Raw genomic sequence first — 72,089 nt, forward strand, 5'->3', positions numbered from 1 at the left:
TTTCTTTTCATTCCTGATTAAGATCAGTCAGTCAAGACACCAGAAGATATTTTATCACCTAGAAGATAAAAATCAATAAAACGAACATTCCCTAAACTGTCTGCTTAGATGGAACGCCACTTAATCACTTACACTATTTCTTTCATTTTTTATTTTTCTTTTACATCTAGGATTGACAAAATTGGAAAGGGAGCTAAGGGTTATTGAGCATGTTCCTTATACTAGTACAGGATGATAGTTAAGGTTATAGGTGATGGAGATATGCTGTTTACATTTAAGTCCGAACTCTGCCACTAAATAGTTGTGCAATACTGGGATACTTGTACTACTACTATTTGTCCAATAAGAATAATACTAACTTTCAGAAGATTATCTTAAAGGTTAATATTAAATGAGTCAATATATAGAAAGTGCTTAGAATTGTTCCTGACACATAGTAGGCACATAGTATTATATATTTATTTTTCATTAAAATCTCTTAAAATTCCAGGTGATGGTATGTAGTTTTAGGGAGAAAACTTAGGAACAGAGTGGTTAATCAATATTCTCAAGATCATTTAGTTAACAAATTGCTAATTTTAAGATATAAATGTGTCAATCTTACAATGCTTACCTGCATATTAAGTAGGATGGGCAATGGGTGGCTTAACTAAATGAAAGGGAGAGTGGCGCATTGGCTACTGGTGGAATGAACTGTGCTAAATTAAATTGTGGGAAAGAAAACATTTAAGATGATGATTTCAAATAACCAAGTAAAGTAAATTGTGGGAAAAAAGAGTGATTCAAGCAAAAGAATAACCTTCTTTTGTTTAGTTCCCAATAAATTTTTGTATTTTTATTTTGTAACAGAAAATGAAAGGTGCATAAGGAATTATCAAAAAATTCACCAAACTGTACTCCTATTCTGGACCCACCCACTAGTAATATTGGAGCTACTGACCTTTAGAAGTCACTAACATTCATATCAAGTGTAGACATCTGGCCTTCTCTTTTTGATTTGGCCTAGAATGCTAATAAGGACTCTGTTTAATTTTAAATGTCTTGCACATTTATTATAAGGGGATTTAGCAAGTACAAGACCTTTATCCCCCAAGACTCCATAAGTGATCAGGCATCTCCAGGGATAATCCAGGCTGAACCTGTGAAATGTGCTCAACCTGTACATGGAGACAATAAAGAGAAATATCATAGCCACTCTAATACATTGAGAATAAAATGGCTGTTATCATAACAGGTAAAGCTGTGTTATAATCAGTTCAGGTACACAGCTGAAATGAAAGAAAGATTATTTAGATCGATATCTCCTGCTTTTTTACAGTAACTCATTGTCTCAAACATCTGAGAAAACAATGTTTTGGGGGTTTTATTAGTAAAGACCTGGTATTTTATTCTTGTTAAGAAGCCAGCTAGAAATGTGCTTAAAGATTCAAAAGGACTTAGAGAGGCATTCTTTCTTGTTCACATTTATCATTTTTTTTCTTTTTTTTTTAAATATAGATGGGGTCTCTCTGTCACCCAGGCTGAGGTGCAGTGGTGCAGTCATAGCTCACTGAAGCTTCAAAGTCCTGGCTTCAAGTAATCCACCACCACAGCCTCCCAAATTGCTGGAATAACAGGCATGAACAACTGCACCTGTGGGATTACAGGCATAAGCCACCACACCCAGACATATTCATTCTTTATATGCTGGATTTTTATTAGAGCTCCAGTGTGGCAATCAGAATTCTTTCTAGCAGAGTCTTCTATACAATTAAGTACCCAGTAGGTGAAATTTCATTAATAGGAACAACGTCAAGGAAAGATTGTATTTGATGCATCTCAATGTCCTCTCACTCCAGAACCACACCTGACATTTATCCTGGCAGCTATCTAACAATTTTCACACTAGGATTCATGGCAATGCTAAAAATTGTATTTATGTTCATACTGAGGGATGGCTTGCATCCCAGCATTTTGTAATTATTCTACTTTACCTCCTGCTTCCTGCGGTCATTTTTGCTGTCCCAGTCTGCTCAGGGCCCTGAATATTGCAAATCTGATGTACTTCATACTACAGACCCCTTGGAATCTAAGTGGATGAGTATAACTAAAATCTCAGCTTCCAAAAGCTAAGACTGAATAAGAGGCTAGGTGAGTTAGAACGGTCTGGAGAGCAGAGACCAGAGTTTTCCTCTGCTATTGTTCTGTGGAATGACGGGGGTCATTTGGACAAATCGCACTATGTTGCAGTTTCTTCCTCTATGAAGAAGGTTAGTAAATGTGCCTCCTCTCACTCTCTCTCTCTAAAAAAAGTAAAATTTTTTACTGATAGTAATCAATTAGATAATGATTCTGAAGCTTATGAGGCTCTTTATGCTGCCCAGAGAAATTCTTGATGCAAGTAAAAGGCATACCAGAAGTCTGTTCTCTTTACAACTATTAGAAAACTAACATTCATGTGCTATTTCAAGGGAGAATGTCTTCCCAAGACACTAAAATGCATACCATGTGAGGTGTCAAACTTTTGGGTGACTAAAAGGAAACCTATTAAAATCATGACAAATGGCAAATTTGGGGGAAGTATAATATAAAATTATAGTTGAAGGATCAATACCTTTATTTTTTATTATATTTATTATTATTATTTTTTGAGGCTGAGTCTCACTCTGTTGCCCAGGCTGGAGTACAGTGGTGCGATTGCAGCTCACTGAAACCTCTGCCTCCTGAGTTTAAATGATTCTCTTGCCTCAGCCTCTCAAGTAGCTGGGATTACAGGCACACACCACCATGCCTGGCTAATTTTTTCTGTATTTTTAGTAGAGATGGGGTTTCACCATGTTGGCCAGGCTGGTCTTGAACTCTTGACCTCAAGTGATTCAATCACCTTGGCCTCCCAAAGTACTGGGATTACAGGTGTGAGCCACTGCACCTGGCTAATACCTTTAATTTATAAAAAAGTATTTATACAGACCAGTAAGATAACCCTCAAAATGTTATAGAAAAATCAGCTTAGAATGTAAATTCATACAAAAACTGAGAAAAAAAAGGGGGCAAACATATGGAAAATATATTTAGACACACTAGTGGCAAGTATCTGAGTCACTGGCAACAAATCTCTATGGGTCTACAGCAACCTCAATTCTTGCCTTCTCAGAAGAAAGAATTGGACTGAGGGGCATAAGCGAGAAAAAGAGATGGAGGGAAGTTTCAGAGCAGAAGTGGAAGTTTATTAAAAAGCTTTAGAGCAGAAAAGAAAGGAAAGTGCGTTTGGAAGAGACCTAAATAGGCAACCGGAAGAACAAGTGCAATGTTTAACCTTGATCCTTGGACTCGATAGGCTGGCCCACCTCCACAGTCCTGTGTCCCTTTCCCATGATCCTTCCTTTAGGGTTGACTGCCCACCTGTGCAGTGCCCTGGTTACCCTTGGGAAGTGAGCACACGCAGGGTGTTTAGGAAGTTGAACGCATGCCCATCTGAGGTTTTCTTCCCTTTTCCAGTGATGTGCCCTAGTAGGTCATCCTCTGCCATTTCATCTCTTAATGCACATGCTCGGGAGGTTGTATCTCCCTGGCATCTGCATTTAATCAACACTTTAGTTCAACAGTTGTGGACCATGAGGAAATGGCTTCTCCCAGCACTGGCTGTGAGTTTGTCACTTCTAGAGAGGCAATGTAGTAATTGCCAGACCATCACCTGACATTCCTAGTGGGTGGGGGAAGAGCCCTCTCCTGCCCCGCTCATGCCTAACTACTGGTAAAATGCCTCTCTCAAGAGCTCAAGACCCTAAATCTTTGGGGGAAAATGGACAAAGGTCAGTGTTCTGTAACTGCTTCCTGCTGACAAAGGGGAAGTGGTGGTTCTGTTGGTCTTGGCCTCTTTCTAGCTGTCAGGGCAGGAGGGTGACTCCACGGGTTGGTGAAAGTGGTATGCAGCCAGGTCCAATAGAGACAGGGGCAGGGTTTTGCCTCTTTCCCGTTTCACTGTTGGGCATTCTAGGGGGTCCCTTGTAGAAGGTACCTCTTGAATATTGAAAGGATGGTACCCCTTACTGGGGATCATCTGGAGTTTGATGGCCTAAAGGTGAGGGGAGACAAATTGGGTTATTAGAATATGAGGAATGTTAAGTCAAAATAAGGGGGTGAGGACAGCTCCAAAAATTCTGAGGCTGCCAACATGCCCAGGTAACTGGTGGCTGTAGTCATGCCTGCAAAGACTTGGGTTCATAGGCTGCCAGCCATTTCCAATATGTGCCCAGAATTAGAATATGGATATTTGCCACAGCAACATTAGTAATCAAATAAATATAACAAAAAGTAATAATCCGATGTTCTTTTCCCCATCTTTCCACTTAATAAAACTTAAAATGGCTAGTAGTAAATATGTTTTGTGGCTGTATGCAATATGCTAAAATTTTTTGTCATTAGATATCCAAAACTCTTTTTAAAAGTCCTTTTACTAGAATTTTATTTTTAATTTTTATTGTAAGAAAAAATCAGATAAATTCACCAAAATATTTGTAACAGATGTATACTGCATCATTTTTATTATATAAGTGTCTTTTGATAGGGATTTACTTATATTATGATGAACACCTACAAAAAGGTAGCAGGCAGCTTCTAAATGGAAATAGCTGAATAAGTAGATAAATATGTAGAGAAGTACAGAGGACATTCATGTTAAACTACTTTTTACATATACATACATATACATGTACACAAACATACATACACTAATTTATCTGTAAACAAAATATACTTCATATTAAGGCATACAAGAGAACAAAAAGACTATGATGTCGATAAATAAATATAAGTAAATATTAACATTAAAATCATGAGCAATACAAATTATATGTTAGGGATTATGATTTTAAGAATTCAAGCAAAGATTTAGGCAATTTGTCTCTTTTTTGCCCTCTCGAATCAAAGCTAAAAGGAACCTTCTAAAACCTGGGAGATAGCCTATAATATAATCAATAACTGATCTTGCCAAATGGATAGGGAAGATATTGATGGATATTCACACACGCATTTTTGTATGTGAGGGCAGTTTTAACGCCAAATTGCAAAGTAGCTAACTCCACCCTGCCAGTTACAAACCTTTATTCTCACATCAGTTATACATTGTAACTGAAAAACTGTTCTTCAGAAAAGCTCTAAAATCCATCTGCAGGAAAATATCCTTGTAACCTCACCCAAGAATATTTGTACTTCATCTTTAGAATTATCTACACCAATGTTTTCAGATTTAGGGAGCATTGGGAGAGGTATTTGGAAATCTCCCTCTTTGCCAAAACACACTGGGTTAATGGTGTCTTCCTCTACCTCCACACCCCGCAGGGACCCTGGCATAAAATGATATCTACGGAAGTGGCTAGAAGGCTTACAGATCTTGAGCGGAGTCAATTTCAAAAGATCCTATCAGTCCGGGGGCAATAGGGATGAATTCAGCTTACCTTCCATCTCTAGAGTGACTGGGTGATTCTGTGAGAGAGGGCTATTTTGTAAAACAGCATTAACCAGTCTGGCTTTCAAATTTGCTAGAATCTTTAGGGATTTCAGATGTAGATAAAATGTCCTGTACTCTACTCACTCTGTTCCAGTTTTACGCTGCATAATAATGCCAGCTAACATCTATGAAGATACTCTGTTCTCTCCACTCTTCTAAATGCTTTGTATATGTTAATTTATTTAAACCTTACAACAACCCTATGAGGCTGAAATTACCACTTTCATCTCCATTTTATGTATATTAAAAAATTTAAAAAAAAACTAAGGAAGACAGAGGAAAATGCTTATGTAGCTTTTATATAGAAAAAAACCAGAATGTCTATCCAAGCAGTTTGACCCTAGAGTCTGTGATACGGAAACGGGGCAGAAAAGTGCTGGGTGGGGAAGGACGGGATCCCTGGTGAAGGCTCCACCCCCGGGCCTGTGCTCAGGGGCCTAAGTGAGGACAAGCATTTCTGTTTTTGCACCCCAATGTTACATTTTCCAAGACCACTCTGGCCCGCAATGCCCCGCTTCCTGTGACCATAAAAACCCCTAGACCCTAGAAGGCACACACACACAGGCAGCTGGACATCGAGAGGAACACACGGGGAGAAGAACACACTGACAGATGTCAGTAGGCTGTCGATGACATGGACGCCAAGGGGAATTCAGCTGAGAGCCCGGCAGCTGAGCGGCCCAACTCCAGGGGAAGACCACCTTCCCACTCCATCCCCCTGCTGGCTCCCTATCCATCTGCTGAGAGCTACTTCCACCCTTCAGTAAAACCTTGCACTCATTCTGCAAGCCCATGTGGCAATCTGATTCTTCCTGTACGCTATCTAAGTGAGCTGATTAACAAAAGCTGCCTCCAGACTGCTAAGCTGAAAGAGCGCACTGTAACACATGCCCACTAGAGCATTGGCAGCTGTAAATACTCAACCTAGACGCTGTTGCGGTCGTGGGGTCGGAGCCCAAGCTCCCAACGACCTGCCCATCTGCATGATCCCCCTAGGGGTTTGAGCTGTGGGGCGCAGAAGAAGCAAGCCACACCCCTGTCGCATGCCCTGCTAGGGGGATAAGGGAAAACTCCTCCCGTTTCATCTGCACTCTCAACCATTATACCACTTGTCTTTCCGACTCACAGCTGATGAGATTGCAAACATCTTAGATTCCCAAGATTTGTAATGAGGAAAACCTCATTACAAATAAAAAGAAAATGTTCAGAATGCATAAAGAAAAATGATAACTGCTTTCTTTCTACCCCCATCCTACTGTCCTGATGTAAACATTAACAAATGCCTGCCATGTTATGTTTGCACATTGTTCTTAAGTTCATACACACATTGATTCATTTATTTAAACTTATTTTGAATTACCAGAATATTATAATTGTGTTTTTTTAAAAATTGGATCATTCGATACATAATATTCTATTATTTATACTTTCTGTATTTTTCACTGATTATATATATATATTTACATGTGTATATATACACATAATAGTTGATGGATATCTCTGCTGCTAGAGAATAAGTCCTATCATTTCTGCTTTTGTAACATCATAAGCTAATGATTTTCTCCTGCAATTTTCTGTCTTCATGTTTGATCTCTTTACTTACTGTTTCACTAATCTTTCATTCTTAACCTTGAAGTCGTTATGTGTTGATTATATCTTCATTAACAAGCATTTGCTAAGCCCCTTTTATTGGCTAGGTGCTGAAAGTAGAGAAAAGTATGCAGATGTGTATCTGCCATCTTGGAACTTACATTCTTGTTATTGTCAGACCGTACTTCCATTTGATCTTTCAGAACATCAATTCAGAGTTTAACAGTGGCATTCTATTTTTAAGTTCATTTAATCTGTTCATTTAAAAAGCATGTTTTTATTTTCTTTTCAATTCAGGAAACATTTTTGCATTGTAATTTTATGCCATTGGAAATTTTTTATTATATTTTGCATAAGTTTTTTTTCTATTCTTTCCACTGGTTATAATTCAATAGGAGCAACCGATTTCATATTTTTAGCTGCATCTTCCTACCTCCATTTACTCATCCTCCTTCAATGAACTGATTCAGTAAAATTTTTCTTTAATTATACTTTATCTTGTATACTTTCAACAGCTGTTAAGACAGGTTATGGGATCATTTGGGTAATACCAAACCAGTAGCTAATGGGTGCTGTGGCAGTATCTGCCTGAGATAAAAACCACTTGGTAAAGTGTTACCCAATAGCAGAGATACAGAGAGAAGCTCACTCATCTTCCTTGGGCTTCAGGGTAGGGAATGTGGCCTTCTTCTTTGCTACAACGTCCTGAGCTCTTACCTAATGCCAGCAGATGAATTCCTTCACTTGCACTCTCCTCTGGAGCTCTTGGTTAAAATCATGGCCATGAAGCATAGTCTAAGAGTGTGCTTCAGTTTTGTTTTTGTTTTTGTTTTTAACTTAGAAAGACAGGGTGAAGTGACAGTATTTCAGGAACGCGAGTTCATTATCTTGCCATATTCCATTTATTGCACCTTTCTTCCCCTGACCCACAATACTGTTCTTTCTTTCCTGTACATAGAAAAAAACATTAAGGCAAAGTGATATGAGCTAGCAAAATAATATGATACATTTTTAAACCACAGTGCTCTAAAATCTGTGATTTGATTGATATAGATAATTTTCATTGAATGTATCCACTAATTGTGGTTTAGTGTTTTCCCCTGTTGTATATAATTTAAGACTTTTACTTTAAACATTTATTTTAAAAAAAAGCACCGAAGAGCAAAGTCAGGAATCCTAGCTTATTCCCAGGAGCCACATCTTTAATAATATAATTTGTGAAAGCGTATCTCTGCATATTTGTGAGAGCAGCCTTGCATGTGTACAGCTTAAGGCAAGATGCCAACTGATACTTCAATGTATTATTTTCACATTAGCACAGATCACAGCTGGCAGAAATGTATTGGCTTTTTAGACTTTTTTTTTGAGGTCTTCGTACCAGTTAGATAATAAAATGTGCAGATTTAAAGAACCAGGTTGGGTTATAAAAACTGAAAGCAAAATGTCATTTCATGATGAATGAGAAAATTCGGCTGAAACTTTCCTCCTTTAGGGGTTTGTTCTAGTAAAAACTGAGCACAACTAAATGATGGTTGTTGCTCAAAGGAATATTTTCATATACAATAGACAACATCATCCTCCCTGCTTGTGTTTTCAATAACCATTGCATTTTACATGACCTAAATATTAAAATATGCTAAAATTTACTCTAACCCTCAGAGAACAAAATTTCCTATTTTCTGTTTTTAACTTTTGCATCGGTGTGAGCTGCAAGCTATAGGCCCTTTACTCAGAGAAGAAACCTCCTTCCATCAAGAGAATAATGGTAAAATTTTATAATTTTATAATTTAATTCATATCACCAATTTTAAATAAATTGCATAATTTATTACATGCACATAAAATGTATTTTACACCCTAGTGTGAGTTTGTTCTACATGGAAATAGAAGGCCAGAGACTAATTTATGATTTTAAGGGCTAGAAACAATAGAACTTTTAAATAGTAAACATGCAAACTAAGCAATATGAACTACACAATGAGAACATGAGATAAACAGTTAATATTTTGCTTCTAACTTGAGTGCATAGGCAAATCGAAAGAGGACGTCTGGAGAAAAGTACCAAATGATTGATTCATTCTCCAGTATGCACCTGGAAGAACTCATATTACAGGTAGATGTTTACTTAACATTTGCAACTCGTGGTGATAATAGGCTTGCTACACAGTTTTCGGCAATGCCCACTCTTGATGTATTATATTGCAAGCAATTAGTAACAGCTACTGGGTCTTAATTTTATATGAAATATTATTATATTATTTTGAATGGTTAGTTTATAACATTATTATGATTGTTTATTGTTTAATTCTCTTTTTAAAATCGTTTTATTGATATATGATTGACATATAAAACCTGTACATGTTTTATGTATACAACTTGATGTGTTTAGAGGAAAGTATACACCCATGAAACCATCACGATCTGCACCATAAAACTGTTTATTACCTCCAAAACTTTTATATTTATATTTGTTTTTATCTTGTTTTTGTACACTTATATTTATATTTTAGATTTGATTGAATATTCAAATAAACAAAAAAATTAGACACTTCATTCTGAGAGTGTAATGAATTACACATTCACATACAAGTACACACACGCACACAAACATCAAAGCAAAATAAACTAAAAATATTAAAAATAACATTGAAATATAAATTCCACTTTTCTTCCCATTATTTTCTCATAATCTTTTTGAACTTTTTGATTCATCTAACAAATGGAAAATTATTTACTTCCTCCACATGCTGTAAAAAATACAAACTATTTCACACACCGTAAAATACATTTGTAACAAATGCTTTTCACACCCTCTTGAGAGGCTACTTGCCTTTAATGGTAGTAATTGAATTACACTGGACTGAACTAATTTTATTGGGGCAGGTGGGAATGATGAGACCAGCCTAAAGCTACAATTGAATAACAAATCTTTCCTAACATTTTAACTTTTGATTTAAAAACTGTGCTGTATCAGTACCATTAGTTTTTCTTCATTTTAGAAACCATGTAATCATTTGAGTTTATGACTGCAACTGTTCCCAGCTGTGTTGTACAAATACATTAACTGAGAATGTGAAATGTAAAAACAAATCTCATCTTATTCAGTGCTATTAAATAAATTAATACTAGAATGAAACTGTATCATCGTCAAACATGTGGAAAACAAAGGCTCTGAATGTGAAGAAATTCAATCTAAATCTGGACTACCATAATTTCTTTCTTTCTTTTCTTTTCTTTTTTTTTTTTTTTTTTTTAATACAGAGTCTCGCTCTGTTGCCCTGGCTGGAGTGCAATGGCACGATCCCAGCTGGCTACAACCTCTGCTTCCCGGGTTCAAGCAATTCTCCTGCCTCAGCCTCCTGAGTAGCTGGGACTACAGGTGCACACCGCCACGCCTGGCTAATTTTTTGTATTTTAGTAGAGACGGGGTTTCACCATGTTGCCCAGGCTGGTTGTGAACTCCTGAGCTCAGGAAATCTGCCCACCTCGGCCTCCCAAAATGCTGGGATTACAGGCGTGAGCCGCCTCGCATGGCCCAGGACTACCATAATTTCTATTATTTCACTTAAAATGGGAAGCCAAGGCGGGTGGATTACCTGAGGTAAGGAGTTCGAGGCCAGCTTGACCGACATGGTGAAACCCCCGTCTCTACTAAAAATATAACAAAATTAGCGGGGTGTAGTGGTGGGTGCATGTAATCCCAGCTACTTGGAGGCTAAGACAGGATAATCGCCTGAACCTGGGAGGCGGAGGTTGCAGTGAGCTGAGTCTGGGTGACAGAGCAAGACAGTGTCTCAAAAATAAATAAATAAATAAATACATACATACATAAATAAAGTGATAGATTATAGTAGACAACACATTATTTGCATTAAGAAACTAAATTTTACCTTCATGTTTAGTAGAAATGCAGATTCTATAGATATATAAAATATGTTTTAATATAATGTAACACCATATATGATCTAGTGTAGTATTATAAAAATGATTAATTTCAATGGAGAAAATAAGATTTCTTCGAGATAACAAGGAGAAAAGATGAATCTATTGATAACCAGTTATTTGTACTAAGCACTTTTCTACAGATACCCAAGTGCAAGACATATGTCTTAAGTGTCTTATTGTTTGAGGGATCAGCAAAGTGGTATAACTCTCATCATGATTGAAATAACTGAGAAAAACAGTTTGGGTCTAGGTTAATAGGCAAAACATTGACTCGACCTAAAGACTAATATTTAAAATTATGTATAGTAGAAAATGTACATTCAATGTAATACTTATATGCTCAACTTATTTTGACATGCTTCAACTGCAAATCCTATATTTCCATCCATTAAATTATATGAATAACTAAATATGTGGTTTATTTTAAAAAATCAGGGCCAGGTGCGGTGGCTCACACCTGTAATCCCAGCACTTTGAGAGGCCAACGTGGGCACATCATGAGGTCAAGAGATCGACAACATCCTGGCCAACATGGTGAAACCTCGTCTCTACTGAAAATACAAAAATTAGCTGGTGTGGTGCTGTGCGCCTGTAGTCCCAGCTACTCGGGAGGCTGAGGCAGGAGAATCACTTGAATCCGGGAGGTGGAGGTTGCAGTGAGTATTATTACTGCTCTTTTGGCTCAGTTGTCAATAAAGAATTTAGGTTTCATCTCTTCTGTGTGTTTTTCATACTTCCTCTGTTCCGTAATACACAGCTAAAAGTGTTCCTTGTATCCTCCCAATCTTGCCTGCTTGCTTCTCCTTGGCTCACGTGCTCCTAGTTTGTACTCTCTTTCAGTTTCATAATTTGCCTCTTTCAGGTCTGTTGGAACTTTTCTCCAGATTTAGTTACTTTCTGCAACTTCCACCCCACATACAACTATTAATCTTGTGCACTTTAAATAAGATTGAAAAAAAATCCAATGCACCATTCATCAGGACATGGCCCTCATCACAGTAAACATGGGTAAAAAGTGCAAATTGTCAGAACCTAGGCACTTTGGGCAACCTATATAGCATGTAACATTGATACTTAACCTTCTTAACAGAAAAACTTGGTTTAGATGACTCCTCTAATAGGACTTTACAATTTGTCTCAGGCTGATCAATTTGTATAAGGCTGATTAACTAAAGAAAAAAAAACCCATTAAATTTCCAGAAGTTCAAAAAGGAAATGCTGAACTATTTGCATTTTAAGAGGTCTCAAAAATATTCAATAGCTCTTCCCCAATCAGCAACATTAAGTCTATGTTTATAAAGAGACAGGAAGTTGATCCGAAAAAGCAAGTGAGAATTTCCTTGAAGATAATTGTCAGATTGGTTTATGTGTCCCCAGCACTCTTTGGGGAAATGATGCCCTTCAATGGAGTAACCCCTCTTGAAGTGTGAAGGTATCTACTAGGAGTGCAAAATAACACTCAACCCTTGAAGAGATGATTACTGATCTGTAAAATAGCTGAATCCAACATGCATTGCTACAAGAATGAAATGGTTGAAAAAAGTTTCCAAAATAAATTGTTCTAGATCTCGTGAACTTAGAAGGCATAAAGTCACCATTTTCGGAATCTTGTTGGAAAAACCAAAGAACTAGAATTGGCTGAAGCGATTTGTGACAGCAGAGAAAAGAGATGCAGTGAGAGCACCTTGCACTGCTAGAACTGGGACAAAGATGTAAGTGTAGGAAATAAATCTATTTGAAATACCCATTCCAAAGAGAACCACGCATTGGGGTAAAGAGGCTCCAGAAATAGATAGCGTTGTATTCTGCCTACGGCTGAAGGAATCCCACACATTTGCTAATCTATTTACGCTTGATCCCTTCAATACAGTGAGTTGTAGGAACCTTAAAGAATCTCACAGGTAAATCCAAATTTTAGTAACAAAAAGCAAAATCAATGGTAAAAAAAATTCTACAAATTAATGGAAAATGTTTAAAGCTTAAAATAATTTGAGATATTATGATATTCATTTCCAGTAACAAAAAGTGTGTTTTAAAAAGTGATGTGTGCTATACTTGGATGAGAATCATGGTCAGTGGTGGAGGCAAGATATGGATGAAAGTGCCTCTTAAATACATAGGTACCAATGTCACACCACAGGCTTTGAATCAGAATCTCTGTGTGCTGAGCTCAGCAGTTTCACATGTTGCTTAAATGGTGCTTATCCACAAAAATATTAAGAATCACTGGACCAAATCATAAGGAATAAAAAAGTAACATAAAGGAAAAAAAATCAACTTGAGACAAATAAAAGACACGTACTGTTCCTCTGAAGTATCTTTATCTAGGTCCTTATGTCTTTTCAATATCTTTCCTTGTATTTATATACTCTATGGAAAACAGTACCATAATAATTTTCATACTAAAAGGGAACACAAAGGCAAATGTTCAGGATATCTGAAATGATTTTCTGTCTGTTTTCAAATTGAGATTTTTGTTTTACTTAATCACTAAAAGAGCAGTAGTTTGTTTAATTTGCTATTCTTAATTGCATTAAATATTAATAATTTAATTATAAACCAAATGAACTGAAAGTTAGTTTGGCTATTTGAAAAACCACAAAATACGGTAATGCCACAGTTCAGTAATTTTGGCTTTATGTAATTGAATTATATGTCCTATTCTATTTGAAATTAAACACTGTATAAAAACTTAAGAGATTTTTCTTGTGTTACAGGTTGAATTAGATCACCCTGAGATGGAAGATTTCTCTTGATCCCTTTGTGGGACTTGCTACAGGGGTATAGCTTGCTTACTCTGCCACTGCTTTCAAACCCCTTGTGGGATGGGGAGCATGCAGGCAAGTGAGTGCCGGGGCCAGGGCGAGCACTTTTGGGCTCCAGCCCCAAGGCAGCATCTAGGAGTGTGTTACAATGAATGCTCTTTTAGCAGTTGCTGTCCGTGGACGGCTAGGTGTTAACCAGCTCAGTGAAGAATCAGGGTGATGACAGCCTTTTATACCCTATCCTCTTGGTACCCGGGTTCTTCTTTGACATCCCGGAAGAATCAGGTCTTATGAACTGTTTGAAAGGTGATGAATGCAGAGGATTTTATTAAGTGGTGGAAGTAGCTCTCAGTATAAGGGGAGCTGGAGAGGGGATGGTCCTGGAAGAAGGTGACCTTTCCCTGAAGCCCAGCAGGACAGGGCTGAGCTCCTCTCCGAAGCTGTGCTATCTGAGGTTAAGCCGCGTCTATCTGTGGTCTCCAATGCTCAGTTGCTTCTTCTCCTGTTAATAGTCAGGTGCTTCATCTCTTCTCTCCTTCTCTGCTGCACTGCTCTGCTCCTCTGTCAGGAGCTTGGGGTTTTTTGGGGTATAGGATAGGCGTGGCAGGCCAAAAGGCGACATTCTGGCAGGAAAACAGGAATGTGAAGTTTCCATTTAGGGCCACGGGTTCAGGGGTTCAGGCTTGAGGGTGGAACCCTTGTCAGGGACTCCACCCTCTTCTACCCAGTATTTCCCTGCCTCCTGTTTGTATCACCCCCAAAGATGCTGAAATCCTAACCCCTAGGATTTTCATATTTTGAAATAATATGACCTGATATGAAAACAGGATTGTTACAGATGTAATTAGTTAAGATGGATCATACTGGAGTAAGATGGACCCTTAATACAAAATGACTAGTGTTCCCTATAAGAAGACAAGAAACACAGACATGGAGATCCAAAGAGAAAATAAGTCCATATGACCATGAGGATGGATATTAGAATGATGCATCTCCAAAACAAGCAACTCCAAGGATTGCCAGAGAAAAAACAAACAAACAAACCAACAAACAGAATCTTGAAGAGGAAGGGAAGCATTCTCTCCCACAGATTTCGGAGAGAACATGGCCTTGCTGTCATCTTGATTTTGAACTTCTAGACTACAGCACTGTCAGAAGGGAAATTTCTGCTGTTTTATATCACCAGTTTGTAGCACTTTGTTATGGCAGCTCTAAAAAATATATTCACTTCGTATAATTACATATGGTAATAACTCAAATAAATGAAATATTTTGTTCAAATGGAAACTTACAAATTTATTTTCACAGGAGGAAAAGATGCTAATATTTGAATTTGCATAAATGTTTAACTATTGTAGATATATTAGCACAATGAGTAACAGAGAACTCTATATTGAAAATTTTGGTAAGTTTATTAAATATACCTTTGACCTTCCACAAGTATGCTCAGGATGCTAATATTAGAAAAATAATATATTTTTTTAATATTGAAAAGAAGATTTATGGATACAGTTATCAAAGGTAGTTGACAGAAGATACCTTAGAAATTGAAGTGATTGGTCTAAATAGAAATATGTCTGATATGTTAACTGTTTTCTTAAGTTACTCAGGTATTGCGTATTTTTATTTTCTTTTTGCACATTTTAAAGTATTGACTTGAGGAGGGACTTACTTTGATTCCTGACTACAATTTCATAAAAATAACTGTTCAGAAAAAGAAATTCAAAGCAGCATTCATTCTGACTCCTAAGAAAGAATATATTTAGTGTCCCTCAGGGGGCCGTAGTTTCAATGAAATTGCTAAGTAAATGATATAGGAATATGGAACAAAGCTGAAGAGGAACAAAATCTTTAGATTTTAAACCATACATATTATGGTACAATTAATGAGAGAGGGCCAAAGGGGGAAAAATTATATGATCTACAGAAGAGAAGACTATGCAGTCTACTGTCATGAGAACAGACATAAGAAACTATACCATTGTAAGTTCTGGGAAAACAATGGTGTTGAAACGTTAATCCTATATCCAAATAAAGGTGTCAATCATGAGTTAGGACAGTTAAAATAATTTTATATATGGGATATCTTAAATTATTTCCTAATCCTGCATTCTGATATAACAACTCTTCACACTTACAAAATTATCTCAGCAACAGAAACAAACAAAATAAGAAAGAAAGACATGGATTTCATGAGAAGAACTAATCTGAGAATGTAATAATAAGAAACTAAAGGATTAAGGTAGACATTTGACCCAAAAAGCTACCTATCAAAATTAGAACTATAACCAATGAGCTTCTAAAGAAAATGAATCTGCACATAGACAAAAGGAAATTCCAGTCAACAAATATTTGCTTAAGGCCCTAAATGCTTTTGTAATATTATTAAAAATATTTTGAAATAGTTACTATAAATCCCAAGAAAAATATCAATCAAAACAAAAACGTCACAGTTTAAAAACTTGACACAATTTTGAAAATGTCTTAGGTTGTAAGAATAAAGTCAATTTGATTTTAATGTTTGGGCCATTCTCTCTTTAACATCACACGTTTTAGGATCATTATTATTGCCATAATCCAACCACATCATTTTATATTTTACAGTGAGTAACAGTTACATGATTGAACTTGAAAGCCTCCTAAGAGCTCCCAATGCAGTTGGGACATTATAGGCCAAGGTCCTAATATAAGAAAGGACAATTACTGTGATTATCCCAGTATTTTAAGCTGTTTTCCAGTTTACCAGTTTACAAGGAAAATATGGCACATAACTTAAGAGCTAAGAAGAAAATTGCAGAGAATAGGCATTAAGAAAGATTTTGGTAATTTTATGGGACTGAGAAAATAATTTAGAGTTCTGAGATGGCAAAGTCATCATGACTTGGGGAATCAGAGACCCTAAAATATATGAAGCCCAGAGAAGTAAGCCTCGTACTGTGCTGCTCTCATTGAGCCATTTGCACACATATGCCTGATGCTGGGGGAGAGGATCAAAAGACCTGCAGAAACCTTCATGTGCAGAGAGTAGGGAAGTGTCATGTTCCTAGGAATAAAAAATATTTGAATTTAGGAACTTTGGAGGATATAGAGATCTTGTCAACATTCCAGACCCTAACCTGGTCTAGGGATATAGCCTAGGATTAAGAGGAAATCAGAAAAAGGTCTAAAAATGCAGCCTTAATCAGTTTAATTTCTGATTGGATTTAAGGCAATCTGCATCAAAATTTATTGACAACCATAAGCTGTTATTTCAGATTATGACTAAAATAAAATAATATTTCATCAGGATTCCCAGATGTAAATAAGATTATATAAAACTTTTTAAAATTTTTCAAATCAAATATTTGGCATTCCATGAAAAATCACCATGCATACAAATCACCATGTATCAAAATTCTGTTGATTCTGCAGAATAAAGAAAAATAACTTAAAAATAGTCATTCAAATACAAATTTTTAAAAAGAGCTGTAATTATTATGTTCAGCAAAGTATGTGATTCTGGGAAACTAGAGTTCCAGAGAACTAAAATCTGTAAAAAGTGCAATGGCAATTCTGGTGCTGAACAATATAGTAGTTGAAATAAAGAGCTCAGTAGAAGAATTTAACACTAGAGAGGACAGAATTGAAAAAGACAAATAGTATATTGAAAGACAGGTTACTAGAAAATATGTTTACAGTTAAGTGAATAATTGCAAACCTAATGAAAACATTATCTTCTATGAGAAACTCTAAGGCTTACTGTTGACTTTCAAAAGAAAGAAAGAAAGCCAAAAGAAAACATAATGACATATTTATAGGTTGGAAAGAAAATAATCATTAACCTTGAAATTTAAACCTCGTAAATATGTGCTTCAAAAATAAACAAAACATATTTTTAGACAGTCAAAAACTGAGAAAATATGTCACCAAAATGGCTTTTGTGTAGGAAAAGACAGATCAATGGAAGACAATAGAAAACCCAGAAAGATAATTGCATATCTGTTGACTTGGTTTGTGACAAAGATGAAACTGCAGTGCAGTGAAGAAGAAAAATAAATGATACGGGCTGAAGTAAATATTTATCTTTAAAAATATATATTAATACTATGAAGCCATAAAAATGAAGATCATGTCCTTGGCAAGGACATGGATGGAGCTGAAGGTCATTATCCTTAGCAAACTAATGCAGGAACAGAAAACCAAATACCACATGTTCTTACTTATAAGTGGGAGCTAAACGATGAGAATACATGAATACATAGAGGAGAACAACAAACACTGGGGCATATCAGAGGATGGAGGGTGGGATGAGGGAGAGAAATGGGAAAAATAACTAATGAGTACCTGGCTTAATACTTGGGTGATGAAATAATCTGTCCTGCAAACCCCATGACACAAGTTTACCTATGTAACAAAACTGAACATATATCTCTGAACTTAAAAGTTAAAAAGATTCAAGAGGCTAAAACTTCTGATAATAAAGTAAACTTGAATTAAAAAGGAAAAAGAAAATCTCATCCCATAATTCATAAAATTAAAAATTCTAAATTCTAAATGCTGGAAAAACTACTTTTAGAAAATAATGCAGGAGAACAACTTCTTGACCTTGTGATAGGCAGAACATTTCTTAAAGAGGATATACAGAGTGTTAACCATAAAGGAAACATAATAAATAGGAATATGTTAAATAGTTCTGCTAATTAAAGGACAATATTAAAAAGTTTAATGGAAGGTGAAATATGGATAAAATGTGCTATACATGCAGATTAAAATATGGTCTATATTAAGAATTCTTATAAGTCAATAAGAAAAAGATAAAATAATTAAAACACGGTTAAAGCTGTTGAACCAGGATGTCATATAATGGAAGTGTAATTGGGCCAAAAGAAATTGAAAAGATGTTCAATCTCAAATGCAACAGAAAAATTAAGCTTAAAGCTGTAAGATACCAGTTTAAACAAAATAGAATGAAAAATATATATGGCTAAAATAAAAACTGGTGATATCTCTGGTTGGTATTGATTTGAAGCAAATGACATTCTCATGTACAGCTATACTGCTGCTGGCACTGTAAGTAGGTCTTTGGAAAACTGTTTGGTAGTATCTACTAAAGCTGAGCATATCTAAACTTGAGATCCATGTAGATCTAATGAACAGAGACAGAATGCTCTTTATACATGGATGAAGTTTGTAACTGGAGGAAGAATAAGGGTAGATTTGGGATGCTAATAATGGTCTAATTACTGATTTGGGGTGGTCATGTAGGTATACTCATTTTAAAAAAAAGTATTAAGCTATATATGATTATGAATTTTGTACCATTCTGGCATTATGTCATATTCGGAAGAGTTTACTTTAAAAAGTCAGTAACAAGGCTGGGTGCAGGGCCTCACGCCTGTAATCCCAGCACTTTGGGAGGCCAAGGCGGATGGATCACCTGAGGTCAGGAGTTCGAGACCGGCCTGGCCAACATGGCAAAACCCCGTCTCTGCTAAAAATATAAAAATTAGCCGGGCGTGGTGGTGGGCGCCTGTAATCCCAGCTACTTGGGAGGGTGAGGCAGGAGAATTGCTTGAACCTGGGAGGTAGAGGTTGCGGTGAGCCAAGATCATGCCATTGCACTCCAGCCTGGGCAACAAGAGTGAGACTCCATCTCAAAAAAAAAAAAAGTCAATAAAAAACTAGAAAATATACTCTCAACATTTATAGTGGAAAAGGATAATAGGGTAATTAAAACCTGTACTAGTTTGCTAGGGATGCCATAAAAACATACCACAGACTGAGTGGCTTAAACAACAGAAATGTATTTATTCACGGTTCTGGAGGCTAGAAGCACAATATCAAAGTGTTGGCAGGATTGGTTTCTTTTATAGCCTTTCTCCTTGGCTTGGAGATGGCCATCCCCCCACTGTGTCCTCACGTGGTCCTCTCTGTTTGTGTTTGTATCTTCATCTCCGTTTCTTGTGAGGGCACCAGTAACACTGGATTAAGACCTGCCCTAATGACTACATTTTAACTTAATTTCCTCTTTAAAGATCTCCAAAGGCAGTCACATTCTGAAGTACTGGGGCTTAAAGTTTCAACATATAAATTTGAGAAGGACAAAATTCAGTTCATAATAACCTTAATAAAAATTATAACACTGTACACTATATAAATCTATTAATTGATATAAAAATAAACAACTGAGAGAAACATGCCTTTCAAAAATAAAAACTACAAATGGCTGATAATATATAATAATAATTTTAAGTTACAATTTTTAAAGAAAGTAAGTTTACCTAATGAGATGATATTGTTCTCCTCTTTTTGGATAAAATAAGGGAGAGAGAGGCAGAGATGGAGGAGGAGTGAGAGGAAGGAAAGGAGGAGGAAAATGAAGGAGAAGGAGAAGAATTAGAAAATCAATAATGAGAGTAAAATCAGTGACAGTAGTAAAATAAGTAAGTCCATTCTGAATAGTTATTTGAGCATGTACAAGATGCTTCATTCTAGAGTGGAAATTTAAAATATTAATGTATTTGTGTGTAATGTGTGTGTGTATACACACACACACACATAACACACACACATAACACCCCCACACATATATATGTGCATGTATGTGTGATTCAGTGTGGGTGTATATAACATAACTCACAGAATTATACAAAAACCTTAAGATATATTAACATTTATGCTGTATAACATAATTTAAAAAAATTGTTTTATAAGTTTTTATTTCTTTGTACTTTTTAACCACATAATTTTTAGTAAAAATGTTATAATAAGAAACAGAAACTCAAAAAAGCTTTATAGTATTGTCCTCTCATTCCTTTTGAGATTACTGAAATATAACAAATAATTTTTGATCATGACAGGTAGTTAGTAAAATAATTTAAATGTTGACTGAAGTGAAAAACCATGGATTTCTCGAGAGGAAAGCACTAGGGGAGTCTATAAGACCTTTAAAATTTCCTTGAGTATATTGCTGCTTTTGATAACTGTAGTAGGTCTGCTACATTCTTAATAGAAGAACCACTGCACAGTGGTGGAGCAAATGGGAAGCAAGACCCTGGGGAGTTGAGAAGGAAAGCCCCAAGGAATAAAACTTCAAATGTGAGAGCTGGACTTTGGGCCAGCAAAAGAATTAAAAATCAAGCTTCCCTGAGGATTAGAGAAGTGGAAAATTATATCTATAATCATTTCTTGGTGGAAAGTAATGAGTATAATTAAAATAAAATTGTTTCCAAAGAAAAGAAGACAAACTGAAGACAAATCCATATATAAGGGTCTACAGATAAAGAATTTTTTAATAACTATTTTGTCCTGAACAATACAGAAATGTGTAATATAAAATATGTGTTATAGCAAGAAGGTCGCCCAAATTAACCAATGTTAATAATATACTTATGATGATATGTCTAAATCTTATATTGATATAACAATAAGAAAAATAATTATAATAATAACTAACATTTTAGCACTTTTTATGTGCAAGGCACTCTGCAAAATATGTTACATATACCATCTCCTGTGATCTTCCTAACAATACTATGTGATAAATACTATTATTTTTCCAATGTTAAAGATGAATGAATCAAACCATAGATAAGTAACTTTCCTTACATTACTCAACTTCAGAGTAGCTAAACAAGGATTTGAACCCAAACATTTCGTACCACATGGCTCATTCTTCATTATTAGGACAGGTGGTTAATTCATTTATTGACTAAACAAATGTTAAACATTACTATGTGTCAGGTACAGTTTTAGACCCTGAGAAAATAGTAGGCAAAATTCTCTGCCTTCATATAATTCATGAATTAGTGGTGTAATTCAGTCTATAAAGAAGACCGAAATCACAAATGTTATATCTTGGGAAGTCTAAAGAAATGAATCTAATGGTAGATGGGGAGAGAGATAATTGAGGTTAGTGTAGACTTAAAATAGGATAACAATCGCACACTTTACTGAGACAGTGAAATTTTAATAAAGACCTATGAGAATCAAGGCATTCAGGCAAGATGTTTTATGGGAAAGAACATTCCAGTTACAGGGAATAACAAGTGAATGAACCACTGCTCCCAACCTAGGTCAACTTTTCTGTCTTATGGCTATCAGCTATCTTGTGATTTTGAAAACTCAGTACAAACTTTCTAGTATGTATCATGTCTTCAAGAGCGTTAGCATGCAAGTCAGAGTGGAAAGGCTCTATCTTTTATCAGGGGAAAGATTTTACAAAGAAGACTCTCAAAAGATTTTCCAGTGTGTCTTATTGGCAACGAGTTCATCACAAGCCCACCTCTACAACAAATACAAAAGTGAATAGATTAACATGGTTGAGCTAGACCAAGGTTTTCTATTGTGTTAGGCAATCTTCTTCTCAGTCTTTCTAAAGAAACCTATAGCCATTTACTAGAGTGTCATGTCCATCCATTAAGAATGAGGACATACTTAGAATTTATGGAAAGGACTGGGTTCTTTCTCTGAATTTACACTAACCTAATGTGCAACACATGCTCACCTTTCAAATTAGGAGCTTGCAAAGATTAATTTATAAGTGGAAATTTGACTAGATCTACTCACAATATAGTCGTGTGAATACGCAACCCTATGTGTTTATTGCCCTAGGTTTTGACTACATAGTTGGAATAAACATAACGAACAACCTGGCAGCAAACCACTTCAGCCTCATTACATGGAATAAGGACCATTAATAAAGTGTTAAATGAAACCCCTCAATTGTCCCTTTCTATCACATTAGTATTTTATATGTATTCACATAGCAATTCATGTTCACATGTTCGGAGAAAAGCCTGCAAGCCTACTCCAACATGGTTTTTCATAAGAGAAGAAGGGATTTTTTTAAATTTAATAACTATATTACCTAGTATATTGTTTTTGTTGGGGCACATGAGTGCTTTGTAAAATAATGATAATTATAGTATTAAAATAAAATAAAAGCATAACTTAGAAAAATATTTTGTATGCAACTAAAATAGTTCTGAGAATGATATTTATAAGAGTATATGTTTACAAAAGAAAAGAAGAAAGGTCTCAAGCCAATCATCTAAGCTCACACCTTAAGAGAATTGAAAAGAAACAACAAAAATAAACCCAAAATAAGCAGAAGGAACGAAATAACAGAGATAATGTTATAACTCAGCAAAATTAAGAACAGGAAAATACAGAAAATAAAACCAAAAATGACTTCTTTGAAATAATAAATACAGTTAATAAACCTCTAGTTAGTGTAACAAGAGAGCAAGAGTGAGAGAGAGAGAGAGAGAGAGAAGGGGAACACAAATAACCAATATCGAAAATGAAGGAGAAGTCACTGCTACTGATAATATACATTAAAATGATGAAATAGACAACTCTATGCCTAGAAATTTGATAATTTACATGAAATGGGCCAATTCTTTCAAAGACACAATCTACCAAAACTCACACAATGAGAAATCTGTAATCTGAATTAGTCTAAAAATATTAAATGTATTGAATCAATAATTAATAACAATTCAGAAAACAAAGTATAAAGTCCAAACGGTTTTACTGGTAAATTTTATTAATCAATAATTAATAATCTTTCAAGAAAGAGCATATGAAGTCCAAAAGCTTTTACTGGTGAAACCTTAAGGAAAATGATACCACATTTCAATAATGTGTTTCAGTAAATAGAAGCAGAGGGAACACTTCCTGACTCATTTTATGAGGCCGACAGTACCATATATGAAAAAAAGATAAAGACATTATGAGAAAGGAAAATTACAAACCAATATCTCTCACAAACAGGGTGCAAAAATACTCGACAAAATATTAGCAAATCAAATCCAACAATGCAAAAAACTATGCATCATGACCAAATAGGATTCATTGTAGTTATACAAGGCTGGTTCAGCATTTGAAAATTAATCTGTGTAAGCCACTGTATCAATAGGGTAAATAAGAAAAATTATTTGATCATATCAATAGATGTAGAGGAATATTTGATAAAATCCAGCACTCAGTCATGATTGAAAGCTCCTAACAACTAGGAATAGAGGAGAATTTTTTTAACTTGATGGAAAAAGTCTACAAAAACTTGCAGTAACTTCTTGCTTAATTGTTAAAGACTGAATGCTTTTGCTCTAGGATTGGGAACAAGGTAACAATATCTGCTCTATCCACTTATCCAACATAGTACTGGAAATTCTAGACAGCACAAAAAGCAACAAAAAGATATAAAAGGCACATAGAATGGAAAAGAAGAAATAAAACTGTTCCTATATACAACATTATAATCGTCTATATAGAAAACCCTAAGTAATATACAAAAGAATGCCTACAACTAAAAGGGAATTTAGCAAGGTCTTAAGATACAAGATTAACACATATACAAAATCATTCTCATCTCTACCTAAAAATAATGAACTTGTGGATAAAGAACAAAATACCATTTACAATTGATTCAACAAAAAGTAACAAAACATACATAGTTTCTATATGTTGATGATTTCTAAATTATGATGAAAGAAATCAAAGAAATCAAAGAAGACATAAATAAATGTAGTCATATATGTTGTTCCTGAACTGGAAATATCAATATAGTAAATTATCCATTCTTTTCAAGGTAATCTATAGGTTTAAATGCAATTTCTTCAAAATTTTAGCAAGATCTGTTGTAGATATATTAAGCTTATAAAATTAATATGGACAATCAATCACACTGTATATTATGGATAAAATAATTTTGAATAAAAGGAATAAAGTGTGATTAATCACTCTGCTCATATTATGGCTTATATAGTCACAGCAAACAAGACATATTGGTTCTGGAAAAGAAATAGACAAATAGATCAATGGAACAAAATAGAAAACCCAAACGTAGTTCCACACAAATATGGCCTACTAATTACTGACAAAAGTACAAAGCAATTCAATGGAGAAAAAAATAACATTTTGAACAAAGGGTGCTGGAACGATTGGCCATTCACAGGCACCAAAGGAAACAAATGATAAAAACAAACTCTTAAGGTGAACCTCACATTTTATATCAAAATCAACTCAAAATTAATCATCAAAATATTTATCATGAAAGTAGAAGAAAATCTAGAGCTAAGCATACAATCCTTAGAATTAAAAGCAAATGTACTATCTATAAAATGAAAATGAAATGAAATGAAAATGAATATGATCTATAAAATGAAAATTTATAAATGAAGAATTGATCAATTGAGTCTTTTCAAAATTAAAACTTTTGCTCTGTGAAATACCCTATTAGGAGGACAAATACACAAACTATAGACTGGGAGAAAATGTTTGAAACCACATTTCTGACAAAGGACTTGTACCTAGAATATATGAAGAACTCCCAAAATTCAACTGTACAAAAAAAATCCAGTTAGAAAATGGACAAAATATATGAACAGTTAGCTGGAAAGGTATACAGGTGGTAAATAAGCATATGAAGAAATGTTCAACATTATTAGCCATTAGGGAAGTGAAAATTAAAATCACAATGAGATATTACTATACATTTACCAGAATGAGTAAAATAAAGAAAAGTAACACCAAATGCCGGTGAGAATGGAGAAAAATTGGAGGACTCATGCATTGCTGGTGGAAATCTAAAAGAGTATATCCACTCTGGAAGATTATAACAATGTTTTAAACAATTCTATAGGCAGTTACCCCACAGCCTTGTAATTTTGATCTTGGACATTTTTTCCCAGAGAAATGTAAGCCTAAATTTACACAAAAATTTGTAAACAATTTTATATAGCAGTTTTATTTGTATTGAACCAAATCTGAAAGCAATCTAAATGTCCTTTGACAGATAAATGGTTAAAGAGTCTGCAGGACCTTCACTCAATGGAATAGTAGTCAGTAATAAAAATGAATAAACTATTGATACATAAAACTGAGTTGGATCTCAAGAACATTATGACGAGTTTTTAAAAATCTCAAAATACAGTATGGTTACATTTATACAACGTCTTTGAAATGGTAAAATTAGAGTTGAAAAACAAATTAAAAGTTCATAAAACTTAGGAAGGAGAGGAGGAGAGAGGTAGACGTGACTATAAAATGGTAGCACAAGGAATCCCTGTGTTGAAATTTTTCTTATATTGAATATGATGATGGTCATGTGAGTTTACACATGATAAAATTACACAGAAACAAGCACACACACACGCATCTTAAATTGGTGAAAGACAAACGTGATTAATGCACTACAGCAATATCAATCTCCTGGTTGTGATGTCATACTATAGCTATTCAAGATGTATTATTATCTATATTATTTCTTAGAACTCAATGTGAATCTACAATTATCTGGAAACAGTTTTAAAAATTCCTGATAAAAACAAAATAAATTCCTTTATAGTTTAAAAAGTTATATTTAAAAACAAAATGAAAATTACAAAATAATCCTAATTTGAGCATATATATTTATATATTATAGCAATTTATGCTCATCTTTATCTTTAATAACTTAATAACTAAACTATTAAGCATACTGTATTTTATTTTGTCATTGAATAATGTAATTTGACTGAGGAGATTTTTTATGTCCAAATTATTTAAAATAATATTCACCCAAAGATAACAAAAATGCGACACGTTTGTTCCTAAGAGGGCCATCTAGTTGTACCATGAAAAAATTGCAAGTGTGTGAAGCTCTAATTGAACTGGCTTATCAGGAATGTATTATGCAAGTTTAATTCATGCACAGTGACATTTAGTATAATGTATGCTTTCCCATTTGTTAGATTGTTTATCCTCTCCCAACAGTATATCATAACAAATTTACCAAAAATCATTACTTGAACAGTCTTCTGTTCTTGAGGACTACATTTTTATTTGCCATTTTATATTCACAAGTGTCTTGATGCTTGCCACAGTAATTTTTCATTAGAAAATGTATTTCTTACATAGCCTATTAAATACAACAGTCTGTGGTTTATTTAATGTAATTGCTAGCTATATGCAGTTCTTTTATTTTATAAGCAACCAGCATATAACCACATGCAGTTATTTTACCAATGGCAATAAAAATTGCACTTAGGATATACATACTAAATACTATCTCCATTATCTTTTGATTCAAAGTCAGAAGAAAAATTACCAAATGTCATTGAAATTTATTTTAATACACTCAAAGTACAAAATAAGTATTAGAATGCTAATACAGATGGTTTTGGTGGTTAAATAATTAAAAGAGCAATGTTTTCAGGATGAATTTGGGATTCAGAAAAGCATTATAGATATTGGAAACTCATTTATTCAATTAAATTTAAACTCACTTCTCAAGATCTGGTATCAAATGTATGAAGGAGAATAATAATATACATGATCCTTCTCCTATTTCAGTAGTCCAATACCATTGAGTCCTGGGAGAGTGAAATATTTAGCTTATAGAATCATAGAATATTTAGCTACACCCAGGTTGTCTTCAGAGCAATAGAAATGAAGTACTTCCCAAGCCAAACCAGACTCATTTGTATTTCACAAATTTGAACTTTCAACAACATCCCAAGTAGTCTTCCAGTATTTCCATCTCTCCCTCCCAATAAAAGTCTTTCAACACCAAGACTGATTTTACAGGTATAGGGGATCATTGGACATAATCTTTTCGGGATAATTCAGTCGTGCCAACTTTGGGCTATGTGTTAAGAATTCCCAAATCTGGTCATATTTTCTTGCCTACGTGACTGTGAACTATTTCATCAGTTTTAGTGTTAACACAGAAGAGGCCAGGATTTTCAATATTTGGCGCACTATTCCAAATATCTAAGAACCTATAGGTATTTATAAGGTAGGGGAAAGAGTAAAACTTCAATTCTTGTAGCGTTAATTTGAGAGATTCTTTAACAGAATTCAAGTGAATTATACTCCCCTAGCAGAAAGTAAGTGGAGAAAAAAACTGCAAAATTTCTGGCCTGTCCATGGTAATTCACTTTTAATATTAAACCTTCTTTATTATATTGATACAAATCATTGAGCCCCACATTCTGACTTTAATAGTAGCACCATAGGATGTTATATGGATATCACTCTTCAACAATATATTCACCTAAAATATAGATTAGAAAATATTTGATATGGCAATCCTAATGTCCCATTATATAATATATCAAGAAACTAACATTTATAAGTCTATCTAAAATTTATTTGCATTTTCCAGAAATCAAAATCTCTTGGGAGATAAGAGTCTCTATGTTTTTACAAAATATGATGTACAGTTCTGTGTTTTTATGTGTTCTTATATATGACCTAATGTGGCCCAAGGCTACTCTGCAAGGTAGATACCTAAAGAAGGGTGGAATGAAGGGATTGAAATAGGGGGAATGAAGGGATTGAAATAGGGCAAATTCTTATTTTGCAAAAATTTAGAAATGAAAAATTGGATATAAAGTTGTGGTTGCTCCTAAAGGTTTTAATTGCATGTCATTCACTTCCCATGTTGCTCCCTGTTCTCTGATATTCTCTTTCCATTATCTACCTTTCCTGCTATCCCCATACCTCCTCATTCTTCCTAGGATGCTCCTAGTTTATGCCATTTCCCTTAACTTTGGTTTAATCCACCCTTCTCTCTATAGATGTGTGTGTGCTTTGAATGGTTTTCCAACATAAGCCCAATATAATCATTTCTACCTCACAAAGTTTGTGAAATAAGGGATACTTATCTTCTTCTTTTCAAAAATTTTGTCTTGATGGAAACTTACAAGCACTCCTAAATTCCTCCGTTTTATGGCTTATGGGTAATCCAATCTCTGATAATTCCAAAATTGTTAGGAAGAAAACTTCAAATGATTTTTACATTTCAAGAAGATATAGTTTCTTTATATATTTGTAACATTAACGATATACAGAACTGAGGATCCTTTTTATGCCTAATGCCATAATTGTTGCAGGAACATGTTAAAGAGAAAATTGGAACTTTAAATAACCTCTGCAAGTGAAAATACAAAAATATTTTAATCTAAACAAAATGAAAAATAATTAATTAGGGAAAATAATACCAACAAGGTGATAACTGCCGTGAGACTCTGGAGAATCCTCTTACGGTGAATGAACTAAAAACATTGAAAAATTAAATAACATAAATATGTTAGTTTACCACAAAATAGTACAGTAATATTTGTGGTACATATTAAAGAAATTATGAATTTTAAAGGTTTAAGACAAAATTGTTAAAAAATAGTCTTATTTCTAAACTCTTATGATTGTATCAAGAGCATATATCATTGTTCTTTCTATGTAAAATGACTTTTAATGACCTTGAGTGGATCATAAATCTATCACTCCATAATTCAACTTCTTTCCTTCTGCATTTTCTTTCTTTATACTTAGTTGAGAAGGTCAGAACCTCAGGTCGCCATTAAACCCCTGATAGTCATCATGGAGTTCTGATGTCAAGTTGTGAAAATAGTTTTTCTAGCTGTAGCATTTGCCTATTGGCAGACTCCCCAGGAAGCTGTGCTGGCAGATTTTAAATTGCCCTTGGGCCTGTCATACAATTTAACTTCTAGAAGACTAGATTAACGGCTGTTCTCCTTTCTTTCACTCACTTTCTTCTTACTCTTTATTTTTTTCTCAAAATTTTCTTCTGTTTATTTAGAGGAAAATGCAAATCACCTTCAATGGCAAGGACCCTTTATCACTAGGAATACACTTAGGTCGTGAAACTTTGAAATTGGATTTACTCTCTGTCCTCCAATGACTCGCACTTCCTTTGAAATGCATGTGTGAAGAGGGAAAACTATCATATCATGAAACTTATTTAATTTTTCCTGGTGTTCTGAAATATTTCAGTGTGTCACTTAGGGAAAATAGTTTGTGCCATTTTTTAATATTACTATTAAATGATTTTTGAAGCGGTTTGGGGACATAATTTACTCTTCCAGTTCACTGTGTTTACTTCAAAAAGAGTAAATACACTTGAGTTTGTGATAATCTTTTAATAAAGAATATTGTCTAGGGTAAGGCAAAATAGATTAGTTATATAAATTGTAATAAAGACATTATATATTCAAAAATTGCATTAAAGTGGCATAATATTTACTAAAATGAAAGTATGTGAAATTTGACATTAGTAAATTTAATTTGCAATTTTTAAAGAGTTTAAAAGTTTCAATAAATTCGGTCCATGGCTCCAACAGTTTTTAAATTACAAAATTATGTTTTATAAGTTTAAATCTGAAAAGAGAAGTGCATCATAGAAATCTGAATGGTTGATATAATTTTCATTCTTTTAACATGTTTAACATTTCATATTGTCCTAAGCTGGATATATATATTTTTTTCATGCTTGCAGTCCCAGACTTGTCTTCAGCACATCTGTGTGCTAGAGAAATCTTGCATCAGGCAAGGATGGCTGCTGCACATGCATCTTCTATTAAACTATAACTTAAAAAAAAACTTTATGCATATGTTTTTTCTCCATTTAGAAGACTATATACAGTTTTCTTACATTTTAAACAATAACAAACCTACAAAATATGGAGGTAGAAAAAAACTATTTTATTTATGAACTATTTGACAGTAAGTTGCTAACTTGATGGCCCTCGCTTCTGAATACTTTAGTATGCATTTCCTAAAAAAAGGACAGTCTCTGACCTAACCACATTAGGATCAATATCATAAGGACATTTACATTGATATATTCTTATTATTTAATCTTTAGACTCCATTCTATGTTACCAGTTGCCCCAGTAACTTTTTTTATAGGGAAAGTATCCACTTCAGAATCCCATGTTAAATTGAAATGTCATATCCCTTTAATCTCCTTCATTCTGGAACAAGTTCTTAGCCTTTCCTTGATTCTCAAGAGTTAAGGGATTAAATATGAATACTTTTGAAAATTATGTCTTACTTATTTCAAAAAATGCCCCTAAATATTTATTTGCCTGATGATGGTCTCTTATGATTAGGTTCCGTATACACCTTTTGACAAGAATATCACAGAAGTGCACTACATGCTCTTCAGGGTATTCCATCAAGTAGCACACAATTTTCATTTGTAAAATTACTGATGATGTTCACTTTGATCATTTGATCAAGGTGGTGTCTGGCAGGCTTCTACAATGTAAAACTACTGTTCCTTCTTTGTAAATGTGTTTATGAGAGAGGTACTTTGAAAATATATAAATATTGTTACTCATCAAATTTTCAATTAATTTTATTTATTTATTTACCTTTACATCTGTATGACAGGTGACTTAAGATCCCAGTTTGCCCAAGATGGAGAGATTTCTCAGCCTTCAGGACTTTAGTACTCAAACTGGAACAGTACTGGGCATATGTACATGTACATATCTTTATGTCAACAAATGTTTCCATTTATATCTAGTAAATATAGAATTGAAATGGGTAGGAATTATGGCAAGTCCATGTTTAATATTTTAGGAGATTCTCAAATATTTTTACAAAGTAGTTGTGCCATTTTAAATGCCTACCAGCAACGTATTAGAGTTCTAGCAGCATTACATACCATATGCTACAAAACTTGGAATTGGTCACCTTTATAATTTTAGCCATTCTAATACACGTTTAGTTTTATGGAATGATGATTTTGATTTGCATTCCCCTGATGACAAATGACATTAAGCAACTTTTCATGTGTTTATTTGCCATCCTTGCAATTGTCTATCCAAATATTTGTACTATTTGGGTGGGTAGTTTACCTTTTTATAATTGATCAATAATATTTCTTTATATATTCTGGATATAATTTTTTGTCACATATATGTATTGAAACTATTTTCTCCTGTTTTTGTTTTCATTCTTGTTTTCTTAAATAGTATCTTTTGAGAATAAAATGTTTTTATTTTGAAATCATTTTTCAAGCATTATTTTTGTTTTTTGTATTTTATCTAAAAAATCTTTGCCTACTGTATTAGTCAGCGTTCGCTAGAGGGATAGGACTGATTAGATAGATGTATATATGAGGAGGATTTTATTAAGGAACATTGACTTACACGATCACAAGGTGAAGTCCCACGATAGGCTGTCTGCAAGTTGAGGAGCAAGGAAGCCAGTCTGAGCCCCTAAACCTCAAAAGTAGGGAAGTGAACAGTGCAGCCTTCAGTCGATAGCTGATGGCCTGAGGGCCCCTAGCAAACCACTGATGTAAGTCCGAGAGTCCAAAAGACGAAGAACTTTGAGTCTTATGTTTGAGGGTAGGAATCATCCAGCATGAGAGAAAGATGAAGACCAGAAGACTCAGCAAGTTGATGTCTCCCACGCACCTTTTTCTGCCTGCTTTATTCAAGCTGCGATGGAAGCTGATCGGATGGTGCCCATCCACACTGAAGGTGGGTCTGCCTCTCTGAGTCCACTGACTCAAATGTTAATCTTTTTTGGCAACAACCTCACAGGCACACCCAAGAACAATTCTTTGCATCCTTCAATGCAATGGGACATTAAGTAAAGTACCCAAAAGGCCTTTGTCTCAGATGTAAGGGCAAACAAGTCATAGACAAAATATTGTCAGTATTTACCATCATACCTACCCAAAACAATGAAGATGGTCTTTTATATTTTACTATGAAAGTTTTATCATTTTAGCTTTTAAATTTAGGTGTAGATTCAATTTCAAATTAATTTTTGTGTATGTTCATTTTTATCTCAAATGGAGAACCAAATGGTTTCAGCATAATTTTTAGCAAAATTTTTCTTTTTACCATTGAATTATCTTGACACCATTGGTGAAAATTAACTGAAGATTTATGAGTGGGCCTGTTTTTGGATTCTATTCTGTTCCACCAATCTGTGTCTATTCTTTCACCAATACCATACAGTTTTGATGACTAGATTTATACCATGCCTTGAAATAGGGTGGTGTATGCAGTTAACTGGGTGATTCTTTTAAAAAATTTTTAGGCTCTTCCAGGTCATTTGTATATCTATAAAATTTATAGAATTAGTTTGTTAATTTTTCAAAAAAATAGCAGCAATAATTTTCATATTTATTGTTTTGAATTTATAAGTCAACATGAAATAATGTTGAATATTAAGATTATTGATTTTTCCAAACAATAAGCAAGAAATTTTCTATTTCATTGTCTTTTAATTTGAGCCAGCAATGTTCTGTAGTTTCCTGTGCGGTGATATTGCATGGAATTGCTCATTTATTTTAAGTATCTTATTTTTTGATTTTATTATTGAGCAAAACTTTAAATTTTATTGTTCAGTAGTCTTATATTAGTTTAAAAAGAATATACTACATTTTTTACAAGCAAAATACAGACATAGTAACTGTTTTAATGTCCTTTTCTCTTAAGTATGTAATCTGGATCATATCTGGGTAAGTTTTGACTTTTTAAATTAATATTATGGGTCATATTATCTGTTTCTTTGCATGCCTGATGGCTTTTAACTAGATAATGGCAGGCAATGTAGTTTTTTTTTATGGGTGCTAGATATTTCTACATGCTATAAATATTCTTGAGTTTGTTTTGGGATGCTGCTAATTTACTTGTAAATTGATGTTTTCATGTCTTGCTTTCAAGCTTTTAGATGGGACCAGTACATTATTTTGTCTATGACTTGTTTGCCCTTACATCTGAGACAAAGGCCTTTAAGTACTTTAGTCAATGTCCCATGAAATACAAAGTTTTCCACTCTGGCAGTTAGGAGAATACATTATTCTTGGTAACTGGTGAGCTGGGATTTTTTACTCCTTAATCCTTTCAGTTCACTCCTATTATTCCATTATCTGAAAATGTCTTTACTGTCTTCACTCTTACAAAAAATTTTTCACTGGATATAGAATTCTGAATTGATACTTATTTCTGTTTCTTTAAGCATATTAAAGATACTGTTCCACCATCTTTTTGCCTCCATGGTATCTGATAAAAAGTGATTATTCACAATTATTATTTGTATTTACACAATTTATAATTTTTCTTTAAATGCTTTCATCAGTTTTATGGTGATGTACCTAAACACTGTTTTCCTCAAAATTATCCTCCTTGTGTTTGCTATATTTTGCACCTGTAAATATATGTCTTGATCCATTTGGTTCGTTTTAAAGTCAGGGGGTTAATTGGGAAAGAATGAGATCCTATAAATTGAAACGGGTATTTGTGGGAAGACCCTGATGAAACTGGGAGCATTGAGCCTCTAAATTCTGAAGATTCTTCTTGTCCAATGGAAATGACCTCTACACCCTCAGCAGAAGTTGCCTCCCTACTCCCATTGGAAGTGGCTATCTCTCCCCCAGTGGTAGTGGACCTCCCACTCCCAGTAATAGCAGTCTTTCCATCCAGAGTGATATTGGCTTTTCTACCTCCATCTGAAGGAATTAACTCCGTATTGCCCTGCATTGCCTGAGGAAATGGTAATAGTCTCCACTGAGGCAGTTGCCATGTGAGAAATGCAGATTTTCCTCAAGACTCACCCCTACAATCCCTCTTTGCTGCTAGATCTATAACTAGACCCAGCAGACCCCGAAAGATAAGTTACACTCCAAATAATGAGTCATGCTACACTCCAAAAGAACTATTCGAGTTTTTGGATTGGCACAAGCAAAAATCTAGGAAACGTGTAAAATGGATAGAGTATTTGGGGCGAGGGGGCATAGTGTGGGATAATGGCGAAAGGAACATAAACTTGAATAAGCTGCATATGGTGACATGGCCTCCATGAGAAGATTCTGCATTTAATGTTGCAATTTGAAAAGTTAGTTAATAGTTTGGTTGGTTAGTTGACTGAAACATGGATCAAAGATGACCCATAGTGAGCAAATTGGAAATGCCTAAACTTCCCTAGTTTAATATATAAGAAGAGATTTAAAGGGTTAGAGGAATTCAGGTGTTAGAGTGGATTTATCATTTGAGACTCACTCACCCACACCACAGTGGGAGAATTCAGAAGACATACCATTTACCAATACTTTGAAAAATAAGTTGTTGAAGGGAGCCTAGTATTCTTGAAGAATGTCATGATAGTTTTTCTTTGTAGGTCAAACCTTACAGTGGGAATCACAGCCACTCAAATGGAACACAGAAATACAATGAGAATAATTTGATCCTTGGGCAGCAGGTACAAAGTGGTGCCACTCGACCACCAAAAGCAATATGTGCATAATAATGAACAACAGAATAAAGCAGCAATCAGAATAGCATGACTCTAGCAGACCTCTGGCCTTAGCTAATTGATCATGGTGTTCCTAGAGTGAAAAAAATAAAAATCCTGCTAAATTCTTACTTGATCTGTATAAGCAGAGAGCTCTAGGTCAACTGAGTGAAATTCTAATTCAAATAATTAAAACAGAGAGTCATGGCTCCTCTATCAAGCCCCAGAGTTGACCCAGTTTACACATCCAAAACCCCTTTAAGTAATAAGATGCTTAGTCCCCTCCAGGAAGGACTGTCAAACATTAACTAAAATTTATGCTGTTAACATTTTTCTATCCTTCTCCAAAGAAATACATGGCCTTCCTACCATGGTAAATGTACATTGGAGAAAAGAAAATAATTAGACCTTTCAGAAACTACTGGACACTGGCTTTGAACTTATATTGCTTCCAGAAGACTCAAAGCATCACGGTGACCCTCCAGTCAAATTAGAGCCTTATGGAAGTCAGGTGATCAGTGGGCTTCTAGCTGAGGTTTATTTCACAGTGATTTCAGTGGGTCCCCAAGCCCTTCCTGTAATTTTTTTTAACCCCAGTTTCAGATTCATGATAGAAAAAGACATCTTAGCTGTTGACAGAATCACCACATTAGTTTTCTGTGAGGGTTAGTATGGTGAGAAAAGTGAAGTCAACATCACTAGAAATGCTTCCACCTATGAAAATAAAAACAATCAAGAGCAATACTACATCCCTGGAGGGATTGCAGAGTAGTACTGTCATCAAGAAATTGAAAGTTGCGGGGATGATCATTCCCACCATATGCCAATTCAATTCTTCTATTGTCCTTGCAAAAGACAGATGGATCTCAGAGAATAACAGTGGATTATTGTCAGCTTAACCAAGTTGTGACTGCAACTACTCTACCTGGTGTGGTTTTATTGCTTGAGCAAATAAACACATGCACTGGCATGTGGTATACAGTTATTTATCTGAAAAATAATTCTTTCTCCATCCCATTTCATAAGGTGAACTTGAAGCAGTTTGCTTTCAACTGTCAAGACAAGCATTATACCTACACTGTCTTACCTCAGGAGTATATCACCTCTCTAGCCCTATGTTATAATTTAGTCTGCAGGAGTCTTGACCTAATTTCCCTTCCATAAGATATCACATTGGTCCATGTTGATGAGATTATGCTGATTGGGCCTGGTGAGCAAAAATGAGCAACTATATTAAATTTATTAGTAAGACATTCATGTGTCAGAGGGTAAGAAATAAATTCAACTAAAATTTGGAAGCTTTCTACCTTAGTAAAATTCCTACAGGTCCAGTGGTGTGAGGATGTGGCAATTTTCATGTAAGGTAAAAGAAAAAAGTGGTTGCAACAGGCCACTTCAGCAACCAAGCAAGAGGCAGAAGGCCTAGTGGGCCCATTTGGATATGGGAGACAACTTATGTTTTATTTGAGTGGGTTATTCTGGGCTATCAATGAAGTGACCCAAAACTATAAGTATTTAGAGGGGCCCAGAATAAGAGAAGGATCTGCAATATGTCTAGGCTGCTCTACCACTTGGGCTATATAATTGAACAAATCCAACACTGCTTGGAGTGTTGGTGGTAGATAGGGAGGCTGTTTGGGGCCTTTGTCAACCCCCTACAGCTGAATTGCTGCAAAGGTCTTTAGGATTTTAGATCAATCATCATGTGCCTCTAACTAGTTTCCTTTTGAAAGGCAGCTTTTGGCCTGCTTCTGGACCTTAGTAGGGTCCAATTGCTTCATCATGGGCCATCAAATTACCATGCAGCCTGAGCTGCCTGTCATGAACTGGGTGTTATCTGACCCACTGGGCCATAAAATTTGTTGTGCACAGCAAAACTCCATCATCAGATGGAAGTGGTGTATCTGTGATTGGGTTCAAGCAGGCCCTGAAAGCACAAGTAAATTACATGAAGAAGTAGCACAAATGCTCATGGTCTTCTCTTCGGCTACACACTCTTCTCCCTCTTAGCTTGTACCTGTGGCTTCATGGGGAATTCCCTGCAATCAATCAACAGAGGAAGAAAAATCATCAGCCTAGTTTAAAGATGGTTGCACATGATTTGTGGCCACCAACATGAAAGCGGATAGCTGTAGCTACAGCCACAATCTGGAACATCCCTGAAGAATATTTGTCAAAGGACATCCTACCAGAGGGCAGATCTTTGGGCAGTGCGCATAGTTGTACATATTGCTTAGAAGAAAAAAATGGCCACTTTTGTGATTTTGTAATAATCCATGAAGCATAGTAAATGTTTTGGCTGGACATTAAGGAAATTACAAGCAACATGATTGAAAAATTGCTGATAAAGAAATTTGAGGAACAGGTGTGTGGCTAGATCTCTCTGAATGGACAAAAAGCATGAAGCTATTTGTGTCTCATGTGAATGATTACCAAAGTGTGACCTCAGCAGAAAAGGATTTTAATAACCAAGTGCATACTTTGACTTATTCTGTGAATACCATTCAGCCTCTGTCTCCAGAGACCACTGTCATTACTTAATGAGTTCATGAACAAATTGGCCATGGTGGCATGGATAGAGGTTGCACATTGACTCAGCAACATGGATTTTCACTCACCAAGGCCAATGTCTATAGTCATTGCTGAGTGCCCAATCTGCTAGCACCAGAGACCAACATTGAGTCCCTTATAAGACACCATTCCCTGAAGTAGCCAGTCAGCTACCTGGTGGCAGATCGTTTATATTGGACCACTTCTATCATGACGGGGCAATATTATATCCTTACTGGAATAAACACTTCCTCTGGATACAGATTGCCTTCCCAGTACCCAATGCTTCTGCCAAAACCACCACCCATGGCCTTACAGAATGCTCTAGCCACAATCTCAGTCATGGTTTTCCACACAGCATTGCTCCCGATCCAGGAACTCACTTCACAGTGCAATAATTGGCCCGTGATTATAGAATTCACTGGTATTACCAGTCCAAATCAACTGGCTTGATAGAATGGTAGAATGACATATTGAAGACTCAGTTATAGTGCCATCCAGATGGCAATATCTTGCAGGCATGGGGTGAGTTTCTCTAGAATGTTATATATGCCCTGAATAAGCATCCAATATATGATACTGTTTCTCCCATATCCATAATTCATGAATCCTTAAATCAATGGGTGAAAATGGAAGTGGCACCTCTCAACATTACTCCTAGTAACCCACTAGCAAAATGTTGCTTTCTATTCCTGTGACTTAATGATATGCCAGATTAAAGGTCTTAGATTCAGAGAGAGGAATGCATCTATGAGAAGACACAACAATAATCCAATTCAACTGGAAGTTAAGGATGCTGCCTGGCCACTTTGAGCTCCTCATGGCTCTAAGTCAACAGATAAAGGGAGTTACAATGTTGGCTGGGGTGATTGATCTGGACTACCAAGGGGGAAATTGGACTATTACTTCACAAGAGATGTAAGAAAGAGTGTATCTGGACTACTGAAAATCACTTGGGTTGTCTCAGTATTAATATGCGCTGTGATTAAGGTCAATGGGAAACTAAAACTTAACCTGGGCAGGACAACTAATGGCCTAGAAGTCTTCAGAAATGAGGTTTGGGTTATTTATCATGTAAAGAACCATGATCAGCTGAGGTGCCTGCTGAAGGTAAAAGGAATATAGTATGGGTATTAGAAGATAGTTTTAAATACCAGCTATGAACATGTGACTAGTTATACAAATAAAGACTATAATTGTCATGAGTATTTTCCCCTTATTTTGTTATGAATATGCTTGCGTGTGTGTATAAATATATTAAACAAATGTATTGTTTTATTTTATTACCTTAACATATAACTTAAGCTATATTGACATATTATTATTTAATTACTATAAGTGTTAGGTCATATTATTTAAGCCATAGGATGTCAGGAAAAAGTAAACATTACTCAAGGACTTAACCTCCTCTTTGAAGAAAAGGATTAGTGCATTTTCAGTTGTATACAGGAGAGATGTATCATGTTAGGTGGAATTGTAACCTTGTAATTGGTTTTTTGGGAGATAAAGAATACTGTAAGGAGATGAGTATGGCTTGACAAAGGTTGGCTTCTGATGGTTAATTGTATATATCAACTTGATTGAGCTTACAGATGTCCAGATAGCTGGAAAGATTATTTCTGGGTATGTCAGGGTGTTTCAGAAATAGATTGCCATTTGAATTAGTAGACTAATTAAAGATGATTGCCTTCACCAATGTGGGTGGGGAATCATCCAATCCATTGAGGGCCCCAGAAAAAAACAAAAAAGCAGAGGAAGGTCAAATTTGTTCTCTCTTCTTGAGCTAGGATGCATGCCTTTTCCTTTTATTGGACATTGACACTTTTTCTTCTCAGGCCTTTAATCTTGGACCCAGACTAATGTCTTTAGCTCCCCTGGATTTAAGACCTTGGGACTAAGACTGAATTATATTACTGGCTTTCCTACTCCTGCACCTTGCAGATGGCACATGTGGGACTTCCTAGCCTCCATAATAGCATGAATTAATTCTTATAATAAATGTGCGAATCTATACCTATATCTGTATATCCTGTACATCCTATATTCTCTGTTTCTCTGAACTACCTTGAACATACAAAGAGTAATTTGCCAAAAAAAAAAAAGACTGTAATATTATGGCCAGTTCTGGGTTTGTTGTTGTTTTTCACTCCAGTCTTGCTCTGTTGCCCAGGCTGGAGTGCAATGGTACGATCCCCGCTCACTGCAACTTCTGCCTCCCAGGTTCAAGCAGTTCTCCTGCCTCAGCCTCCCAAGTAGCTGAGATTACAGGTGCCTGCCACCACACCCAGCTAATTTTTTTGTATTTTTAGTAGAGAGGGGGTTTCACCATGTTGGCAGGCTGGTTTCGAACTCCTGATCTCAAGTGATCCGTCCCCTTCAGCCTTCCAAAGTGCTAGTATTACAGGTGTGAGCCAACGCACCTGGCCCAGTTCTGTGTTTTTAAGCAGTCAAGATAAAGTACATGTCTATTACTGCAAGAAACTCTCATTATTCACTTTTGTGGCTCTGCCCACTTGCCTCCTATCCTCTGTCTTCTCCTCTATTCATAACTTCTGGTGACCATGCATCTGTTTTCTATTTCTGTATTTTTTAATCTAAATAATAACGTATGGAAAGACATTTAGAATGGTAGAGTAAGAACCACTAAAAAAAAAACTGGTCCTCAATAAAAGCAATAAAAACACACCGTAATTATCAAAATTAACTTTTCCAGAATTCTGGAAACTAAATAATGCTTGCAATATTTTAGCAGCATTTATGAACCAAAATAGCTGCATCTTTCTAAGAAAAGTGACCTTTGTGATATTTTAACATACCATAATTCACATCTGTATCTTCAGCTCCATAATAGCTTTGAAAACTCACAACCACAGGAACTGGGAAAAATAGGAACTTAGTCACTGATATGGTTTGGCCTCATGGTCTGTGTCCCCACCAAAATCTCACCTTGAATTGTAATAATCCCCATGTGTCAAGGGCAGGATCTGGAGATAATTGAATCATGGGAGACGGTTTCCCCCATTCTGTTCTTGTGATAGTGAGTGAGTTCTCATGAGATCTGATGGTTTTGTAAGGGCTCACCGCTTCACTCGGCACTCATTCTCTCTCCTGCCGCCCTTTGAATGGTTCCTTCTGCCATGATTGTAAGTTTCCTGAGGCCTCCCCATCTATGCAGAACTGTGAGTCAATTAAGTCTCTTTTCTTCATAAATTTCCCAGTGTATTATAAGGGTTCTCTAATGGAATGGAGCAAATAAGATAGATGTATATATAAAGAGGAGTTGTAAGGAATATTGACTCACATGATCACAAGGTAAAGTCCCACGATAGGCTGTCTGCAAGCTGAGGAGCAAGGAAGCCAATTAGAGTCCCAAAACCTCAAAAGTAGGGAAGCCAACAGTGCAGCCTTTATTCTGTGGTCAAAGAACCAAAACTCTCAAAGCTGAAGTAATTGGAGTCAGATGTTGGAAGGCAGGAAGCATCCAGCATGGAAGATGAATGTAGGCTGGAAGACTAAGCCAATCTAGTCCCTCCACGTTCCTCTGACTGCTTTTATCCTAGCTGCCTGGCAGCTGATTCGATGGTGCCCACTCACATTGGGGGTGGGTCTGCCTCTTCCAGTCCACTGACTCAAATGTTAATCTCCTTTGGCAACACCCTCACAGACACACCCAGGAACAATACTTTGCATCCTTCAATCCAATCAAATTGACTATGTTAACCATCACATCCAGTCTTGGGTATTTCTTTACAGCAGCATGAGAGTGACCTAACACAATCACTGGAAGAAGGACAAGTCTGGTGCTCTCAAAAAGTCTCATTCCAAGAGACTGAACTGTCTTATATAGCTGATGGCTTTCTGAGAAACTCCATGCTCAAGGTTTGTTGTCATTTGACTTGATCAAAGTTTGGTCTTTGTGAATAGCCCTGTCTCCCTGAAATTTGTCAAAAACATTTGTTGCAATTGTTTAATCTCTCATCAGCCTGAGGTGGAAATATCAGTTAGGGCAAGCAGTAAGCTGACAAAAGAAGAAAATAAAAGAAAAAAATAAAAGACAAATGAAGAGAAAAAAGTTGTGACATATTTCTGATAATTTATGATTATACACATTTGCAGGTCCATGAATATACCTAGGAAAGAGCTCACTGAGAATTCCTTGATTTTTTACTTCTAGCACACAATGAGCTCTATGGAAGCTGGAAGCGAAGGCTAAGTCAAGGTTATGAACTACTTATCACAGAATTGAAGATGTACCTCTGAGAAATACACACAGATCCTTAGGTGAATGATGGGAAACATATTTGTTGAATAATCTAAGAACATATCTGTCCAATGAATAGCTAAATACTAAGGTAATCAAGCAAGGACTTTGATGGTTAGACACAACAAAGAATACAGACTTAATAATTAGTTCAGGAAAGTCACTAACAAAACAACAACAACAAAACCTTGTGGAGAAAGTTTTCTCAGAGTTGCCAAAACATTTAACTTAAAATGTCTAGTTTTCAAGAAAAACAAAACATCAGATAAGCAAAGCAATAGGGGAGTAACCCTTAAACTGAAAAAAAGTAGTCAATAGAGACTATTATCAAGGAAGACTTTAAATCAGCTGTTATACATATGTTCAAATACGTCAAAGAAATCATGTCTAAAAACTTGAAAGTGTGAAAGTAATGTTTCATCCAATACATAAATTCAATAAATATAAAAATATACAGTATTATCAAATATAAATTAGAGGGCTAAAAGTGAGATTTAAAATGCATCGAAGAGGCTCAACAGCAGATTTAAACTGGCATGAGAACAAAAGCAGATTTGAGGAGTCAGAAGAAAGAATCAGATAACTTGAACATAGGTCAACAGAACTCAATCTGAGGAACAGAAAGAAACAAGAATAAAATACAATGAACAGAACCTAAGAGATTTGTGGGATGCCATTAAGTACAACCATACACATAATAAGAATTCCAGAAGGAATGGAGAACGATAAAGCGGCAGAAATAAAATTTGAAGGAATAATGGCCAAAAACTTCCTACATTTGATAAAAGACATAATCTACATATTCAAGTACCTTAATGAACTCCAAATAAGGCAAACGCAAAAAATCCAAATTTAAATATATTAGATTCAATCCAAAGAAAAAGGCAGAAGTCAAAAAAATCAAAAGACCCATACAAAGCGAATATCTTGAAAGTAACAAGAAAAAAATAATGAACTGTTCCTTTGGCTAGGGACAATAGAGTTTTTAGTTATTTTTATCTTGTACTCAGTTGATTTTCTAGGTTATCTATGTGTTCAGCTCTAATTCTGGGATATATGAGGTAAAAAGAAAACCCAGAGAACTCATCATTTTACCATTTTTTAGGTTCCAATGTCCTTAGCAGGTCTGTCTTCTCTCTACCTTTTTGTATACAATCCCCAAGGTTTTTAGTTGTTAATGATATATTAATATTAAATAAGGAGTAGTTTATGTCTTCTCAAATTTCCTGGAAGCATAGGCTTCCATCAGTTTTAAGATATATTGTTAAAAATCATTTATTTATTTTTGTTATTTCTAATTTAAAATTGTTATTATCAGAAATCTTTATTAGTATCTGTATTAGTCCATTTTCATGCTGCTGATAAAGACATAACTGAGACTGGGTAATTTATAAATAAAAAGAGGTTTAATGGACTCACAGTTCTATGTGGCTGGAGAGGCCTCACACTCATGGCATAAGGCAAAATGCATGTCTTACATGGTGGTGGGCAAGAGAGAGTGAGAGCCAAGCAAAAGGGCAAACCCCTTATAAAACCATCAGATCTTGTGAGACCTATGCACTACCATGAGAACAATATGGAGGGAACCACCCCGTGATTAAATTACCTCTCATCAGTTCTCTCCCATAACACATGGAAATTATGGGAGCTACAATTCAAAATGAGATTTGGCTGAGGACACAGCCAAACTGTATTAGTATCTTATTACTAATTATAACTTGCAGAGTTTTTTTTCTGGCCTTAAACATGCTAAGTTTTCAGTAAAAGATTCATTGATGTTTGAGAAAGTTAGTCACTGGCTGTCATGATTACAGATGTTTCCAAATGTGTATTATATAAAGTGTGTTAAGTGGGATGTTGAAATCATCTATATTTTACAATTTTTAAATTCATTTTTAATATAATTATTAAACAGCTGTATTACAATGTCATCTTTGGATTTTAGGTGAGTTTGTTTCTCCTTGTAATGCTTTTCTTTAATTTTACATAGATTTCAAACGTTTGTTGTTAGGTTAATGCAACTTTTTTTTAATCTTTAGTTCTGAATAATTGTTTCCTTTATTATTATATGGTATGCCATACAATTACCCGATTAGTACTTGTATCAAGGTTTCTAGTTTTTCTGATAGTAATATTTATTTTATAATGTTTTTTGTTAGTATTTATCTACTATATATTTACTCATTTAAAAACATCCTTGGGTTTGTTTTTGTTTTTTTTTTTTTTTTTTTGAGACGGAGTCTTGCTCTGTCACCCAGGCTGGAGTGCAGTGGCGCGATCTCGGCTCTATTCAAGCTCCGCCTCCCGGGTTCACGCCATTCTCCTGCCTCAGCCTCCCGAGTAGCTGGGACTACAGGCGCCTGCCACCTCGGGTTTTTAGTCATTTAATTTTAGTATTTCACTTGCACTTTTTTATCCTCTTTGATTTTATACATTTTCAGGTGAATGTAATCCATACAGTAAAAAATGATATATTTAAACTGATTTGCACCATGTTTGTTTTGTTTTCTGTAATATTTGTCATAAATTGTTTTGACTAGTAGTGTCTCATTTCTGGCCTCCTATTCATTTAACAATGTATTTTTCTTTTGATAGATGCCTTTTGTTTTTTTCTTCTTTTCTTTTTAATGATTAACTTCAAATTCTAACATTATTTGTTACTCATAAAATAACAAAAATTATTAAATATATATGTCTTTCTTGCGAACATCACAATGACCTTGGCATGCTTAAACTACTCACTGAAATAATACCTCTTATATTCTATATTATTGACCATAGTTTTATTTGCATAGTCTCTATTTTTGTGACATATTTTTACAGGAAATACTTATGTACATAAACCTTTTTTAACTTTTTTAACTATTTTAAGTTCAGGGGTACATGTGCAGGTTTGTTACATAGGTAAACTTGTGTCATGGGGGTTTGTTTTACAGATTATTTCATTACCCAGGTATTAAGCCTAGTACTCATTAGTCATTTTTCTTGATCCTCTCGCTCTTCCCACCCTCCACCCTCTGATGGGCCCCAGTGTGTGTGTTGTCCCCCTCTATGTGTCCATGTGTTCTCATCATTTAGCTCCCACTTTTTTTTTTTTTTTGAGACAGAGTCTCGCTCTGTCACCCAGGCTGGAGTGCAGTGGCGCAATCTCGGCTCACTGCAAGCTCTGCCTCCCCAGAACTGCAAGTTCACACCATTCTCCTGCCTCAGCCTCCCCAGAAACTGGGACTACAGGCACAGGCCACCACGCCTGGCTAATTTTCTTGTATTTTTAGTAGAGACGGGGTTTCACTGTGTTAGCCAGGATGGTCTCGATCTCCTGACCTTGTGATCCTCCCACCTTGGCCTCCCAGTGCTGGGATTACAGGCATGAGCCACCACACCCGGCCTTAGCTCCCACTTTTAAGTGAGAACATGCAATATTTGGTTTTCTGTGCCTGTTGTAAAAAAGGAATGCTTATACACTGTGATGAAAGTGTATTAATTAGTTCAACCATTGTGGAAGACAGTGTGGCAATTCCTCATAGACCTAAAGGCAGAAATACCATTCGACCCAGCAATCCCATTACTGAGTATATACCCAAAGGAATATAAATCATTCTATTATAAAGACATATGTACAGGTAAGTTAATTGCAACACTATTCACAATAGCAAAGACATGGAATAAACCTAAATGCCCATCAGTGATAGATTGGATAAAGAAAATGTGGTACATATACACCATAGAATACTATGCACCATAAAAAAGAATGACATTATGTTCTTTGCAGGGACATGGATGGAGATGGAGTCCACTATATTTAGTAAACTAACATGTTTCGTTAATTTATTTTTTAGACTCCATTTATGGTAGCCCAAGCATCGTTTTAATCTAAAGCCTAGCTCAGGTGTTTGTCACACATGGAGTGGCATAGATCTTGCTTCATCTGGGCCCTAAATATCTGGCCTCTGCTGAGTGTAGTCCTGGAACTCAGCAAATCTGAATATAGTGTGACACACCTCACCACCCTCTGCCACCTCTCAAAATGTGTGTGTGCGTGCACACACATGTGTGTTCTGGTCTAGTCTATGTTTTGGTTTTCTAATTTGTGTCTCTTAATTTTGAGTTTAACTTTGTGTTCTTATCATGTTCACAATAATCTTTTTTTCTGTCCTTGGCCTGTGATTGATGGGGTTTCCCTCTGAAATCACAATACTATGAAAAGAAATACGATTATTCTATTGTTACTATGCCACCATTTTCATTTTAATCTGGGCTTCTTCAATTACCTGCAGTACTAGAATCTTAGTGGAGCCTAGGATTCTACCCTTCTAACAAGCTCCCAGCTAATATCCACTCGCTAGTCCATGTTTCACACTTTGAATAATAATGCTTTAAACAGCTACACTGTTTTCTCACAGTGATGAAGTGGGCAATTACAACATTCTGCTTACTTTGTCCAAATGTGACCAACAGTTCAACATAAGCTCCACATTTTCTGGGACTATTCAAGTTTTTCTCTGCCTCGAAGTCAGTATTTTAGGAAAGAGAGAGTGGGATTCTGTTCATTCAAATATTAATTTTGAGGCAATTGATAGCAGACATATTTTCATCTCTGTTCTTTGAAGTTTAAATAAATTTAGCTTCATTAAACAGCAAAAATATAAATTATCATGGATAATGAATTGGAAATTGGAGTTTAGGTATAAAACATCCCAGGTTATGATTAGCACATGCCCACTAACAAAGCATTTCTCCATATTTTAGTGGTCTACTTCAAAAAATATCCTTAATTTCATATAAAGCTTATTTGAGGAAAATAGTGTATTTCTGCCCTCTTATTTCTACATCTTCACAACAGAAATTTGTATTTTAAAATATCATTATAAGATTTGCAGGACTAAGCATATTTTTTCCAACTGTCTGCAATGAAATCAGTGTCTTCCATTAGTATAAAACCCTCAACAATTATTTACATTTTAAAGTAAAAGTCCTCGTTCTGAATGCCAAAGATGATTTTCACTTGTGAATATTTGCTGATAGTCTACCCATCCCTTAAATAACCCATGGCGGTTCTACCTTTGTATTTGTCTTATTTGTGTGGTAGGATCATACACTTGATGTTCTTGTTAAAGCAACTGTATTTTAATTGCCAGAAGAAATGCCAAACAGAATGGAAAAAGAGAAAAGTTGTGACTGCTTACATTTCAAGCACATTGCATCCTAAAAAAAAAGCTACCAATTTGCTCTCATATAGTAAGTTTACATTATAAGTATATAATAAAAAATAAAATATATATGATGCCTAAAACTATTTTCCTATTAGACAAAGTCTGATATTTTCGTAAGGAGTATAATTTATATAATAAAATGACCTTGAAAAATTCCACCAGTGTAATTTATAGAAACAAACAAGTCTTCTTTCAGCATTAGTCATACAGTGACATTGAAAACTCTTTGGCTTATATAAACATATTCATTGTATTCATTAAAGTAAAATTCCATTCCCTTTTATTCTCAGTTCCATATGTCTCTTCTTCACTACCAAGTCAGTGATGCAGCACAGAATCTTGCCCCAAATACATATTTGCTTTTTTTGGATTCTTCCTTGCACTGTGTCATAGAACAGCTGGTCAAGTATAGCTGCCTTCTGTGGCTGTAATTCTATCCCTCGGGGATATTGCCTCCTATTTTTATACAAAAGAATATTATTTTTCTTTAGAGTTCTAAAATAATCAACATTATAAAAATCATTGGAGAAATGTGATAATTAGAAAAACATTGCTGGAGGAGACTATTGAATAGATAATTTCATGACAGCATTAAAAATGGGCTTTCTTTCTGCTCAGAATTTATAGTCAGTCATAATTTTTAAAAATACCAAGTTGGGCATTCCTCTTACTAGTTTTTTCAGATAATTAGGATTATTTAATTATAAATATTATATACTTTATAAATTCAGAAATAACACATTAGAATGTCAGTGTTTGTGCATAAGAAGGAACACATTGGTAGACTGGAGGTGATGAACAAAGGGAAAAAAGACAAAGATGTTATTTGTGAATAGTTGGGCATATTTAAATATTTAATGAAGTACACTTTGAAATTGTCCTAGTGTGTGTATTTCTTGAAATATTTTTAGCAATATATAATTGCTAGTTGAATACTTTTTCTGGATGAAATTTTGAGTTTGTTGTGCATAGGCCAAAATAAGCACTTTCCACTACTATCTTGGAAACTAATTTCCTTGAAACTCTCACTTTGTTGCATAAAGTAAATTCTATTTGTATTAAATTGTGATTTTTTCAAAACACAGATATAAAATGGGAATATTAGAAGAAAAAAGATGAATTAAATCAGGTAACATTAGCCCCAAATCAGTAACATTTAGAATTTATGCCCAGCAAAATTTTTATTTTCTTTTCAAAGCTTTGATATTTCAAAATATGTGTCATTTAAGTATTCTATTTTCTGCATTCAGGACTACAATAATATACAAAGGCTACAGTTTACATTACATAGGCCAATCGAAATGATAATTATCAGCCTTTTAAACTATAGGGAACTTAAAAATGCCTGAAGTTTTCTCTTTTCATAATACTTTTGCAAAGTGGTCTGTTTTGAAAAGAGATGCATGATCCATAGCTATACTTGATGCGGCTTGCTCAACCCAATTTAATAAAAGCCGAAGGGAAAGAGGTAGAGATAGAGAAAGACCACCTAAGCCAGAATTCTACAAAATTCTGTGTGATGCCCCTGGAATAAATTGTGTGGGAAGCCTGTGTGCCCAAGTCCTCAGAAGAAAAAGTCTTTGTTGATTTATGACCGTACAGCATACACACAAAAATAACTGAAGTGTCATTATAGGATACAGATAAATAAGAGTAGGGGTTGTTGCCCACCAATATTTCGTAGGAAGAATCATGATTAGAGCACCAAAAGCAATCCAGCATCTTGAACTATACAAAATGAAAGTTGAATCAGAAAGCATCAGAGCAAGCAGCACCACAAACTCATTCTTCCTGTTTGAAGGTATGAATGTGGGCAACTTTTGTGACAATTCTGGAATAACAGAGCTCTGAAAATGTGTTTCTGAACACAATCTGACAAACAGTATTTACCACATGAACAAACTTTTCATAGACGTTTTGCAGGAAGTATTTACTTCAATGAAAAACACTTTCCCCCCAGGCACTAGATCTGAAAATTCAAAATGTAATAAATCCCCAAATTTAAAACACCCTTAGTCTCTTTCCATTTAGTTACTTTGAAAAAAAGAAAGACAAAACATATTTGAAAAACTTAAGAGAAAAAAATGAAGTGGAAAGCATGAAGGGCAGCAGGTTTCATCTACAGAAATCAAAAAGCGGAAATACAGCCACTAGAAGAGAGTTACAACTCCATCTCAAGCAATCAACCTCAGCAAAATAAGGGTTAAGATAGATTTCTAATAATATATATCAACTTTTGGAAACAGTTTATATAAAGTTATCTCTCTTAAATAAATATTTTAATGATCTTTCTAGTAAAGAAAATTGTTTTAATATTTTCTCTTCTGTTCTAGAGCTGTGCTGTATCATAGCCACTAGCCACATGTGGCTTTTTAGCACTTTAAATGTAGCTGGCTTGAATTGAGATTTACCGCAGGTATAAAATACACACCTATTTCAAAGACTTAGTACAAAAAATAAAATATATTATTAACATTTTATAAGGATTACATGGTGAAACTATATCTTTATATATTGATTTAATTAGACATTATTGAAATCAATGTCACTAGTTTCATTGTACTTCTATAATGTGGTAATCAAAAATTTAAAATTACAACATGGCTAACATTTGCAGCCCAGGTTATATTACTATTGGACAATGCTATTGTTGTGACCAAGAGGACTGGAAAGATTATCACATACAAAAGTGGGATCCCTGCCTAAATTTTGCTTTGATAAAATTCAGTTCCTTTACATAGACATTGTCATACAATCATAGACGTATATGTGCATTCACCTCTTAGGGGTAGGAACAATTTTTTTAAATGATTAAATAAAATATAATTATTCAATATTTTCTTTCTATTATTAAACAACTGAGACATAAAAGAAAGATACAGATATTCCATTCACGGAGTATATATTTTAGAAGAAAAGAAAGAAAATTACAAATTTAATTACAGAATTAATTACAGATATTAACTAAGTTTGATGCAACAGTGAAGCATCAGGTCTGTGTGTTCTAGATATGAGGGAAACCTGACCTAGTAAACAAGTCTCTTGGGTTACCAAAGACAATATTCTGAATTTAAAAGATACTAATTTTTTTAATGAAAGTGGGAAAAATAGATTATTTCATTTTAAATATTATCAAAAAAGTTTTTGGTCAGTGAGGTTAGCTTCAATTTAACATGCCATATTTCAGGAATTTTAAAAGCCGTGAAGAAAAATACAGCAAGTGCTTGTGACCAACCAGATACTGGGTTTTAACGTTGTTTTTGTTTATATTTTAATGATGAAATCTGATTTATTTAATAGAAGTCATCATAAACAGTATAAAATATAAATATGCTTATCTGGGAAAGATCTCCAAAAAGGATGTGATTTTGAGAGGAGCAAAATAATCTCTAGTAAAAAAGAGTATTATCACTGTAAGCATTTGATCTTTAAAATAAACAATATATGCCTGGCTTAAAGGCTCATGCCTGTAATCCTAGCACTTTGGAAGGCCAAGGCAGGTGAATCACTTGAGGCCAGGAGTACAAGACCAGCCTGGCCAACATGGCGAAAACCCGTCTCTACTAAAAATACAAAAATTAGCCAGGTGTGGTGGTGCATGCCTGTAATCCCAGCTACTTGGGAGGCTGAGGCAGGAGAATCACTTGAACCTGGAAAGCAGAGATTACAGTGAGCCAAGAATATGCCACTGCACTCCAGTCTCAGTGAAGAAGTGAGACCCTATCTCAAAAAACAATAATAATAATAATAATAAAATAAATAATGTAAAATGAGTAATTAATATATGCCAGCATTTGTGGCATATGCTTTAGACAAAGTGTCTAATTTAACAATCTCAATAATTTTATACATTGTATATATTTCTCATTTTTTAGTTTCAAATACTGAAGTTCAGTAAGATTGTGAACTTACCTATGTTTATACAACCAATAATTAGCACCAAGGTTTACTGTAACTGATTCAAAAGTATAAGCACATAAGTAAGGAACTGGCTTTTGATAATGTTAACATGTGTTTTTCATATGTTGAAAGAACAATCAAAATAAATAAGTATTGTATATGTTAAGGAAAATTATAAATCTTATCTCAAAGGTGATAGCATATAGCCAAAGCTTGATAAAACCTATTTTGCCTGAGCATAGTAGCCATGCAATCTAGAAAAATAAATAATATTATATTTCTTTATAGATTTTATACCTTCATTTTGCCTTTCAGGTAATACTAAAGATAAACATTTTTTTTCCGGTCTGGTGAAAATCACAATTTTTTTTTTTTTTTTTTTTTTTTTTTTGAGACAGAGTCTCGCTCTGTCTCTCAGGCTGGAGTACAATGGCGTGATCTCGGCTCACTGCAAGCTCCGCCCCCTGGGTTCACGCCATTCTCCTGCCTCAGCCTCCCGAGTATCTTGAACTACAAGCGCCCACCACAATGCCCGGCTAATTTTTTGTATATTTAGTAGAGACGGGGTTTCACCGTGTTAACCAGGATGGTCTCGATCTCCTGACCTAGTGATCCACCCGCCTCAGCCTCCCAAAGTGCTGGGATTACAGGCTTGAGCCACCGTGCCCGGCCTCAGACAAAATTTTTACAGTAGAATTTCACAGATTCATTTGACCAAATTGTTAATATTATGGTAATGAACTGCATTCCTTTCAATTTTGCAAATCACGTTTAACTATGCATTGCTAATGAGCAACAACACATTGGAAAGATAATATATTGCAATTTAATATGAATAAGCCATGTTTTATATATATTAACATCTGTTTCCAAATGTTGTCTATTGGCCTATTTTTTCACATATGATGACCAATTTTTCTTTACCCAAATAAGATGATCATTACCTCTTCAGAATTCCTAAAGGCTTTTATCTATATTAATTTCATTATAGGCGTGTTTTTCCCATGTATTATATTTGTATATCTCTTTACTATTTTGTACTAAACTGTAAACTAAAACTACTAAACTGCAGGAAATAGTAAAGATAATATGGATGGGCCAGTAGTATGGATGAGCCAGTGATCAATGAGTTAACAATAGGTCAATGTCTTAATACATATCACTATGTATTAAGTATAGACAATGGCTTTTGTTACATAGATGAATGGCTTTCAATACATGTTAATTACACAAATTATTGGCAATTCATTCATTTAAAAATAGTATTTACACTGTAGAAGGCATTATTCTAAGCATTGAATATAAAAGTAAAAAAAGGAATAAAATATAAAATCTCAGTGATATAAAATGGCTTATCTAGTCAGTGGATATTAAAGAATTAATATAACAAAGGTATTATATATAAACTTAATGTGTAATATATTAAATATATTTAATACATATATTAAACTTCTAGGAAAACAAGGGGTCAAATTTTCCCTTGTGCAATAGGCTGATTTATCATCTGTCCTATAGAGAAGAAGTGATTAATGACTTTATTGATCTGGGTTATAGTGAATCACTTTTTCAATGTATTGTTGGACAGTGTGGTTACTAAAGATGAGTGTGTGAACTAGAATTTTAGTTAATGCTGAAATAGTATTATTTTGCTCATGCCTCTCAGAGTTTTAAAAAACACAGTAGAAATAATTGAAAAGTGTCAGTGATGCAATCAAAAATTTATTGAAGATATTTGCCACTTCTAATTGACTAATCAAGTTCTGGTTTTCTAATACTTAAACAAAATAAATCACTTCATTTATCTAAGAGTGAGATAACTCAGTAATTGTAAAATAAAAGTATACATTGATAAGTCTCTGAGTTTTAGGGGGACTTGTAACACATGGTATTGTTGCTAAATTCCCTAATATGAAGAAAAACCAATGAAAAGACTGAGAATAAAAGTTTAAAGAAGAGGAAGAAATAGAAATGTAAAAATCGAGAATGGCAAAAGTTTGTAAAAAGTGTTTTTTCTTTGTGGAAATCTTTTTTTCTTCAAGCTTTTTCATTTTCTTAATTTTCAATAAAGCAAACTTTCTAGTTTTCTTCATAGTCTACTCAGAATTATTCAATAAATACATAATAAATGTATTTTAATAAGTAACATGTGTACTTATATATCAGACATGTTAAAATATTACATTATTTAATATCCAAACATATATATTAAGTAAAGATTCACCCTTATATAAATTGGGACACTGAATTCCATCCAGACAGTTTAAGTAATGTGCTTGTGGTCACATGATTGTGGTAAAAATGGAACTGAATGAAAGGTCAGTTTACTCCAAAAGCCTCAATCTAAATGTTACACAGAGATTATACTTGTTTCAGGCATTAAACTGGAACTAGATCAATCATATATTTACCCATTATTTATTTTTTGTTCCCCTTTATCAAAAGATAACTTCTGGATTACAGATGTATAAAACGTTGACTGGCAATATAGAATGCCTGGAATAGATATTTGTGGTAAGAAAGCAAGGAAGGAAAGAGGGAGAGGGAGAGAGAGAGAAAAAAACAAACGGAGGAAGGAAGGAAGGAAGGACGGAAGGGAGAGAGGGAGGGAGGGAGGAAGGGAGGGAGGAAGGAAGGAAGGAAGGAAGGAAGGAAGGAAGGAAGGAAGAAGGAAGGAAGGAAAGGAGGGAGGGAGGAGGAGGAGGAAAAGAAAAGAAAAGTGAGGAAAGGAGGGTGGGTGGTTGGGAGGAGGATAGGGAGGAATGAAGGTTGGTTCTGACTCAGGTTCTAATTTTCTAACTGCATGTTTCCCATCTCTCTTTTACTGGTCCCATGTCCTATGCCTAAGTATCACAGGGCTGGGAAATGACTACTTAGTTGCTTTAAAAATGTGTAGCTGACTAATATGAATAAAAGCCAATGAAAACACAAAATAAAAGTTTAGACTTAGAAGAGTTAAGAAATAGAAATGTAAATGAAACTATAAAGATAGCTTTATTCTTCTACTTAATAGTGGACTTGCATTACTTAGAAGATACAGTTCTAGCTTTTTATTATGTCATGTAGACAAATCCCTTTGCAATTTGGTTCTGTCTCATTTCTCTCAAACCACATTAGTGATTCCAGTAAGCTTGAGATTCTGACCTCTTCTAGCTGACTATTACAAACTGATGACACATGCTTTGACATGCATATGATATTCTTTATTGAATGCCATTTTCTGTCTTTCTGCCTGCAAAACTTCTGCTCCTCTTTCAACACCCAGCTTAGTTATAACCTTCTTTGGGAAACCTCACAGCAGTATGCTCAATACTAAACTGTTGGCTCTGCAGGCCTTTAGATTGTTATTCCTACATGAAGAATCTGAATTGTATTATGTTTTATTCATCTTTAAAAATGCTGTAGCTAAGTTCCTAACATATAATATAGGTTCAATACAGTTTTGTAAATTATACGAATAAATTATCTCCAGGATTTTTAAAAATGTTTCTAGGGTGGCTGGGAGCCGTGACTCACGCCTGTAATCCCCGCACTTTGGGAGGCCAAGGCGGGTGGATCACCTGAGGTCGGGAGTTTGAGACCAGCCTGACCAACATGGAGAAACCCTCGTCTCTACTAAAAATGCAAATTTAGCTGGGCATGGTGGCACATGCCTGTAATCCCAGCTACTCAGGAGGCTGAGGAGAATCACTTGAACCCGGGAGGCGGAGGTTGCAGTGAGCAGAGATTGTGCCATTGCACTCCAGCCTGGGTAACAAGAGCGAAACTCCATCTCAAAAAAACAAAACAAAACAAAAAAACAAACAAACAAAAAACGTTGCTAGGGTGAAATATAAAAGCCTTACTTTCCTATCAAGTCATAGTTCATCATGAAATCAAAACTACAAGAAAAACCAGGGATTTTTTTTTTTTTTCCAAAGGAGAAAAATATTGTGACAAAATATGTTGTTTTCTACCACTGTCCAGAGGAATTATTTGATACTGTTTTTTTTCTTCTTCTTTTCTTTTCTTTTCTTTTTTTTGAGACGGAGTCTCACTCAGTCACCCAGGCTGGAGTGCAGTGGCACGATCGCAGCTCACCTCAACCTCTGTCTCTTGGGTTTAAGCTACTCTCCTGCCTCAGCCTCCCAAGTAGCTGGGACTGTAGTCAAGGCACTTCTTCACCACTTTGATTAATGCATCTCTCTTCCTTCAACTTATCCTACCTTCTACTATTGAACTGATATTTACAGTGAGATTTAAAAAATAAAAACACTACAGTAAAACTTCCTCATATTTTCTATGAAATAAGGACAAATGTTTCTATGAAGGAAGATAGAAATGTACACTTGTATTGTGGAGACTCACAAAGTAGAATACTGAATACTATATGTCAAGGAATATGAACAAAGTACAACTACATACAGTAAAACTCATTATAGAAAAACTGGTGCACTTAATGTTGCACAAAAATGCCAGACATAAATAAATATGTATTTATAATTTCATTTATAGAAAGTTAACAGACAAACAAAATACATCTTTGGTGATGAAAATCAGCATGGTGGGTACCTTGAAGAGACAGAAGTTAAATTGTTTGAAGTGGGCCTGAAAAGACCTTCTGGAATGCTGGCAGTGTGGTTTACTGAGTTGAGTGCTTGGTAAATAGGTGGGTCCAGTTTAGGAAAATTTACTGCACTCTCACTATATTATGTATAATACATAATGTAATATAATATTAATATAGTATAAATAATATATAATATAAATAACAATATACATACACATATTAATATATATCATATAATAGTACATATATTATGTATAATATATAATATATGATATATATTATATATATAAAACTTAAGCCCTTATTTTAAAAATATTATTCTTCCATTAGAGGATTACACTCCTTCCGCCGAAAGAAAAAATTGACAGAACAAAAAGTAAAAGTGGTCATCATGGTGGGCTTTAACACCTACTGTCTATCACAAGACATGTTGAAAAATGAGAAAAAATTGTTAATGATATAAAGATATGATGAACAGCACAGTTAAAAATTTGACCCAATTGACCTATTTGATATCTATCTATCTATCCATCTAATCTATTCATTTTTGGATAGATCTATAATCTATCCAAAAAGTTCATCAAAAAATGTATATTAAGAGAAAACCATGCATACATTTCAAAGTTTTAGATGAGAATAAATTTTTAATAACTTTTTGTGACATATCCAAACAAAGTCTAGTTTGAGGCACTAAGAAGTATAAGACGCCAGTTTGAAAAGAGCCCCTACTAGAGCAACATGAATTCTGCTAATATGGAAGCAAGAACAAGCATCAAATTTATGGCGAGGCTTGGGTGAAAAAATGGTGAAATCCTTGATGTTTTATGAAAGGTTTATGGGACCAATGCCCCTAAGAAATTATCAGTTTACAAATGTATAACTCATTTTAAGGAGGGATAAATGATGTTGAAGATGAAGCCTGCAGCAGCAGACTATCCACATCCATTTTCCAGGAAGAAAAGCCCTTAACTGAAGAGGACCAAGGATTCACAGCAGAAACAATAACCAACACCATAGATATGTAAATTGGTTCAGCTTACACAATTCTGACTAAAAAATTAAAGTTAAAAAACATTTCCACTCAATGGATGCCAAAACCATTGCATCCTGAGCAGACAAGAGCAGAGCTTTCAATGAAAATGTTTAAAACCTGGGATCAAAATCATGAAGCACCTCTTTGAAGAACTGTAGCAGGAGATAAAACATGGTTTTACCAATATCATCCTGAAGACAGAGCAATCAAAGCAATAGCTACAAAGAGGTGGAAGTTGTGGTCCAGTCAAAGCAAAAGTGGACTGGTCAAGAGCAAAGGTCATGGCAACAGCCTTTTGAGAGGTTCAAGGCATTTTGCTTGTTGACTTTCTGGAGTTCCAAATAATAATAACATCTGCTTGTTTTGAGAGTCTTTTGAGAAACTCAGCCAAAACTTTAGCAGAAGAAAACCTCTTGGGAAAGCTCCACCACAGACTCCTTCCCCATTACAACATTGCTCCTGCTCCCTTCTCTCACCAAACAAGGGGAATTTTGTGAGAGTTTCAATTTGAAATCATTAGGTGCCCACTCTACAGTCATGATTTAGCTCCTTCTGACTTCTCTTTGTTTCTTAATCTTAAAAAATCTGTAAAGGGCACCTATTTTTTCTTCAGTTGATAATGTAAAAAAGACCTCATTGACATAGTTAAATTCCCAGGGCCCTCGGTTCTTTGGAAATTGACTAAATGGCTGGTATCATTGCTTACCAAAGTTTCTTGACCTTAATGGAGCTTATGTTTGGAAATAAAGTTTATAGCTTTTATTTTTTAATTCCATTTTTGAAAATTTCCCACAAAAAATCACACACACACACACATACACATGCACACACACAGAGAGAGAGAGAGAGAACAGGAGAAAGAGCGAAAGCAGGAGAAAGAGAGAGCAGGAGACGGTGGAGGGGGGAAGGTTTATATTATAAGGAATTGACTCATGTGATTATGGAGGTTAAATTCCACAATCTGGCATCTACAAGCTATAGACAGAGAAAAAAAAGGGTTGTATAATTTAACCGTCATAGATAAGTAGGCAGATAGATATAGATATGAATACAGATATAATGTATAGATAATATACATTCACTTTGCCCAGCAATGGCAGATGCAATATTATTTTCAGAGCCAACATATCACTTGCTAAAGCTGACCACATCTTGAGTCACATAGTAGCCTCAAAAACTTGCAAAGGATGGGAATTTTCAGAAGATCAATAGCAGAACTAGTAACTAAAAAGTACTCAGATGTCAGTAAATTAATTGGTGCATATTTCAATAAACCATGGATCAAAGAGGAAGTAACTATGAAATTCAAAGATATTTTGAATCATCTAATAATGAATAAATAAATAATCTGAATGATAATTAGAACTTATGATATTCAGGCAAATTGGGGCTTAGAGTTACTTAAATGTCACATCCTAAAAGGAGACAGAATAAAATGAATTATCCAGTCTCTCATCTCAATAAGCTAAAAAAGGGCAGTATATTAAACCCAAAGAGAGTATTAGGAAAGATAAGGCCAGAGATCATAAAAAGGAAAAAATATATATGAAAGAAAATCAATAACCACATGAATTTGTTCTTTGGAAATATCAATAAAATTCACGAAATGCTATCAAGGCTGTTTAATGAAAGAGAAAAAAAGAGAGAGCTAGCAATGTTGAAAATGAAAAGTGGAAATGAACACATATCTTTCAGATATGAAAAGATAAGTGAGCAATGCCAATTTTATGCCAAAAAATTTACTGAAATAGAATATTCATTTGAAAAACAAAACAAAGCTGACAGAATAGAAACATATAAACTCAATCATCTTATGTATTTTAAGAGAATTGCATTCATAATTAAAAACATTCCAAGACAGTAAACTCCAGACTTCACTCATGAATTTTTTCAACTATTTAAATAAAGACAGTGAGAATTTTACCCAAATGATATAATTTAATTATAGGCTAATAAAAATCTGATTAGAAACTTGTATATCATGAGCCTCATAGTTGGGCAATCTGACTGGCCCTTTTCACTTGGAGAACCACTGAAGAAGTCTGAATCTTGCCCCTTTCCTATGCGACTTGACAGGTTCCCTTTGACAGTTCATTTATTTTTCTTCCTTGTAGATTATAGACCTAGATGGAAGCATTTTAGAAGCTGAAGAAAATCTAAGCATTCATTAAATAGATATACATTCAATACCCTGTTTTTAGCACATTAATCTTCACCCTGATAGTCCCTGTTTCTGATACCCCCTGCTCCAGGGATCTACCATTTTACTCTCCTAGAAAATAAATCTGGCTTCTGCTTAGGTAATCACATACATAGATGGTGTGAGAAAAGGAATCTGGGATATGCAATAAAATTTAAAAGTGCTTTTCATTAGTCCTCATGTTTTAACCTAAAGATGTTCACAAGTTTGCCTTTCTTGAACTCTTTTGGAGCTCATTGATAAAAAGATGACTTCTCCACTTTCTCCACTCTGGCTTAAGCTTTAGCTCTCTCTAATCTGTGACATCAGCTGTCATCATTCATCCATCTCCAGCTTCCAAAACAATATTATTGTTGTATCCTTTCCTATTCTCTTTGACATTTTTAATACATTCCTAAGAAACACTTTTCTGTTATTTAGTGGAATTTGCCAAATAAGCAAAGGGATATAATGCATACTCAATCTGCCCTCTTTAAAGCCTAGATCACTTTTCTCAAAGTGTGGTCTGTGGAACTCTGGGGGGTCCCTGAGACATTTTCAGGGTTTTGGCGATCTCAAAACAAATATACAAATATCATAACAATGTCAAGATGTCATTTGCCCTTTTCACTGTGTTGGCATCTTGGAATTTTTACTAATTGTGCAAAAGTAATAGTGGGGAAAACCACTGACATCTTAGCAAGAATCAAGGAAGTGTTACCAAATAATATGAGCAGCCATTATAGTCTTCATCACAATGTACACACTGTTAAAAAAAAAGTCATTTTCACTAAGAATGTCTTTGATTAATCAGTAAAATATTATTCACTTTCATTAAATATTGACATGAGTACATTTTTAATATGCTTTGGATTAATGAAAAACATGTATAAAGGATTTCTGCTGTAAACTGAAGTGTAATTATTATTTCAAGGAAAAACAGTTGTGTGACTAGTTTTATTGAGCTAAACTAGCTGCTTTTTTTTTTTTTTTTTTGAATGGAATATCGTTCTTTTGTGAAGAACTAAATCAACAGAGTAAATCTGCCACTTCAAGGGAAACTACTCACAATATTGCCAATGATAAAATTTGAGCTCTCAAAAAACAAACAAACAAAAAACCTAGAATGATAGGAAACTTGTATCTAACATCGTGTTTGACACTTTCCCAAAACTTAAGGACTTTTCTGATCAGATTCATGGTTAAATAGGTGAACATGAGTTTTACTATTATACAATGAAATGTGTCAATATTTGTAAAATCTGCATAAGTTAGGGAACTGATACTTTTAGATAACTAATTCACGTTACGAAATCAGGCATGGGTGAAAGAACCACTCAAATTTGAAGAGAGACCAAGAGATTTTAGCATAACAGAATACCAAAACTTCACTGATATGGTTCCAGACTCCAAGCAGCAATTAATCTTTAAAAAAATACCACTTAACTTTTTGTACAATATTAATTCAAAAATTCACAATTAACTGAAAAGTCTGATTAAATGTTCGCCCCGTTTCTTTCCAACAATGTGTCTATAGGAAGCCAAAATATCTTCATACACTCCAGTTGAGCAGATTGAAAACAGAAGCAGATGTGAGGAATACAATTGTCTTCCATTAATCTAGAAATTTAAGAATCTTGGAAAATGTACATTTTTTCTTACTAAACTTTTTTCTTCTCCCTAAACAATTCTTGTCACTAAACTTCCATTTTTCGTTGTCATAAAATATATGTAACATAAAAGTTACTATCTTAACTCTTTTTAAGTGTACAAGTCAATGGAATATAATACAGTGGTAGTTTTATAAAACGGTCACCAACATCTAACTCTATAACTTGTTTCATCCTGGAAAACTGAAACTCTGTACACATTACATAATAATTCCTCATTCTCTCCTCCTACCCCCTGCCAACCACTATTCTATTTTCTGTCTTTATGATTTTTACCACCCTAAGTATCTAATATAACTGGAAACATATAGTATTTGTCTTTTTCTGACTGGTTTATTTCACTTAGCATAATGTACCCTACCTTCATCCGTGTCATAGTGTACTTGATAATTTCCTTTATTTCTAAGACTGAATAATATCCATTATATGGATAGATCACATTTTGATTATCCATTCATCTGTTCATGGACACAGGGGTTGCTTTCACATTTCAACAATTGTGACTAATGCTGCTGTGAACATGGGTTTACATATATCTCTTTTAGAGCTTGCTTTCCATTCATTTGAGCATATATCTAGAAGTGGGATCCTGGATCACATAGACGTTATATGTTTAATTTTTTGAGGAACCGTTACACTGTTTCAGTAGACAGCCCACAAGGGCTGTATCATTTTACATTCCCACCAACAGTGCATAAGGGTTTTCTCTGCATCCTCACCAACATTTATGTTCTGTGTCTTTGATAGTGTCCATCTGAATAGGTATGAAGGGGGATCTCATTGTAGTTGTGCTTTGCATTTCCCTAATAATTACCTCACTAAACTTTTGGAAAATCTAGTTATTTTTGATAACATATTTTTGAGTAGCTAGGTGTTGAAGTGGTCAAGTAAGACAATGAGCCAATCTGAAGGTAACCATCAAGGCTTTATTAACCTGCTGCAATGTGTAGGCAAAATGCAAAAGAAAAGGGTGCCAGCTTTGCGTTATTGTATTTCCCACAGAGAATGGCACTGAGTAAGGGTCACATGACATGCAGCACAGGTGGGGTGGTGGGACGAATGTGTTACTCACTACTGAAGAGTCCCAAGAAAAAGAACATTATCTTTGATAGACACAGCAGGCTTGAAAGCGGGAGAAGGGAAGGACTAGGAATTGAAAAATACTGAGTCACAATGGAGAAATGTGTCTTTGGCAAGCTTCTCCCATTTGGAATGGCCATATTTACCCAATGCCTGTGCCCTCATTGTATCTAGGAACTGACTAATTTGCTTTTGATTTTACAGGCTCATAGATGGAAGGCACTTGCCTTGTCTCAGATGAGACTTTGGACTGTGTATTTTTGAGTTAATGCTGAAATGAGTTAAGACTTTGGGGAACTAACTGTTGGGACAGCATGATTGGTTTTGAAATGTGAGGAAATGAGATTTGGCAGGGGTCAGGTGTGAAATGATATGGTTTGGCTCTGTGTCCCCAAGCAAATCTCATCTTGAATTGTACTCCCATAATTCTAATGTGTTGTGGGAGGGGCCTGGTGGGAGATAATTGAATCATGGGGGTGGTTTCCCCTATACTGTTCTCATGGTAGTGAATAAGTCTCATGAGATCTGATGGTTGCATCATGGGTTTCCATTTTTGCATCTTCCTCATTCTCTATTTGCCTGCCACCATCCATGTAAGATGGGACTTGCTCCTCTTTGCCTTTTGCCATGATTATGAGGCTTCCCCAGCCATGTGGAACTGTAAGTTCAATTAAACCTCTTTCTTTTGTAAATTGTCCAGTCTCAGTTATGTCTTTATCAGCAGCATGAAAATGGACTAATACAGTTCCCAAACCTCAATTATTGACTTCTGTGCACCCATAGGCTCAACACCACATGGAAGCTGCCAAGGCTTGGGGCTTGTGCTCTCTGAAGCCATGGACTGAACCTTACCTTGGCCCCTTTTAGCCATGGCTGGAGCACCTGGGATGCAGGGTACCAAGTCCCTACGCTGCACACAGTAGGGAGACCCTGGGTCTGGCCTGAAAAACCATTTTTTCCTTCTAGGCCTCTGGGCCTGTGGTGGGAGGGGCTGCTGCAAAGGTCTCTGGCATGTTCTGGAGACATTTTCCCCATTGCTGTGGTGATAAACATTCAGCTCCTCGTTACTCATGCAAATTTCTGCAGCAGGCTTGAATTTCTCCCCAGAAAATCGTTTTTTCTTTTCTATTGCATCATCAGACTGCAAATTTTCCAAACTTGTATGTTCTTCTTCCTCCTGAACACTTTGCAGCTTAGAAATTTCTACCACCAGATATCCTAATTCATCTCTCTCAAGTTCAAAGTTCCACAGATTCCTAGGGCAGGGGCAAATGCCACCAGTTTCTCTGTATAGCAAAAGGGACTTTTACTCCTGTTCCCAACAAGTTTCTCATCTCCATCTGGGACCACCTCAGCCTGGACCTTATTGTCCATATCACAATCAGCATTTTGATCAAAGCCATTCACCAAGTCTCTAGGAAGTTCCAAACTTTCCCACATCTTTCTGTCTTTGGAGCCCTCCAAATCTCTAAGAAGTTCCAAACTTTCCCACATTTTCCTGTCTTCTTCTGAGCCCTCCAAAGTGTTTTAACCCCTGCCTGTTACCCAGTTTCAAATTCTCTTCCTCATTTTTGGGTATCTTTACAGCAGAGCCCCTCTACCTGACACCAATTTACTGTATGTTGCTAATAAAGACATACCCAAGACTGGGCAATTTATGAAGGAAAGAGGTTGAATGGACTCACAGTCCCACATGGCTGGGAAGGCCTCACAATCATGGCAGAAGGTGAAGGAGAAGGAAAGTCATGTCTTACATGGTAGCAGACAAGAGAGAGCTTGTGCAGGAGAACTCACATTCATAAAACCATCAGATCTCGTGAGACTTATTCACTAGCATAAGAACAGTATGGGGGAAACTGCTCCCATGATTCAATTATCTCCACCTGGCCCCACCCTTTACACTTGGGGATTAATACAATTCAAGGTTATATTTGGGTAGGGACACAGCACGAAACCATATCAATGATATTTGGCATCACTATTCAGTATTTAGTAATCAGTATTTGGTGGCACAGTATTCAGATATTTATCTGTGAGATGCATTTAACAGCTCATTAAATTCAGGGTGATAGCAACTCCCTGGGAAGGCTTACCAATGATTGTGATGTGGCCAAAGTCACAAGGGCTACTATGTGAGGGAGAAAGGGGAGAATGTTAAGATCCCTTCCTCCTAGCCTCCCGTTTCTAGGTCTTAGGGTTCAAAGGTGCTGATGTTCTATCAGTATAGTGAACTCCTTCTCATTGATTATTACATGGGCAATCTTTCATTACCATGGGCAAGCATATTGCCCCAGATCCTGCCCTCATGGCCATGAGTCCAAACTTTCTGGCTTGGGATCTCTTGTGGGTCAATAAAAGTTTTTAACTGTATATATTGATATTCATCCCATGGGACTATCCAGGAAAAGCAGCATGGCCACTTTAAGGAAAATGTTCAACTACAGATTTTAAATTGCTTGTCATTATTCTTGAGATCCTTGTGGGCAAAATTTATGCTTTTCACCCAGGGGGTAAATAGAGGAGATTGCTGTCTACCACCATTTACTGTTTAATAGCCCTTCTGATTTCCCATAGAATTGAGTTTTCAGGAAGCAGTTAAAATGGTTTGAAGAGACTTTCAGGGCTCACCATGGAGACTAAAGTGTGAATAATTGAAAAAAAAAATGGGTCAGGGGGAGGGGGGTAGCCAGGCCAAATGTGGTATAAATGAGTATTACTCATTTGAGGAATTGCTGGATTGAGATTCCATTCTGCTTGCCTGGGATGTGTAGTCTGGGCTGGGATTATCATGTCCCCTGCTTAAGTCTTCCATTTAATTGTCCATTTAAATACTCAACTGCCTCTGTGTCTTGAAGTAACATGTAGCATAGAGAGCACATTTTATGGTCCATGATTGGGCTCATTGATGTGCATCTTCAGCCTCAAACCTGAGGGTGTTTCCAGATGAAATATTCCAGGGAACCCAAATAGAAAACAAATGTAGTCTTTTAAGGCCTGGATAGTGTGTCTTAAATCAGCAAAACATACAGGGATAACTAGGTCAAACTAGAGAATGTGTCAACTCCAGTCAGGATCTAATAGAACCCTCTGAAGGGGCAAAAGGCCCAATGCAATTGACCAGACAAAAATACCCCAGCATTTTGTCTTGTGAGATTTATCTACAAGCAGTAGCCTTGTAGCCTTGCCTTTTAGCCAAGTCTTTTAGGCTTGGCCAGGATCTTGCAGGTGGGGCAGTTTTTCCATGCTGTTTTGGGATGTTCTGATAACAGAGTCTGTCCACGTCTGTAGGCCCAGCCCTAAATGATGTTTGAATTCCTGTGGGCGTTCTTTAATGAATCCAAGAGGCAACTGGTCACACATCTGCTTGCTAAGGAAGAACAATTCAGTCTCCACATTTGGGTAACAAGTGTTGTCTGCTCATTGATTTTTCTTTTCGTTAGTCAATATAGGGGCCTTTCTGATGAAGATACACATGGGTAACAACTAATTAGAGCAGAATCTCTCTCTTTTTTTTTTTTTTTTTTTGAGACGGAGTTTCGCTCTGTCGCCCAGGCTGGAGTGCAGTGGCGCGATCTCGACTCACTGCAAGCTCCGCCTCCCGGGTTCACGCCATTCTCCTGCCTCAGCCTCCCGTGTAGCTGGGACTACAGGCGCGCGCCACCATGCCCGGCTAATTTTTGTATTTTTAGTAGAGACGGAATCTCTCTTATACAAAAGTCTCATCTTCAAAGAAGGGCTTAAAGTTTGAGGCCTACTAGTGTTCCAATCAAATAGCCAGGCCATTAGCTTTGGCCCATAAGTCAGTGAACACAGCACAGCTCATTTGCTGGGGTGGCTTGGATAGCTAACCACACTGCATGAGGCTCTGTCCATGCAAACCCATCAAGTTGTATACATTAGCTATGTACAACTTTTTCTATATCAATTATTATTCAATGAAGTGGCTAAAACAAAGAAAGCAAAAAACTTTTAAGCCTTTTTTTTTTTTTTTTTTGGTGGACTTGAGCTCAGACTGAGTTCTGGCCTTTCTCCCCTATTGTAATCAACTTGGAACGTCTTCCTTGTTTGTTTAATGGTCTCTTGCAATTTTTGCTTTGAAACTGGACACAAGTTTTCTAGAATGGGAGGGTGTAGAGAGTTGGATGGGGCAACGGACCTAGGATGGGTAGCCCAGTTTCATGCCCAGGATCCCTGGGGGTGATGCAGGGGGGCCTAATCTGGACACAGTCTGGGATGTTCCTGGGACAGTGGTGCCCAGAAGGCTGCTGCTGGTCTGAACACCATCGCAGTGCCTATGTGCCGGGCTATGCAGTGGTAGAGGTTGTTTGGAGAGAGGAGGGGGACATGGCCGCCATGCTTACTACTCCACTCTATTCTGGTCGATCTTTAGGAGGGAGTGGCCAGGAGCCACTGTGCCATGGACACTGACAGACTAGGGCATGGTGCTCTGTTGCTTTTTCTCTGTTCTCTTGTTGTGGCTGCTGTCAGGGCACTCTGAAGGAGCAGGTATGCAGTAGCATACCCACATGTCACTACCTTTTTTGATAAGTTTAATTAAGACTATCCCCTTTGTTGTGTAAACTAACAAACGGAGTCTCTCAGGGTCTCTTCAGGACACAGGCTACATGAAATCCTATACATCTCTACACTCTTTTCCACTTACGTTTCAACAATCCACTGCACCATGTGGCATTTACTGGTACCAATAATCTGCTTAGAGTTAAAAACAGTTGTTGAGGCCGGGTGCAGTGACTCATGCCTGCAATCCCAGCACTTTGGGAGGCCAAGGCGGGCGGATCACAGGGTCAGGAGATCGAGACCATCCTGGCTAACACGGTGAAACCTCGTCTCTACTAAAAATACAAAAAATTAGTCAGGCGTGGTGGCAGGCGCCTGTAGTCCCAGCTACTCGGGAGGCTGAGGCAGGAGAATGGCGTGAACCCAGGAGGTGGCGGAGCTTGCAGTGAGCCAAGATCGCGCCACTGCACTCTGGCCTGGGCGAAAGAGAGAGACTCCGTCTCAAAAAAAAAAAAAAAAAAAAAAAAAAATAGTTGTTGAGCACAGCTCAGCTGGTGGGGTCTCCCTCATTTTTTGGTCCCATCACCAGAGGATTTTTTTTGTAATGGCTAGAAGACTGCTTCCCTACCTCTCTAAGAACCTGTTAGATCTCTAATTTGACACATCAGCTGAGTTTCCATGGAGTCCCCTTCAGGACGTTTCTGTAAATTTGGAACACTCCCTAAGACCCGTTCACATGACTGCTGAAATATCCCTTGACATCTGTTAACACTCCTCTGAACTTATTGGTGAGGTACCTCGCCAGACCCAGGGGCTCTTGCAAATCCAAATCCACCAGCATTCCGTAAGAGTGCCTCATAGAACTCTCAAATGTTTTGCTCTTCCAGAAGGGCATTGTTCTCAGTAGATCACCCAACTCAATGTAGTAACTTATCCAGCTGCCAGGGTGCTGAGGTGGTAGATTTAGATAAGTGGCCCTAAATCAAGTTTAGCCTAACTTTTCCTCCTTACATATTTTAAGTTCAGCCTAAAGGGTTTCTCTGCACGTCGTGAAATATAACCTAAATGGAACTGTAAACAGAGTGTAGCCTACTCCTGTGCCAATCACCGAGTTTTGGCCAATCAGATGTGACCCACTGTTCAAATCGTGTTCAGATAAGGCAAACGCCGAGCTACAACCAATACAGCTGTTTCTGTACCTCACTTCTGTTTTCTGTACATCACTTTCCTTTTTCTGTCCATAAAGCTTCTCCCACCACGTGGCTGTGTTGGAGTCTCTGAGTCTCCTCGTTCTTTGCTCAATTAAACTTTTTAAAACTTTAATTCGGCTGAAGTTTTTTTGGTAACAAGCCAAAACAAAAATAACAATCAAGGCTTTATTTATTTACTTCAATAGTGTGGGCGGAGGGCAAAAGAAAAAGGTGCCAACTCCCCAGTGTGTCATTTTTCTCCATGAAAGGAACGCGGTATGATTTGGATGGCATGTGGCACAGACAGGGAAGGGAAGGAGCTCACCTTACTGCCAGGAGTCCTGAACAAAACGCTCTTGACTGTTTATAGACTCAGGTAGCTGTTGGGTGCAAGAGGAATAAAGCTAGGAGTTGAAAAGAAATTAGAGTGAAGAAAAGTGCCATGTGGAGATCCCCTGAGAGGTGCCTGAGGAATGCAGATGTGCATATGATAGTGGGTTGAGGTGGGAGTGGAGGTGTGAGTCCTTCACTGCAGCTCCCTCCAGAAAACTGTAACGCACTGGCTGTCCAAGTGAGGTTTGAGGAGGGCAGCTTTCTCCCATGAGGTTTGTCAGGAAAGCTCTGTCACTGCCTATGATTGTTCCTGAAATACAACCCATTGGATTCTGGCCTGGAGCTGGACTCCACAAACATATCTAATATCATGTTAACATTTAATGAGTTTATTATATTCAGATAAGGTTGTAAGTAAATATTTCAAAAATTTATCCGTTTTAGTTTTAATATTGCACATATTAATAGATATAACCCACTTAAAGAAAACTATTAGGAATCTGTAATAATTTTAAGGGTGTAAAGAGGTTCTGAGACCAAATTTTTTAGGACTACTGCCAGCAGGTTTTTATTTATTTATTTTTCCTATCTTTACCATTTTATTTCCTCCTTTTACCTTTTCACACCTGAGACCTTCCTTCTAGGATCATTTTCCTTGTTCCTAAAGTGCACCCTTTATAAATTATTTTAAGAAAGGTCTCTTGATTGTAAACTCACTTACTACTTACTTGTCTGAAAATATCTTTATTTTACATGCATTTTTAAAAGGTATTTTGACTGAGTATATAGTACTAGATTAACACAACTTCTCAGGTCTTTGAAGATATTATTTTAATGTTTACCAGATTCCCTTGTTTTCAGTTTTGATCAGTGATCCAGATATCTAATCATCATTTATTTGCAGGTAATGTGTTAGCTTTTACCCTCGCGTCTGCCTTTGAGAAATTTTACTTCTACTTGTCATTTAGTTATTTCTCAATTGTGTGTCAAAGTTGACATCATTTTTCTAATCTTTATTTTTTAAATTTTATGTTTTATTTTTATTCAGCATCCTGAATCTGAATATTGGTGTCCTTCATGTCTTTATTGCTTTCACATGATCTATATTGCCTAGCTTTAAAAATCCAATTAGAGATATTTTTATCTCATCTCATTATCTTCCATGTTATTTAATATTAACCCCTCATTCATATTTTATATCTTTGTCTTTACATGTTTTATTTCTGGTAATTTTTTTCTGACATGTCTTTTTATTCACTAATTTGCTATTCAACAAGGTCAAGTCTGTCAAGCATAGGAAGTAAAATAATATTCTGTACTTGATAATTATTATGTCTATGTATCTCTCAGCATTTTGACCCAAGTATTAATATGCCTTATGATTTTAAAAAATATTATGTCCTCATATTGTTTGATTTTTTATTGGTAGAAATTCCTTGATATTTTCATTTGAAGTTCACTTCTTTAGTATATTTGTTTGTCAGGCACCTAGAAGCACCACCAATTTGGGACTATACTAAAATAAAACTTTGTGTCCTTTGAACAATGCAGGTAGTATGAATTCATAAACTAAATTCAGGTGCATGTGGACATTGGTTAGAAATTGTATGTATGCTTACTTCAGATTATCTGCTTTACTTACAGATAATTTGAGAAAGACATATATTCCCACCGTATTTTTTTTCTTTTCTCTACAAAGTAATATCTCCTGGGGATTCCAGTTTTATGAGGGATGGAATTGGAGGGACTTTCTAATATGGCCTGAAAGTCTTGGCAGTATTCAAGCTCTGCCTCTTATATTTCAAGGTAGACGCCTGTTAGAAACCAGGATTTATCCTACCAGATATCTCCAGTGGCAGTTCCCCTCTCCTTCTGGAGTAAAGCTTTCTTAACATTTGTGTAATTGATTTTCCTGCCATTTTAACCATGGAATAAAAAAATGGAAGATATTTCATGGAGGAATATTCAGTGTATTAAACTGGCAGGAGGATTTCCTCTGAAAATTCAGTCAGCATTTGCTAAAAATTTAAGCAAGTGATCTTTCTAAATTTTAAAAGTGATTATTTTACCTAGATGTGTAAAATCTTTCAATAAATCACCTTAATTTTAGAATAAATTGAAAATTATTATACCTGGTGTCTAAGCCTATTTCTCCAGCTTAATCTCATCACATACCAACTTATGCCTCGAGTATCCGCAAGTTAGAATGAGGCCTTTGGATTTTTCTGAGTATGGCCTAGTCTCTCAGCCCTTCATTATCATGCTTTGATAATTTCTTTGTTCCTAAACCATTTTCCTGGAATTAAACATAGTTTCTAAAATTTTTCTTCTTTTATTTCTGGTTTCCCAACATAAAATTTCTCCTGATTTATTCTATTTTTATTTCTTATCTCTGACAATGTGTTTTATTAAATATAGTTTTTGGAGAAAAACCAAATACTTCAACACAATGTATACCTAGATGAAGATCTGGGTATTTATTGAGGCAACTTCAATTCTTTTTTGTTTTTTTTTTTTTTTGGTCATCTTTAAATTTATTTATGATGTAATGGAAGAAAAGCTAAGAAATAAATGAATGGAACGTGAAAAAACAATTAAATGATTAAATCAATAAAAATTATTCTTACATCAAGAAGCTCCTTACAGCAAAAGAATTTTCAGCACATACCAACAGCAACAATTTATTAGAAGGAAAATTTTGAATAGAAGTAATGGTTTGGTTCTTATTTGATAAATTTAATTAATGAAGAAGAGTGAATCATGAACATGGGGAAATATTTAAATTCTTACAGATTTGACACAAAATACTAACAAGTATGAAGAGAACATAAACTCATCATAGAACAAGGAAGACATTGATGAGCAACTGGTGATGTATTTAATCAGTTTAAAGAGTATTAAAACTAGTCATTATATGAGTAAATTTTATTTTTTTAATGTTCTTTTGTAATTTTTTTTATTATTATTATACTTTAAGTTTTAGGGTATATGTGCACAACGTGCAGGTTTGTTACATATGTATACATGTGCCATGTTGGTGTGCTGCACCCCTTAACTCGTCATTTAGCACTAGGTATATCTCCTAATGTTATCCCTCCCCCCTTCCCCCACCCCACAACAGTCCCCGGTGTGTGATGTTCCCCTTCCTGTGTCCATGTGTTCTCATTGTTCAATTCCCACCTATGAGTGAGAACATGCGGTGTTTCGTTTTTTGTCCTTGTGATAGTTTGCTCAGAATGATGGTTTCCAGTTTCATCCATGTCCCTACAAAGGACATGAACTCATCATTTTTTATGGCTGCATGGTATTCCATGGTGTATATGTGCCACATTTTCTTAATCCGGTCTATCGTTGTTGGACATTTGGGTTAGTTCCAAGTCTTTGCTATTGTGAATAGTGCTGCAATAAACACATGTGTGCATGTGTCTTTATAGCAGCATGATTTATAATCCTGTGGGTATATACCCAGTAATGGGATGGCTGGGTCAAATGGTATTTCTAGTTCTAGATCCCCGAGGAATCTCCACACTGACTTCCACAATGGTGGAACTAGTTTATAGTCCCACCAACAGTGTAAAATTGTTCCTATTTCTCCACATCCTCTCCAGCACCTGTTGTTTCCTGACTTTTTAATGATTGCCATTCTAACTGGTGTGAGATGGTATCTCATTGTGGTTTTGATTTGCATTTCTCTGGTGGCCAGTGATGATGAGCATTTTTTCATGTGTTTTTTGGCTGCATATATGTCTTCTTTTGAGAAGTGTTTGTTCATATCCTTTGCCCACTTTTTGATGGGATTGTTTTTTTCTTATAAATTTGTTTGAGTTCATTGTAGATTCTGGATATTAGCCCTTTGTCAGATGAGTAGGTTGCAAAAATTTTCTCCCACTCTGTAGGTTGCCTGTTCACTCTGATGGTATTTTCTTTTGCTGTGCAGAAGCTGTTTAGTTTAATTAGATCCCATTTGTCAATTTTGGCTTTTGTTGCCATTGCTTTTGGTGTTTTAGACATGAAGTCCTTGCCCATGCCTATGTCCTGAATGGTATTGCCTAGGTTTTCTTCTAGGGTTTTTATGGTTTTAGGTCTAACATGTAAGTCTTTAATCCATCTTGAATTAATTTTTGTATAAGGTGTAAGGAAGGGCTCCAGTTTCAGCTTTCTACATATGGCTAGCCAGTTTTCCCAGCACCATTTATTAAATAGTGAATACTTTCCCAATTTCTTGTTTTTGTCAAGTTTGTCAAAGATCATATAGTTGTAGATATGTGGCATTATTTCTGAGGGGTCTGTTCTGTTCCATTGGTCTAAGTCTCAGGATACAAAATCCATGTACAAAAATCACAAGCATTCTTATACACCAATAACAGACAAACAGAGAGCCAAATCATGAGTGAACTCCCATTCACAATTGCTTCAAAGAGAATAAAATACCTAGGAATCCAACTTACAAGGGATGTGAAGGACCTCTTCAAGGAGAACTACAAACCACTGCTCAATGAAATAAAAGAGGATACAAACAAATGGAAGAACATTCCATGCTCATGGGTAGGAAGAATCAATATCGTGAAAATGGCCATACTGCCCAAGGTAATTTATAGATTCAATGCCATCCCCATCAAGCTACCAATGACTTTCTTCACAGAATTGGAAAAAACTCCTTTAAAGTTCATATGGAACCAAAAAAGAGCCCGCATCGCCAATTCAATCCTAAGCCAAAAGAATGAAGCTGGAGGCACCATGCCACCTGACTTCAAACTATACTACAAGGCTACGGTAACCAAAACAGCATGGTACTGAGGCA

This window comes from Homo sapiens, chromosome 7 (genome assembly GCF_000001405.40).
Source record: "Homo sapiens chromosome 7, GRCh38.p14 Primary Assembly".
In the NCBI taxonomy this organism is placed as follows: Eukaryota; Metazoa; Chordata; class Mammalia; order Primates; family Hominidae; genus Homo; species Homo sapiens.